General features: G+C 43.6%; 6 protein-coding genes across 9 annotated transcripts; 3 read left to right on the plus strand and 3 right to left on the minus strand.

Moving 5' to 3' along the window:
* Positions 1 to 346: 346 nt before the first annotated feature.
* Positions 347 to 5,783, minus strand: gdpd3a (glycerophosphodiester phosphodiesterase domain containing 3a). 2 transcript variants are annotated; one of them, XM_034594095.1, is made up of 11 exons: positions 5,339 to 5,783; positions 4,678 to 4,720; positions 4,086 to 4,221; positions 3,524 to 3,569; positions 3,311 to 3,429; positions 2,371 to 2,460; positions 2,088 to 2,221; positions 1,774 to 1,833; positions 1,591 to 1,642; positions 783 to 936; positions 347 to 694 (listed from the first exon to the last, which is right to left on the minus strand). In XM_034594095.1, the coding sequence occupies exons 1-10, from the start codon at positions 5,475 to 5,477 to the stop codon at positions 808 to 810; spliced, it is 948 nt and encodes a 315-aa protein (XP_034449986.1). In that variant the 5' UTR covers positions 5,478 to 5,783; the 3' UTR covers positions 347 to 694; positions 783 to 807. The 2 variants fall into 2 exon arrangements, with proteins under 2 accessions (XP_034449986.1, XP_034449985.1); XM_034594094.1 differs by having other exon boundaries at positions 347 to 936.
* Positions 5,784 to 7,352: 1,569 nt separating this feature from the next.
* mapk3 (mitogen-activated protein kinase 3) lies at positions 7,353 to 20,195 on the minus strand. 2 transcript variants are annotated; one of them, XR_004614741.1, is made up of 10 exons: positions 19,514 to 20,195; positions 17,829 to 18,011; positions 15,993 to 16,182; positions 13,793 to 13,909; positions 13,597 to 13,711; positions 13,377 to 13,508; positions 12,706 to 12,815; positions 11,939 to 12,067; positions 9,881 to 11,290; positions 7,353 to 9,810 (listed from the first exon to the last, which is right to left on the minus strand). XR_004614741.1 is itself a non-coding variant. In XM_034594077.1 (9 exons), exons 1-8 carry the CDS (start codon positions 19,735 to 19,737, stop codon positions 11,948 to 11,950), a joined length of 1,191 nt encoding a protein of 396 aa, XP_034449968.1. In that variant the 5' UTR covers positions 19,738 to 20,195; the 3' UTR covers positions 7,353 to 11,290; positions 11,939 to 11,947. The 2 variants fall into 2 exon arrangements, 1 of the variants encoding a protein (XP_034449968.1); XM_034594077.1 differs by having other exon boundaries at positions 7,353 to 11,290.
* A 395-nt stretch (positions 20,196 to 20,590) lies between these two features.
* Positions 20,591 to 24,096, plus strand: nudt9 (nudix (nucleoside diphosphate linked moiety X)-type motif 9). Its single transcript, XM_034594088.1, has 8 exons — positions 20,591 to 21,108; positions 21,602 to 21,889; positions 22,244 to 22,333; positions 22,806 to 22,892; positions 23,011 to 23,122; positions 23,315 to 23,461; positions 23,552 to 23,636; positions 23,752 to 24,096. Exons 1-8 carry the CDS (start codon positions 21,011 to 21,013, stop codon positions 23,895 to 23,897), a joined length of 1,053 nt encoding a protein of 350 aa, XP_034449979.1. The 5' UTR covers positions 20,591 to 21,010; the 3' UTR covers positions 23,898 to 24,096.
* A 2,680-nt stretch (positions 24,097 to 26,776) lies between these two features.
* On the plus strand, positions 26,777 to 32,153 carry si:ch211-11k18.4. The gene is made up of 12 exons (XM_034594063.1): positions 26,777 to 27,059; positions 27,491 to 27,602; positions 28,025 to 28,118; positions 28,313 to 28,367; positions 28,629 to 28,769; positions 29,123 to 29,283; positions 29,532 to 29,630; positions 29,782 to 29,927; positions 30,306 to 30,477; positions 30,564 to 30,676; positions 31,197 to 31,281; positions 31,371 to 32,153. The coding sequence occupies exons 1-12, from the start codon at positions 26,942 to 26,944 to the stop codon at positions 31,428 to 31,430; spliced, it is 1,356 nt and encodes a 451-aa protein (XP_034449954.1). The 5' UTR covers positions 26,777 to 26,941; the 3' UTR covers positions 31,431 to 32,153.
* A 679-nt stretch (positions 32,154 to 32,832) lies between these two features.
* rabep2 (rabaptin, RAB GTPase binding effector protein 2) lies at positions 32,833 to 39,559 on the plus strand. The gene is made up of 12 exons (XM_034594062.1): positions 32,833 to 33,129; positions 34,205 to 34,360; positions 34,540 to 34,622; positions 34,713 to 35,090; positions 35,338 to 35,433; positions 35,590 to 35,688; positions 35,758 to 35,865; positions 36,142 to 36,220; positions 36,345 to 36,356; positions 36,556 to 36,710; positions 36,947 to 37,063; positions 37,274 to 39,559. The coding sequence occupies exons 1-12, from the start codon at positions 33,087 to 33,089 to the stop codon at positions 37,376 to 37,378; spliced, it is 1,431 nt and encodes a 476-aa protein (XP_034449953.1). The 5' UTR covers positions 32,833 to 33,086; the 3' UTR covers positions 37,379 to 39,559.
* On the minus strand, positions 38,772 to 55,121 carry atp2a1 (ATPase sarcoplasmic/endoplasmic reticulum Ca2+ transporting 1). Of its 2 annotated transcripts, XM_034594033.1 has the most exons (26): positions 54,960 to 55,121; positions 54,715 to 54,851; positions 53,674 to 53,691; positions 53,084 to 53,166; positions 50,624 to 50,728; positions 49,599 to 49,737; positions 48,220 to 48,300; positions 48,051 to 48,136; positions 47,404 to 47,559; positions 47,175 to 47,316; positions 46,009 to 46,175; positions 45,807 to 45,895; positions 45,626 to 45,728; positions 45,403 to 45,534; positions 44,786 to 44,908; positions 44,467 to 44,685; positions 44,172 to 44,283; positions 43,859 to 44,082; positions 43,529 to 43,749; positions 43,231 to 43,433; positions 42,755 to 42,840; positions 42,463 to 42,596; positions 41,679 to 41,796; positions 40,920 to 41,037; positions 40,512 to 40,556; positions 38,772 to 39,137 (listed from the first exon to the last, which is right to left on the minus strand). In XM_034594033.1, the coding sequence occupies exons 2-25, from the start codon at positions 54,830 to 54,832 to the stop codon at positions 40,552 to 40,554; spliced, it is 2,982 nt and encodes a 993-aa protein (XP_034449924.1). In that variant the 5' UTR covers positions 54,833 to 54,851; positions 54,960 to 55,121; the 3' UTR covers positions 38,772 to 39,137; positions 40,512 to 40,551. The 2 variants fall into 2 exon arrangements, with proteins under 2 accessions (XP_034449924.1, XP_034449923.1); XM_034594032.1 differs by lacking the exon at positions 40,512 to 40,556.
* Between the last annotated feature and the right edge of the window lie 6,476 nt (positions 55,122 to 61,597).

The raw sequence follows: 61,597 nt of genomic DNA on the forward strand, positions 1-61,597 counted from the left end.
GTGCTTTCTCCTATTTCTGATCTTACCGTCTATTTTAATCATTTTATAAGGTTTTATTTTGATTTCTTTTACACTTTACTCATCCATAACATTTTTACTTCTGTATCTGTGCTCTAACGCTGTGTGATATTCAAATTGCTTTTAAATAGTTTATCGTTTGCTTTTTAACTGTTTTACCTGTAAAGCACCTGCAATGTTTTGCTATATAAATAAAGGTTATCATTATTATTACATGGATTATCTGTAGTATTGGTTATTGTATTCTTTCTTTACTTTAGTGTCTTACCTCATGTTCATCTTCTATTCAACTTAATACCACAAAAATATGTATAACAGCATAACTCCAAGTGAATTGTCCCACATACTTTATTTCAGAAAATCAGCACTTACTCAAACCAATCAAACGAAGTCAGAAAATCACATGAGACACAGTCACAACAAAGTCGTGTTTACTCTCTTATCATGAGAAACTGGATGTTGGATGACATGGCCCAGCTGGTTAAACATTCACTCCTGCGCTGGTAGATATGCTGCAGAGAAAACCCGTGGCTGTATGTTTGAACATTGGGCTCTGTCTGAAAGACGTGGGCGGAGGACATAGAAATGAACTGATAGCAGATCGCACTACAAACACGTAATTCTATCACCAACGATTGAGGTTCGAGGGTTGAACGATAGTTTTTTTTCAAACAGCTCCTTGACTAATCTCTTCATGGGTGAGGAGATCAGTCTCACACTTCTTACATTTCTCTGCTTTTCTTCTTTTCTCTCCTCAGAAAAGCAGCCGAGTGATGATGTGTTCCCAGGTCAATCCTGACTTCTGTGTCTGCTGAGGTATCGTGACAGAACGGCGGGGTAGTCACTCATCACCCCTGTGGCTCCTACGTCAAATGCAGCCTTTATGTCCTCATCTTCATTGCACACGAACAGATGCACCTGCAATTACAGATATATCAGTCGACCCTAGAGACATAAGACCTTCTTTATCAACTATATGATAGATTGTAAATAAAGATGGAGGATGCATCTCCACTTCTTCCCAATATCCATTAAAAATGAAGCCAAATAACTTAATAATACAAAACCTATTGGAAAAATTAACACTCGATAGAGAAAAACTACCAAAAATGACGGAAACCGTATTTGATTTGTACTGTGACTTTATATTTTGGTCCATGTCCCATCCATTAACATGGAGGAGGAAGGGTTCATGACTGATTGTCCAGCCTGCCACCAGGGGGACAATTGATACGCCATGTTGGAATTCAAATGGGACGAGGCCCTCAGCGGCTGACTGAGCTTCGACATGTGACTCCAATTGTTCTCATGCTCAAACTATTAGGTGACCACTCATAGGCCTAATGATGATGATGACCTCATGGGCTAATGATGGGGGTGATGTCATCCCAGCAGAGATTACTCACATCAGGACCAGAGGGATTTATCACAGACACTCACAGCAGCTGTGTGAGCTTCTCTGTTTATCTACACAAGTCCTGATAGATGGATAGTTGGATAGATAGATAGATAGATAGATAGATAGATAGATAGATTTTTTACGTTTGCACTTCATATGTTAATTATTCATACCTGAATTCCACGGGCTGCCAGGTGTTTAAAAAGACTCCTCCTCATAGTTACTCTGAAATGACAGCACATGGAAATCAATGAATGATTTTGTCTATATACAAACTTCAGCAAAAAAACTAATTTCCATCAGCACGTCAGCAGCAAGAAAGGTGCTGCAGCGGTTCTTTAAATAATGTCACTCACTTTTCTATCAAAAAGACGACCAGCCTGTTCCTCAGGATGCGTTTCTCAGGAATGAACGTCCTTCAGCGGCACACACACACACACACACACACAAGCAAAGTAACATATCATATTGTTTTATGTTAAAGCTCAGATTGAGTGATGAAGTGCAGCCATAAAACAGAGGAAAACAAACGTTTAAGCATGAGGGTCAATGATCTGCCTCTTCTCTATGAGCTAGATTGTGAATTTCAACAATAAAGACCTCATTGCGTAGTGACACACACACACATGACCTGACACTTGGACTCAACGTGCACCTGCACAGGACACACCTGTTGAAGATGCGTGGCAAGTAGAACTGCAGCAGACTCTCGCCCAGCGGCACAAAGGGCAGCAGGCCGCTGTAGAAGAGGAGCACCAGCTGCAGCCCTCGGATCACAGAGAAGCTGTACGGCATGGAGCTGTTCTACGAGGGAGCAGAGACACACAGAGGCTAGTGCTGCTGTGAGAGAAGCTGGTAGAGATCTTTACATGTCTCTAAAATGACTTGTTGTCTGTGAACTAGTGCAATAACACTGTACGAGTAACTTTGTCTCCACCAAGTGGCTGATGTACCGTTCTTTGGCATTCCTTCATGATCCTGGAGTTCACGGAGGCCCAGACCGTGATCTCCTCCCTGTTGTAGTGTCTCACCAGGTCGGACACCTGCCGACGGACGAAAGGAGCTCACAGATTAAATATGAACCGGGAGATATTAGGTTAAAATCTAGTGCAGTGATTGTGAGGCAAGATGTGTAAGCATATATAATAATACTAGAGTTGCAAATACTTACGTGAAAGGTATGACTAGAAAGTATATAAACCATTTAAAACCGTATAATGATATTTGATAAGAGTCTGGCCTGGTTTCGGGGAATGGGGGGTGGTGGCCCTTTTCTTTTTGCTTTCCTTTTTACCCAAGTGAATTTTTTATATTTATTAATAATTTTCTTTTTATTATTTGCATGTTTTGTGTGTGTATCTGTTTGTATCTTCAGATTTTTTTCTTTAAATATTTTATCACAAAAACATGAAAGGTGGCTTTCTTCTTGAACATGAGACAAAGGGAACGTAAGAAAAAAATAAAATTAAAATAATTTAACTTTAATTCTCAAAGATAAAACATGTTGACTCATCAAACAGGGAAAAGACTAATGTTGACATTTAGTCACAGTGTTGCTAAGCGCCACAAAACTCACAAGCGCAGCGTTGACTGAGCACCACTGTGACACACCTTCATCTAACACTACACATCACACAGCCGCTCACATCCAGCAGAGCCCTCATTGGTAAAACCTGAACTAAAACTAATATGATCTGATTCATTTCCTAACGTGCACTGCAGAGTGAAAATCTCACCGTATGTTACTCAGTTCATGGGATAATTAAGAGTAGATTAGTTTTATTGCTAACAAAGGTTTTATCTATTTACTTTCAAAGATGCTATACTTTAAAATTAGAAGTGAGACTGGGCAGATTTGGGTGTTTCTTTTATTCTACGTCAGGTGTTCTGTACCTTCTCTATCAGCTGCTTGTTGTTCTCCTTGATCTCGACGCTGACGGGCGTCTCAGGAAACCTCTTAAACACGTCCTTGAGCAGAGAAAACTTCCTGTCCGCACCGCTGCTGTAGTGACCTGGGGGGTTTCGGGGGGGTGAGACACACCTACCTCCTGGTCTGAGCTGTTTTGTCAATGATTTAGAATCTAAAGCATGAGAGGAGGAACTCACCTGCAAAAAATGTCACCTCCAGTCTCTCCTTATACAAAGGCAAATCCTAAAGGAGATGGAAAAATAGGTATATGAAGAAAGAAAAGGTTAGTTCATTAGTTAGTTAGTTAGTTAAGTAGTTAGCACAATACTTCTCCTTAGACATTCCACATGTGAAACAAAACTTTTGCATTGACTGCGCCTTAAACACATCAAACTTTGGAGTGACAGAGTACATAGTGCTGGAGCTGCACTTCTGCAACACAGCCGGACACAAAACCCAGTCATTTACTTTAAGGTGACACAATTCTGCAGAAACCAGTTACGTTTCTGATGACGAGCTCAGATAAAGATTCCTGTGAATAGATAACACAACCCTGAGTTGCACAAGGCGTTCAGGCCTCTCAAGTGAGTTTAAAGTAAATGTTTGTGTAGACATGCAGCTTTGCAATCAAACCGAAGCATATTTATGAGCTGAACTCATAAATCGGAGACATTGAGAAACCTGTTTTCTTATAACGAACGCCTTTCAATGGAAAGATGGTTTATCTCAAGGCGACCTTCTTTCCACACGTCCCCTCACCTGCAGATCGAGGGAGGAGATGGTGACATCGTGTCCCGTCTGCCTCAGCAGATTCTCATCATGTGACACCACCACGTGTCCGTCATGTGTCAGGTGACAGTCCAGCTCCAGCATCTGTGTGCCCTGCTCCACCGCACTGCAGACAGATGTTCACATGGAGATAAGATTTCTTGTGCAATGAACTAGTCTCTTAAAAAGCTGCAAACAAACAAAGGTGTTAAAAGAGATGAATATGAATCATTCCTTCACAAAGCACAAATCTATTTTGTACGATCCATCATTAAATTGACATTTGAGCCGTTTTGTGAACTCGACGACAACAAGATGCAGATCAGATTTCCAGAGGAAGCCCACAAGCTCTCAGTTAATCAGACAGCACCCATGGGGCGCACAGTCGGAGAGATGCTGAGTGTATAAACACAGGAAATCCATTATTGAATCATTCTATTATCAGATACAAGATAAATTACTGGGCTGGAAAACCACTTAATGTCCAGGAATAAAAAGATAAAAATCAGGGAAAACCGATCCTCAGCTGCCAATAGACTTTCTGAAAAGATGTTTTCTTCTTTTCACAGAGTGTGGTACTCACTGTGTGAACGCCTCCATGGTGCTTTCTATCCTCTCCCCACATCCTGGAAACCAACAGAGGAGTCAGGGTTGATGGTGGTGGGAGAGGGGCCCCCGCCGATTCAGCCAGGGGCCCCAGAAATACAGTTAATATGCACACACGCTACATCTGGACAAGCAAGAAGACATTTTGAGTCACACTGTTTTCAATTTGTTGTTTTTAATTACCCCCACAAAGAAGTTTATGATTTTGTTATTTAGTACTATTATGCAAACACTACTTTGTGGAAGGGGTGAGGTATGAACCCAAGGATGAACCCATATATTTTGGCATGAATTCGGATAAGATTCGGCAGATCCAGGCATTTTCATTTTACTTTCTTTAACATTTTCATAGATTTCTCAGAGAATAATCCACGGATGTTGATGAAAGAAATCAGACATGTTTTTTTTAACATTAACATTTCCGCATCAATAATTTGTGCAACTAACAGAAACTGGAAGGTTTTAGCAAAAGCATATAAATTATTAAACATTCTCACTTTGGTTATTTCTCTCAGGACGTCTTGAATATTCAATGACATCCACCTGTTTGCACAAATCCCGATCAGGTTTTGAATCACGCAGCTTTATTATGGAGCCCTCCTCCTGTCAGACTGTCAGCACCCCCCCTTCTCTCTTACCTCCTCTGTGTGAGATGTGTGTGCAGTAAAAGGCCGTGCGTTTCTTCCTGTGGAGAATGTGTGGGTTCTTCAGCAGGTACAACGAGGTGAGTGTGTATCCTCCCAACGCCGGGAGGACGAAATACAAAAAACTGCTCATTCTACCATTAAAAAAAATGGGAGCTGGTAAAAGTCTGCAAGATCCCTCACGTAGATGTTGGACGTGCACTATCACCTGAATACAACTGTCAAGTGTGTCCAAGCCCTTGAGGCTTCTCTCCAACAAACGCTTCCTCTGTCGGTGAACAGATGCAGAAGCTTGACCGAGGACAACCTGCTTTCTTCTTTAGGAGATAAGAAGAAACTGGACGGACAGGTAAGACCGAAAAAATGCGTCCCACGAATGTTTCATCAGGCAGCCAGGAATAGAGTCTCGCTCCTTGAGAGAGAGAGAGAGAGAGAGAGAGAGAGAGAGAGACACGAGGCACCTGGAACCTGCAGAGCTGTAAAAATCAGTTAATGAAGCACCAGCTCAGAGCCTCACCGCTCTCCCCCCTTCTCACTGGCCTCTCCCCTGCCTGTGGCAATACTATATCATTCTCTTTAAACCGTTTTGTTCTGCAGGGACAAGTGGCTTTGTGTGAGCGTGTGTGTGTGTGTTTCATAACCTGGACACTGCACCTCTGCCAACACCTTTCAGGGATCTCTTTTATTCGGCCTCATTGTTGGCAGTATTGACTTAATGATGCAGAATACCGTGCATCCAATTAGTGTCATGATAATCCTGCAGGTGGTGCAACAGGGGGAAAAAGGGTCACTTATGTGCATCTAATGTTCTCTGCAGATTTAAGAGCTTTAGAAATGTCATCACTGTCAATGCAGCAGGTTTCTGAGCCGGCCCATGTTTGACAAAGGCGATGTGGTAGCATGTGGAGATATGTAAACTCAACCCGGACCCATGAGGCCAGAAATATGACAACAACACATGTACACATGCTTTCTATACATCCAGTTCTACGTCAGCAGAGTGTAGCGCTGTATTGTTCCGCTTCAATAACAAAGCTGACATGTGTCAAAGCTGCAAAAGGTCGAGCTGCTCTCAAATGCTGCAACGAGCCTGGTTTCTACCAGAACAGACAAATCTATTCACTGTGGCACAAAGTGACTTTCTACCATTTTCTCACATTTGCAGGTGACGGATGTGCAGCTCCGGGTCATTTTTTATATAAAATGTTCTTCTTGTTTTAGTGTTTTCCTTTCCTGTCTCAGTGCCGTCATTCATCGAAGTCTGTGGGAATGTCAGGGAGGGAGAAGCCGTGCTCAGACATGTTGTGAAGTAAGATGGGAAAGTCGTACAGGAGGGAGGGCAAGTTGACATTTGTCACGGTTATATATCCTTTCCCACCACTCTGACTTTAAGTTTCCTGTTTTAAACTGGTTTGTAAAGTGAAACCTCTTTTAATTCCTGAGATTGCGCAAATGCAGATTAATATTTTCTCAAATTGAATAACCAATTTAAATTTAAATTAAGACCAGCGGCACAAAAACAGAGGAAAACATGGCTTGTAATTAGTAGCTTCTTTTAAACACTGTTCTGAAATAAGTAACGAGAAAGAAAAGAGCTGTTTGGGAACATGGCTGAAAAAGTCTGCGGAATGTGCGGAGCAACAGACATTTGCGTTCTCACATACTGCACATCCCCTCTGGATGATTTAAGGATCAGTGCACGGTTCAGTGCATGTCTGAAAGCAGCAATAACAAAAAATAAAAGACTTGTACCTTCGGACTCTGGTAGGAAAGGGCACCGGCGGTCAGTAGCTTTCTTATTAAACTAAACTGAACTATTTGATGCCAGGTTAGCCATTTTTTTTTTTTAGATTCACTGCAAATTATTACTTAGGATAGTGGAGAATTAGTCTGTGCAGGGGGTAAACTTTGGTCCCTGGGGTTTGAATATAAAAGACTGTGAATCATAGCATAACAAAAAAACAACAGATCACTAGAGGACAAAATAAACATCCACAAAGAGTTGTAACAGTATCAGGAAATTTTTATTTAATTATATGTATATAATTCTGTTTCTTTGTTAATCGTTTAATTCATAATACCCATAGAATATACAGACTATAACCCTCAATAATAACTCATATCTCTTTGACAATCTACTTATATCTTCTTTTAAAATAATTTCTTGTAAGATCTTGGAGAAATAAAAAAAACAAAACCAAAAACAAAACAGCCTAGGTTTCCGAAAGATTGAAAACACTGCCAATAGTCAAGCCCATAAGAGAAATAAGGAAGAAGAAATACAAATAAAAACATCCTAATAATAAAAAAAAAGATACATCTTTAACTCCCTTTTATGTAAAAAAAAAAAAAAAAAAAAAACACAAGAAAGAAAGAAAAATACAACAACTCACCAATATAACGACAATAGCAATAATAAGAACAGCCATTTAAAAACAACAATATCTGGAAACAGGCCTCATGACAGACGGGCCTTTCGACTTGTTGATACTGTGTGAATGTATGCGGTGTGTTTAAGTGCAACTTTTCACACGGATACACTCCTCAGGCGAAGAGAGGAAGTGTGTGTGAGTGTGTGTGTGTGTGTGATTGCAAAACGTGGTCCTCTTGGTTCATTCCTACAGTTACCCAGTGGGATGTTTTGTCTGGTGGCAGGTCGGAGGGAGAGAAACAAAAAAAAAAAAAAAGCAAGCAGGTCCTGTTTGACTGGTGAACGACTTTACAGAAGAAAAATGCAGATAAAAATATCTGTGCGACTGTTCTTTGTGGGGAAAGAAGAAGAAGAAGAAACAAAAAAAAACAGTCGCACAGATGTAAAAGCAAAGAACTGCAGGGAGAGGGCCCAAGCTGTGAGGAGAAAATACACACCACCAACACACACACTACACAAAAAGAGCCTTGGCTTTATGTTACTGAGAAGCAAAAATACAAACACTTTTACACAGACATAAATTACAGCAGACAGTCCATGCGTCTTAACACACACACACACACACACGCACGCACACGCACACACACACACGAAACTTAAAGCTGGATGAGCAGGATACAAGACAGGAAGGGGAGGAGAGGACCAATCCGAAACAACCTTGAAGGAGTCAGAGCGTGGCTGCAGAGACAAAGTGCTGGCGTGCTGATTGAGTCATGTGATCGGAGCGGGTTTTCCTGCTCGTTATGACCATGTCCATGATCAGAGACGAGGGGTTGACGGAGGAAAGCGACAGCAGAGTCAGTGACGTGGGTCAGAGGGTCTTTCCCCATCCCACAGTACATACGCAGATATGGGCGAGTACGTAAACGCAGACAGGGGAGGAGGAAGAGGGGGCAGCCCTTTTTTTCCCCTAATAGTAAAGCATGGTGGGAGTCGGGAGGGTTGAACTACAAAAACGTGCGTCGCCACATGCACCATAAAGCCTCACGACGATCCCAGAGTGGTGGCTATGGCTTCTGAAAGAACAACCCTGGGAGAGAGGGCGAGGCCAGTGAGCGCTCCAGATCTGGGTCTATACACTGGTCCCAGTGCAACGGGCAAAAAGATTAGTGCAGACGGAGCTGGTGGACCCGTGGGTGGAGGTCCACCAAGCAGCGAGTAGAACGGTCACGGAGAACAGGGAGCAGACGCTGAAAACTGACAGAAACAATGAACACAGAAAGAGAACAACTTGTGCACACACACTCGATGATACGTCAGACACCGGATCACCCACATTATAGAACACACATCCTGCATGTTAACGGGTGGCCAGGAAAACACACACACACACACACACACAAACACACACAGGCAAAGGGAGGAAGGAAGAGGAGCACAGGAAATAAAAACACGCAGAGAGGGGCAAACTGGGATATATACGGGACGACCAGGAAGTGATGATGGTTGCTCGGCTGTGAGCAGGAGTAACTGTACAGCTCTCTTCTGTTTTGCTCTTGATTAAAATCAGTAACGTGCACAGTTTTTCTCAGTAGTGGTGCGGTTTTCTGTCAATGGACACAACTGAGGAGAGTCCACAAAGCAAAGGCCAGTTACATTCAACACCAGCATCAACAGGCCTCTTACCGCAGCAGACATTCTGGCGCGTTATAGCCGTAAACATTAATAATGAGGGCATTCCATTCAGATGAGCGACTACTAGGGTCCTGTTACTGTGTGTGTGCGCGCTAGCTTACTGGCACGATTGATTTACTGGGACGTTTGATATCCCGCTAAATCTAAATTTTCATGTGTGCTCTTTCCTTTCTATGACAAGTCAAAACGTCTGCCGTGACAAAGGTATGTGGGCCCAGAGAACCACAAAATAAAAAATGGCCGCTTGAATTCATGAAGATCGAGTTGTTCAGATTGGGGCCTCGGCTGTTGAGCGAGGTCCCAGCCGGCACAAAGCCCTCCCTCCATGAGACAGCATCGCACAATGCAAAGGCTAAAGTCAACCAGACCCCCATTTTCCAGACAGGCTGTTCCCTAAAAACTGAGGATTGAGTGACAATCAGGAGTCAGAGGAGCTGAGGAACCACAGGGGGCTCCAGCGGTGTCATGACACAAGCAGTTCACCAGTCAGCCGCTGTGTGTGTTACAGGAATGTAATTTGATATAGGAATGTAATACTGACACTGGATCAGCTGTTTGGTGTTGGCTGTATTTAATGGACAAGGGATGTTACACGGCAGAATGTGGAGAATACAGTAATGTTACACCAGTGTCTTACATCAGTGTTTCTGTGGCATATCTGCATCTTGTCCGGTCGGTACTGGTCGTTACAGTTTTGGTGTTTCAAGCCTCTGATTTTTTTTACAATATGTTGGGGGGGAAATTAAATGTTTCGACATGGCACAGAGCTCCATGAACGTTCTGGAAAATGGGGCTTAGGCATCACAGTTGTAATATCTGAAAGAACACTTGATCGTAGAAACTATTTTATGCTCTGTTTTGCTCCAAACACGTAGAACCATCCTGAAAACAACCGTTCAACATCCGTTTCTCTGCCCTTGATTCGAGTTGTAGGTCAAGAAATGTGGTTAAGGTTAAAAACTGATATTTCTTAGTGGCTCCCCAGCCAAGTTCCTCGCGTCTCTCTGCCACTTTGGTAAATTTCAGGAATGCATGCATTCATAATCAACATCATACAGTTTTGTTTTTTTTTTCCTTTAAAAAACAAAAAGAAAATCCAAAAAGAGCGACAACAAAGAAATCTATAAACTTGCCAACATGCCGATAAAAACACTGAATGTTTGTCTCAAAATCAAGTGTTCAAAAAATGACTTGCAAATATAAACCAACACAAACATTACGACTCTGAACTGATCCGAAAACACGCAAACAACGTTGTGTACAAACGAAAACTGCGACAAGCACACTTAAAAAAACAACGACGAAAAAAAACAAAAAAAAGAGAAGGTTTTTTATATTTTTTTTGTATATACATACTCACACCGGATTAGCATCCCCGTTCTTTTAGCCCTCGACTTTAACCCAGGTTGCGATTTACATGGAGCCGAGACGAGAGAGTTATGGTGTTGGTTAATACAGTAGTATGATTTTATATGAGGGGGAGCGACAGAGAGGAAAGACAGATCAGCGACAGGTGAAGGATGAACAAACCGTACAGAAGAAGAGAAGAGAGGCGCAGTGAGTGACTGCAGATGGGACGAGGTGAGGCGTTTGACTGGAACACAAACATGGGAGGTGAACGGAGGGAGAGTCCAACACGGGAAAAGAACTAAACCAATACGAGTACGACAGACCCCAACCACCCCACCCAACCACAGAAATCAAAGTTGAACTTAGCTCTCTCTTGCAGTAGAAATGGAAAGATAAGCAGTTAAATGTTCGTGTTTTCTCTTTTTTGTTGGTTTCTTGAAGATTTGTTGGTTTTTTTTTCTCTTTGTTTTAGCATGTCGTTTGGAGTCTTCTTGTTCCGAGCCTCTGCGTGGCGTTGTCACTCTTTAGGGCTACGAGAAAGAGAAGAAGATGCAATGAGGCTCTTTGACGAAATTCCAGACTTTTTGTAGATTTTACCCTCACTCCTATCATTCGTGATGAGTTTTGAAACTGAGCTTTGAGGCGTTGGCGTATAAATAGCCCTGAACATTTGTGTATCCGTTAACGTTTCTTGCATCTTGGGAACAATGTGCAACAGTGATTTATTTCTTTTCTTTGTATTGTGCAAGATGCAACACTGGCAAGACTGCGAGGTGAGGGAGCATCTCAGTTTCAGTTTCAGTTATGTGTGAAATAAACAGTTTAGAAATCTTTGAGATCCGAAATTGATCCGTCTATTCAAGTACATGGAAATACATTTATGTGCCAATGATACTGTCCTCTTGGATCTGTGTGACAGCAAACAGGTTCACTGACTACACAATGTGCAGGGTGTTTAAACTATGAATGACAGGTGTTCCACTGACATCTAGTGGTCTTGAATCAACCGATTACATTCAGAGCTCTCCTGCAGTTTAAAGAAAACAAATCAGAACACGCAAAACTGTAGTGAAACATTTGTTTTGCTCCTCTGTTCAAGGAGAGAACAGATCTTGAACTTTGGTTCTCTTAGTGTGCGCTGCAGTAAGTGTGGGTGTTTGTGTTTCAGTTTTACGTACCTGTGTGTCTCAGGAGCCCTGGTAGGTTTCCTGGAAACGAGCCGTTTCCTCAAAGATCAGCTCCTTCAGCTTCTCTTTGGGAAGGTCATCCAGCTCCATCTGGAAAGTGAAGGGCTCCTCCGCTACCGGCTACAAACACATACACACATATTTTATAACACTTCTGTCTTCGTGCCAAAATCCAGTTGCACTGTTCTGCACACGTTTACTTAACATAACAAAACAGCAGCAATGATCGAGAGGTGACTGCTGGTCAGAGAGAAAAGCCTGAATGGTGCAGTTTAATTTCCAAAATGTGCAGAGAATGAACCAAAAACAACAACCAGAAAACAGAATGCACAAATTTAGGTATAAATCAAATCAAGCTGTAAAAACAAAGAAACTGCTGGCCAGATAATATATGTTTCAAACAAAGGGAGATTTGTGCCAACACCTACATAAACATTTATGTGACGAGAGATTACGTACTTTAACCTGGAGCAAACGTAATACTAACTGCATTCCGAACACAGCTAAGAGGCTTCCCAGCACAAAGCAGAAAGGATCACAATTAAAGCTTGGCTCATGGTTGACAAAATAAAAATCACGAACAACATGAATTAATCAGCCCTTCTGCCACAAACATTTGTGCAAATCTCAATACTTGGCTGAGTTGAGCTTGGCGTCTTTCCCTGTGTGTTGTTCAAATTCCTCTTTAACTGTACAGTTTTAATACCGATTCAAAAAAGGCACACAGCTCCAACAACAACTACAGTCTCCATGCGTACCTCATCTGTGGGATCATAGTACTGCTCCAGGTAAGGATGAGCCAGGGCCTCCTCAACGCTGATGCGCTTGATGGGATTAAAGGTCAACATGCGACCCAGCAGGTCCAGAGCTGCGTTAGGATTCAGAGAGCTTTGGTTAGTTTAATCACCAGGTTGTGCAGCAATATGAAACACAACTTTTCTTCAAAATGTTTTTTTGGGACTGCGGAAGAACAAAAACTTCACATTCATAGAAGTCAATAATTTTCGTATCTTTTACATTTTATTTTCAAGTATCTTATGCTGTCTATTAAACAAATCTTTAAGGAATAAAGAGTGTGATTAAAATAACCATAATATTAGAACAATGATAATTTTTTTATAAAATTCTCTGGATAATCAAGTATCTAATTTATCAATTTCTTTCTTTTCCAACATCAATATGTTCATTATTTTAACAAGCCCAGTAAAGGGCTCTTTGGGTGAGAGTTTTACAAAATATGTATATAGAAATATTAATATAATTATTCCTTTGTAACAGCTACTGATACAAACTATACAAGTCATTTTCAACACAGAGCTGTCGCACTTGACCGGCACCTTCAGCCTCCACCTGCTTCCTCAGATTAGTCTGCAGGTTTTGTCATTTCCAATAAATATGACATATCATTTCTCATTCCATGTCCGAGTACCTTTCGAGTCGGCCTTGTAGAAGAGCTTCTCCCAGGGGATCTTGGGTTTTTCAGGCAGGGACTGCAGGTAGTTCCTCGCCTTCATGTTGATGATGCAGTTCAGATCTTCTTGAGACGGGGAGCCGAGGACGCCTGCACAGAGAGGAGTGTCATGGACACCTTTCAATATGGCTGATTGTAGATAGAAATTGTTGTAACGTGGCCAAGAACTGCATCTCACCCAGTATGTGGTTGAGCTGGTCCAAGTAGTGTTTCCCAGGGAAGATCGGCTTGTTGGACAACATCTCAGCCAGGATGCAGCCCACTGACCAAATGTCGATGGACTTAGAGTAGCCCTGAGACAAACACACAAACCATCAACACACTGACAAACACACTCACACTTCGGTCAATCCACATCAGTCACACACACCCACCTTGGAGTTGAGCATGATTTCCGGAGCCCTGTACCAACGCGTGGCCACGTACTCGGTCAAGAAACCTGTGTGGTCGTGCTCAGGGTCGGCTATTCTTGCCAGGCCAAAGTCACAGATCTGAGGACGACACAAGGGGACAGAGGTCAGAAACATCAGACTGCCAACCGGTCACACTACGGCTGCTTTCAGACATGCACTGATCAGAGAAGCAGTGGAAGACGCCAACGAATTGAAAAACAATGAGATTCGAGCTGTTGGTAATAAAGGGCTGGTGTTTGCTGTAAACAAGAGACACGTGACTTCTTCAATGGAACCTATACGCCTCCTCCTGCCTTCTGCCTCCTCTACCCAGGCATCAGCCTTAGTCTGAATGCTACAGAGATTTTCATGTTGTTGTGAACACAACCAATCTGGAGAATCTCTTATTCATTATTTATTCATATGGGAAAGTCAAAGTCTTGTTCATGTCTGAAAATGGCTTTGTGTCGGATTTACAACTTAAGCCCAAAACTCATATAAGTAGTTGGTAAGGAATAATAGGGTGGTAAAAAAAAATTCCTGTTTTTGTGCTTTTCCAACAAACTTTATTTCTCTTCTGTTTTTCTTTGATCAAATCACCAAATTGCAGGAAGCCTGGAGCCAGGCAGCGACCAGCTGAGAAAGACTGTACACGGTGCACAGGGATGTGGAGAAACGAGGGCTTAATGGGGGCTGCGTCGAATATGCGAAATCAATTTGAGGATCATATTACTCAAAGTCAATGGATATGCACATTAAGTAACAATAGTGGCACAAAGCCAGGGACTTAATGTGTGGCTGTAGTTATATGGGTGTATTTTGATTTTCCTTTTTTTATCCTGAAGTGGAATGTATCAGGAAGCTGTTTCAACATATGCTGCTTTTGTTTTCTACTCCACCCACATGATCAGCTAATCCCGGGATTGATGGTTTGCTGTCAAGAGTTCACAAGTTTACTCTGAGGCTGAGCAACACGCCAAAGAGAACTCTGACTGCGATGGAGCAAACTGACCAGCACCAAACGCAGACACAGCAAATAGGATTTTCCCATGTTTTTTTAAAATTCTAAAATAGGTCCTCGTGTTTAACAACCCTTTGCGTAATTAATTGTACATCCTTTAGCTGTGACGCTTTAAACACTCTATCTTTAATTGTAGGCTGTGTGCGCTTCAGTTTTGATAAGTGGTTTCCAACATTCTCTAAAAGGTAAGCGGAGAAAGAATCAAGATGCTAACACTCGCTGTTGTTGCCAGCTGAGAAGAAGCCAGGGCCACGCCTCATTACACACATTTAACATCATGCAACTGTACAGCAAATCAGTTGCAACATTAAAACCAGTTTCTGGTTCAATGCTGTGACTGATTGGTGTATTGTGTTACAGAAATAAGCCCTCGTTGTTTAGATCTGAAAGGTACTAAGACCTTGACTCATTTACATTGTTAAGATATTGTCAATAATAATCTCCACTGAAGAGACTCCAGCAGTATTTCACTTTAGGCCACTTCATGTTCAAACCATTACATGCTGAAAAAGTGTGTCACTCTGTTTCTATTTTCAAGCTTTACACTTTAAAAAAAACTAAACCTAAATGGAAAAACAAAGTAAAACTGAATCCATTCAGATTCTGAGCTTATGAGAGACAAAGGGACATCAGGAGGAGACCACAGCTCCTCTCTGTTGTCAGGAAAATGTCTATTACAAGTCTGAAAGTCTGCATCATTCAAATAACCTCAACAACACGGGTTCCTTGGCTGGGTTATGACGAGCAAGCGAAGGCCCGGGTCAATCCGTCACCCTGATCCAACATTCCTGAGATACTTTCTTGCTACTGGTGCCAATGTTTTTAAAAAAGCATATTTGCTGAGAAACATTATGGTTCTCAGCTCACAGGGATTATTGAATCCCTGTGAAATTTACAATATATAAATGTAACGCACTCAATATATTCAGTGTGTATATTGAAGTGTGGTCTAGTTTTCTTGTATGTGCGTCTGTGTAATCTCCCAAAAAATCTGCAAGTAACACGAAACACCAAAAGTCCCCGTCTTCTGAAGTGGAGAAAAAAGCCCACAGACAAAACAGCCTTGTCACCAGTGATGATGGTGTGTGTGTGTGTGTGTGTGTGTGTGTGTGTGTGTGTGTGTGTGTGTGTGTGTGTGTGTGTGTGTGTGTGTGTGCAGACCTTGAGGTCGCAGGTGGTGTTGATGAGCAGGTTGGAGGGTTTGAGGTCACGGTGCAACACGTTGGCCGAGTGAATGTACTTGAGGCCTCGCAGGATCTGGTAGAGGAAGTAGCAGACGTGGTCGTTGCTCAGCCTCTGGCTCTTCAGCAGCTTGTACAGGTCCGTCTCCATCAGAGTCTGCACGATGTAGCTGGAGGGACGCTCGAGTCAAGGAGGACAACGACTTGGGGGGGGGAAAGGCAACGTTCTTAAATATCTCGTGCATTTTTCAGCGGTGGAAATTTATGAGGGAAGCTCGAGCCAAGAATGCTGAATCATACCTCATATCATACTTTGTTTAAACGTGTGTTAACACGCAGTTTGGACAAGCAAAGAGACACATCACCCTCTAAGCCTCACTCCCTATAGCTCCCTGATTGGACCAGTTTCAAGCCTCATGGCACAATGATCATTTGTCATATTTTCTAGACTCATATCTTGTAGACAAATCTGAGACGGCCAGAATTGGTCAAAAACAGTCGGTGCAATGATTGTGATGCAATAACTTAGTTATACTCAACAAGTCCAGAGGAGGCTCTAGGGTGATAATGTCGAGTCCTTCGGTCAACCACTGTGGTCCAGAATGAAATATCTCAACAAGTACTGGATGGTACAAACATTCATATCCTCCTCAGGATGAACTGTTATAACTTTGGAGATCCCTTAACTTTTCCTCTCATGGCAACATCAGGTCATGTTGCTATTAGACGCCCTGGTATATGCGCTGCTGTCCCTGGATTTCGTAACATCAGTCCCAAATCAGGAGTCGGCAACAAAACAACAAAGTGGAGTGTCCAGGCAGATCAAAGAAGAAAACAAGAAAAAAAGGACATCACACATTTCCTTTGCCTTTCGCTGAGGACAAAGCAGCTTTTCACAAACGGCCACAGCAGCAGTCACAGTAACGCACTGACTGACCGGTCATGCCCCCGGTTCACTGCTAGCTGCTCTGCGAATGGTCGCTGCTTTCTGTCTAAAAAAGGACTGACCTGGGGTGACACAGCTAAACGAAAACCGCAGACATGTTGAATCAATACCAATTAATCCTGAAATGATCAATTTAGCATTTGACAGGATAAACCTGGGATTAAACGTGGTTAAATTGAGGTGCGTAACGTTTTTTCAACTCTGAAATGTGCCACGCTACTTTAAACACCTTTTGCATCAACTTTGGCTCCAACAACTATTAGACACTGCCATTTGTGGTTTAATTGCAGTTTGCGGAAACTGCAGTTTAAAAATAATTCAGTAACAATAGCAGAGTCAGATATATTTCACAATGTAGCCTAAATTCAGCCAAAACATTAACGTCTCCATCAAGCATTCTTTCCTTTCAACTATAACCCATCTTGAAACTCGATGGCAAAAGTGTAGTGAGCGAGTGCTGGATTAATAACCGTGTTATTTGTTTGGTTGAACCCCACCACACACAGCCTCAATCATTTCTAGGCAGGAGCAGTCACAGCTGAATTCTTGACGTCACACAAACACACAAAATGAAAAAACAAAGCTGTTGCAATAAAGTTAAAGCCTACTCAAATGTTGCTGCACATCGTTTTGTTACGGGTTGTTGAATCCAACATGAACAGATGTTTAAATTAACACTTAATAGTTTCTCTCCGTTTTTAGTGGGGTTTTTTTTAAGAATGTGTGAGATAATTGTAGTTTCTGTGCAAAAACAAACTAGATTATTCCGGCAGCTTTTTAAAAAATAATAATTTTGTGGTATATGTGACATTTGCATTAATAAAAGCAAACAAATGCAGTGAGCTCATCCTGCAGAGAGTGAAAGGATACACATCCCTCATGTTGTCAATTTGCCGTGCCCTGAGAATGTCGTTGATGCCGATGATATTCTCATGGTGGAAACGCAGCAGGATCTTGATTTCCCTCAGTGTGCGTTGGCAGTACGTCTGGTGCTCGAAGGGGCTGATTTTCTTGATGGCAACGCGCGAGGTTGTCACGTTGTCCATGGCAGAGCTGCACAGGGGCGGAAAGCACAAAACAGGTCTCATATTACACACCGCGCAGTTAATACGCGATGACTGTACCAGAAACAGGGATGGTCCTGCAGACGGTCTCGACAGCCAAGATGCACATATGACACACACACACACACACACGTCTATTGTGCTGTGAGATGTGGTGAAGTTCTGTAGGTGTAGACATGAGTGTAGGTGCAGTATCAGTGTGGTGTAGGTGTAGAGTACAGGCAAGTGCTGAGAGCAGCTGAGAGTGGTGTGTTTTTTGGGTCCACTGCATATACAGTTCATCCCCTTGTAAATTTTTAAAGGAAAAGATAAATTCTCAAACCCTTCCCTGATTCCCCCTTATTCCTTTTGTGGGATTAAATACACAAAAAACGTCCAAGCTATGTTTTCACACGGGCGCTCGCCCTCAACAGGAACAATAGTTACATCACATCTTTCCTATTGGTACAAGCATTTTCTCTTATTGCACAACATGCTGCAAAGACTTGGCTGTGCACCTCCTTCACTGACTGTGACATTCACAAGCACAGCGGTAACTAAAACATCCCGGGTGGAGTAAACATCCCGGGTGGAGTAAACAGCACAGTTTCAGGGGTTTTCAGACCATTAACATTATATTCTGTGTAGTGGTTTTTTTGTTTCATTGTACCAGCCGCTGGGAGGTGACTGTGTTTACAAACACTGGATGCTGCATCAGTGGCATCACATGACCACGATGACACCGACACAAAACAGCCCTGTGCTGTCACGGTGGGGGATGACAGTGATCCACACGGCGTGTCCTGCCGGGATGGACTGTGTGGGGCCCGGGCTCTCGTGTGCCATCCACGCAGTGCTGTCACATCTGATGGCTTGTTCACAGCTCGGGCCGCCTTGGCACTGATATTAAAGTGCATCAGGGCTGTTTAACACGTCCTCACAGGGCTGCAGATCGCGCGCGCACACACACACACGCACGGCGATAACACAAGGAGAGGCCTCGCCACAGCTGACAAATCCCACTTGCATCCTGTGCAGCGGCTTTGCTGCAGGCTGAGTGTGTGTGTGTGTGTGAGAGAGCTGAAGTACACGTGAATGTGAGTGGGAGACAAACACCAGGCGGAGGAAGGATAAAATAAAAAAGGGCTGCAGCGATAAGCAACTTGAATCTGCGGTCAGAACGCAGCTCTTTGCAAAGAGCTTCGAGCTCCGGCTGCAAACTACGTTCTGCGCAATCGCTCCCAATCTTGTTTCCTGTACAGCTCGAAGCCACGCCTGTAGCTAGCCCTGCTAACCTGCTAACCACAAGAGCTGGTGGAGGTTCAACAACGCGTCCTAATGTCGGGCAGCCGTTTAGAAAACACAAACATGGCGACCGCCCTCACGTTTTTCTGCACATTTGCTCGTGGGACCCAGCGGCCAAACGGGGGCAGGCGAACTGTATTTACTAACAAACAGCGTAACGTTTAGCTAGCACGTCTCGACTCCGGTACTACGGCAAGCACAACTCACCACACCATTCCGTACGCCCCCTCCCCGATGTAAGACAGGTTCGTGTAGCGGGGGCCCACGTCAAATAGCTGGCCCTTCACGGACTCGGACACGGGCTTGGGTCCCGCGGCTCCGGGCGCGACATCCTGCGCAACAGTGGCAGCCGCCCCGGCAGCAGCAGCAGCAGCAGCGACGCTGTCTGAGCCCGCGGCCCCGACCGCTGCGGTGCTGCTCGAATCCGCCATTCTTTCCTCTCCGAAGTGCTCCTGCTCTGTCCGAGTGTGTCGCCGAGGCACCGCCGCCGCTCCCCGCGCCGTGTAACGTCTCTCCGGGGCTGTGACCGTGCGGATGTCTGGACTGACGGAGCAGAGAACCGAGCGCCGGGCCCTCTCCACTACCGGACTGTAAACGGATTTGGGTGCGTGAGCGCGGATTTGGCCTCAACACCGAGCGTAAAATGCGCGTGCCAAACTACGGTAATACAGATGCGTTAGATATGCCTGTCGAGGCTGACTCGGTTGGGCGGAGTCACGCCAGCTGGCTACAGATCCGCACGGAGAGGCCCCGCCCATCCAGCGCCATTATCACAGCGTAACAAGCGCAGGCTGCAAAATAAACACGCAGGGTGGGCGTGTCCATATATGTTGTATGTTGCCAGTTTTGCCAAGAACAACAAGAATAAGAAAAATTGAGTTTATTATCAATTTAATTTGATGATTTCGTGATAATCCACCGTTTTAAATCACTGTATATAACATGGAAGTATACAGTGACATTGTGCATATGGTAAAGCCCTGTTGTTATAATGTATTCGTCTGTTTATCCCTATTAACATAATAAAACTGATAATATAATGATGCCTTACATTCTCCACATGTTCATATTAGTCCAAGATTTGGTAATGAAGAGGAAACCTGTTATTAAAATAAAATGATCTCGATTCGTCTAATTGTTTTACACTTACGTCAAGATATGGTATATCACCATTTGTGAATAATGTCAATTTTGCTTGTGCACACACACACACACACACACACATACACAAATAAACAACACAACAAAGTGATGCTTTAGTGATGTTGTATTTCGTAGTATTTAAAATGGAAATGAAGCATCACATAATAGGTTTTTCCTTATCAATACACTAAATAAATTAACACAATTGTCTCCAAACCTGTATAATGTTTTTCTACTGTCACATTTACACTGTCACATAAAATATTGTCATTCAAAAGGGAAAATAGTCGCTTTTACAAATAAATCTTTACACAACACTTGTCTGATGTGAAGTAAACGGTATTTATGTAAAAACTGGCCAATGTGTTGTAGATGAATTAATTAATTAATTTGTGAGAGAGGCAGATTCACCAATATATACTTGAAGGTGGTCACCATGGAAACGAGTGCGACTGCTGGAACCGCACGCCCTCGGTGACGTCACCACGCAGGGCGGTGCACTTCCTGGTTACGGTGCTCTCGCATGTTGTGGTTGATCGATGCTTGGCTCCGTCTGAAGGAATGATTCATTTCCTTCTGCGGCGAAACTGGATGTGCCGGATCCGTCTAGCGATCACTCTCCTCGGACTCCCCGGCGCCGTGTGCTCCTCCGGACGTAGGTACGGACACGTTCACGTAGCAGCTACATGTTTACACGTACAGGACTAGGTTAGCTCGAAGCTAACGTTGCAAGAGTAGACAAGAGTTATGGGCTGTTTCTGTCAAAGTCCCTGAAATGACGCCATTATCAGCCGAGCCAGGCCATGTGATTTAAAATCAATAGCACAGTGAACCACAGTGCTGGGCTTACGTGCAAAATCAAATTGAAAAACCTATCAGTATTAAAATGTCAAACAGAATTCAACAAATAATCATGTGATGTTTGCTAAATCAGTATTACGTAAGCTGACAGATGTGTGTATCATACTGTAAAAATGACTAATCCTGATATCATGATGATTTCAATAGTCTAACAACAGTAAAGTGGTTTTTTTCATAAAGTTAATGCTGTGGGGAGGTGTTTATCTATTATCTCCTGAAGAGCCACAAAAGCAAGGAGTGGATATGGGGGGGGGTCTCAACCCAACGTGTCTGACATTTCTTCCCCTGCAGGTCTGCCATCGCCTGCTCATCCTTCCCTCCTTTCATCAGCAGCCACACCGCCAGACCAATCACTTCCAGTTGCTGTAACCTCTACACGACCAGCGTCCTGACAATGCCGACCTCAGCGGTTCCTCACGCAAAATCCAGATGCCCTCAGTATCCAGGATCCAACGTCAAGCGCTTCCCGGTGCCCGATAACCAGGTGGACTGGAGTCAGAACTGGCCACAGTATAAACCAGTCAGCCACACCGACTCTGCGGTAGCAAAGAAGCCAGCATGGGCAGATCCTGATATCGGGTGAGCAACTCGTGCCGAAAAAATATATCCAAAGACATGCAGATTTGGGTTAATTTGAGACTCTTAATTGACTTTAGTTGCAAATGTGAGTGTGAATGGTTTAAATCTATATGTCTGCCTTGCGATACATTTCCCGCCTGTCCAGGGTGTGGCCCACCTCTTCCCCAATGTCAGCCGGCAGCAACCCTTAAAGGATAAGTGGTATAGATAATGGATGAGTGGATAGATGAATGCCCTGTATAATTAGTTATAGATTTCCCTGGCTGTTGTGAGATTTTTACATGTAAAGCTAGCTGTGTGAGTCCTTTGCACATTAATCCAACCAGTTTTGATGACTTTTTCTTGTTTTTGCAGGTCTTTCAGTCCAAATTTCAACGCTGTGGATGGTTCTGTGGACAGGACAAGCTTCGAGGGCAGCTACAAGGTTGAAAATGGAAAGCCACTGTAAGTTGCAGAGCAAGAGAAATTGTTTTACCTAAAAAATTAAATATTACCTCTGGATTTAAGGATTTTCAAGCTTTGACAGATACAAAGCAGACTTCAGAAGAAAGTTGCAGGATCAATGGTTATGGTTATATCTCTCTTGTTCTGATTGCTAATGTGCGAAACACTTTTCCTAATGATGGCTTTAATCCAGCAGTGGTTGCAAAGAGCTGCTCGCGGGGATGTCGATTCTCTGGAGGGACCTTTCATTTTAGCAACACTTTCGCATCCCAGAAATATTTCATTAAATTTTAATATAAAGAGCAATCACTTCAGTAAGCTTTAATATTAATGGACAAACATGTCAGGAAAACTGACCAGAGTACTAAAGACTTTTTTATTTGTACGAGCTCTTCAATATACATTTATGAAAAACATATTTTCCAAGAATTGTTAAGAAACAAATGATTGAACTCACTTTTCACTCCTTTAGGAATCCTCGTGGACGCACAGGGTTGATCGCTAGAGGTCTGCTGGGACGATGGGGACCCAATCATGCGGCAGATCCAGTTGTCACCAGGTAATCTTTTCTTTACTTTACACATCTTTACTATCCAGATTCTCGCTAATCACAGTTCATTAGATCAAGGAGCCTTGTGTACTTTGCAGTTTTCTTTTCATATGTCGCTCTCTGGCAGGTGGAAAGTAGATGCCAAAGGAGCAAAGATACAACACCCAGTCACCAAAAAGCCTATCCTGCAGTTTGTGTCCATCAAGAGGAAGGACTGTGGGCAGTGGGCCATCCCTGGGGTTGGTGAATTTCACGTTAAAATTTTCACGATCTACCTGCCGACCATTTTATGCTCACAACTATTCAAGATTTCTCAAGGATAACAGAAATAAATTCACAGCCGAGGAATTGGGGGGGGGGTTTGGGTTATTTAGGATGCCATGTGTCTGTGACTTGCGTGTTAATGCGTGTGCCATGTGCTCGTGTTGTAGGGGATGGTGGATGCAGGGGAGCAGGTCACCCTCACGCTGCAGCGGGAGTTCTCGGAGGAAGCGTTGAACTCTCTTTCGGTGTCGCCATCGGAGAGAGCAAAAATCAATGAGCGCATCACGAAACTCTTTAAATCAACAGGGTTTCAGGTGGGCAGCTGACAAAGACTTGCTTATCACTTTCTGGTCAATAAGTTGCCTCTATTAGGAAAATTAAAGTATCTTTTTTTTCTCCCTCAGGTCTATAAAGGGTATGTGGATGATCCTAGAAACACTGACAATGCTTGGATGGAGACAGTCGTGGTCAACTTCCATGATGACTCAGGTATCAATAATTTTTGCATTAAACAATTGAAATGTATAGTTCTGATACATTTTCACTCTGGGGGCAACAAACTGCATTTTTGTGGGACTGTGAGATATCTCTGTTGTTACCGTAGGCGACAGTGTGAGCGAGCTGCCGCTGCAAGCCGGCGATGACGCAGGACAAGTCAAGTGGGCTGATGTGGACTCGTCTTCCACCCTCTATGCAAGTCATTCCCATTTCCTGGAGCTGGTTGCCAAAGAGAGGAAGTCCCACTGGTAACCAAACCAAGACTGTTCTGACAAAACCATGAAGGAAACACGAACATGAGCATCACTACTCTCAGTGAGTGCTGAGAGTGCTTGATAATTAGAATGCATGACACCTAACACTGTACCTCACTAATTTTAACATTAAAATTACATTTATGATAATGAAAGCCTAATAAACATCTCATTAACGGTACATGATGTACAATGAATGATGGACATTGTGGCTATGCAGCTTTACTCTACTAATGTAGCAGAACTGATGAAATGAATGTAAAACCCCATGCAGGCCTGGTATTAACATCTGTCCTGAGTGATCCGTTCACAAGTGGCCAGCGCTAAGTCCAGGTCGCACCCAAATGCGTTCAGATCACTCAGACCACATTCAGAGGTGGTGTGAGACGCATATGGCCGCATTCATTTAGCCGCGTGAACCACACTATCAACACTATTCAGTACATATTGATGGAGACTTTTCTTAAATTGGTAAAATCTTTCCCCTGGCTAAAAACAACATTATTTGGTCCTCACTTACGCAAATGTCGTACATATTTATTTTCCGGGTAAGTGAGGTTTGATCACAAGTGGTCACAGGAGACGCATTCAGGATGGACTTAACACTGACCACTTGTGAACGGATCTTTGAACAGGGCCTAAGTAGCAGGTTGAAAGCTTGTTAAAATGTATGCTGTTTGATTTTTCTTATAGAACAGAAAAAAAAAAAAAAGAGACTCTAGGTGTAAAAACCCACATGTTGCTCAGTGGCACACTTCATCAACAGATGAGGCTAACCACATGATTTCCACTGGCACAAATTGTGCTAATTTATTCAATGCTAACAAGAAACACATTAAGCCAGTGAAATCTTGTGAGAACAACCTCAATGGGCTGCTGAACATAACACATACAACATTAATGGAAGTGCGATAAGGGGGCAATCAGGGAGAAAAGTGTGTGGACTGATTTTGATGTGTACATGTGAATAGAAAATGAAGAAGTTGCTGGAGCTCTAGCTTCAGCCCAGACAGGCTGAAGCTGGAGGACAAACACGTTCTCTAGTGGTAACAGTCGGTGGAAGCAAAGGCCATTTCACATTCGACAGCCTGGTCTTTCCAAATGTTCGCACAAGTATGTGTCATCTCACTGGTGGGAAATTGAGAATTACGCATCAAGTGGTTTGCATCTGTTAGGATTACTGAGATAAACACTTCTGTCATCAAAAGGCCGTCAACAACCAGCAGCTGAGCTCATATTAGTTTCAGTGATGGGAGGCAGCTGCATCATCTTATGTATCCAACTTGTTTTCAGGCTGAATGAACAGATTTCATAATATGTGACATACATGTTCTGCATGCTGTAAAGCTAGAGAGCATGGCCATTAGGCACTTAGGGGAAATGGAAGAGATTGTGGCTGTAAAATGTCATTTAATTAGACGCAAAGCAGTTTCAGGAGGCGCCACGAATCCTAAAAGCTTCATAAGCAGTGAGTGGAGAGGCTCTGCTGTTGAAATGTGATACTATATAGTAAAATGTTAAAATTGTTCTTTACGTCCATGCAGATGCTCATTCAGGTCCAGTGCACCTGGGCTTCTTTCCATCTCCACTGACATTATGAGCACTAATAGCATGTGTGTTGTTTCAGCGTTAAAGTTCAGATTATTTATATATTTTTTCTGCCTTATTCAATTGTAGTATCAAGACAGAAGCTGCACCAAATTGCGCACACTCATAGATATCAGTTCCCCAAATGTGCCTGATTTTTGTTCATCAAGATCCATGAATTATTTCCTGGGAAATCTGTGAAAATGTAAAAAATAAAATGCCCTATAATGCCCCTTTGACCTGATCCATGCGTACGGAATTATCGGTCGGCCCGTGTCGCACCCTTCCCCCAAGTTTCAAGAAAATCGGTTCGGTACTTCCTGCGTAGGTACTACATGATAGGACAGGAAGATGGGAGAGCAAGTGATCAAATAAATTAAATTTTATTATTTTATTTATTATTACCAATGTTATACATAAGACTTCGCCAACTGGTTTGCTTGTACGTGCTGAAATGTGAAAATGAACCAACAGATGTCTACTTACAAACTTTGCACTGAATTTCTGAAGTGTCTTGTGTTTTTATTAATTTGATTCACTTGACATATTAAATCACTATGAATTCTTGAGTCGATTTGTGTTCTTTTATTCCTCAAAGATTGTATTAGATTGTGCACTGTATTTACTGTCTTACAGTGTGAGCAACTTTAGTCCTATCTATAGAAGAACTATGTAGATGATTACTCAACTGTTTTCGGTCACATCCTGCTGCTGAACTTGTGTATTTATATACAGTTGTGAAAACTTGCTACAGCTTTACTTTCTTTTTTATCCTGTGTGCGTGTGTGCGTGTGTGTGCTCTTGTACGGCTGTCTTTGTGAGGACCAGATTGAGTCTACAACCTATGGAGTGAGGACATTTTGGCCGGTCCTCACTTCGTGACCCCTCTTTAATGGACTGTTTGGGGGTTAAGTCTTTGTTTTAGGGTTAGGGTTAGAATCAGGTTTAGGTTAGGTTAAGGGTTAGGCATTTAGTTTGGATGGTTAGGGTAAGGGGTTAGGGGATGCATTATGTCAATGAGTGTCCTCACTAAGACAGCTGTACAAACGTCTGTGTGTGTGTGTTGTGTGTGTGTGTATGAGTATGATCAAAGGGTTGTTTGAGGTTTATGACCTGGCTTTAGGGTTAAGAATTAGGTTTAGGTAAAGCATTTGAATTTTGGATGGTCAAGGGTTATGGAATGCATTATGCTAATGAGAGCCCCCACAACCATAGAGAGACAAGTGTGTGTGTGTTCATGACTATATACTTCCACGGCTGGAACTACATTACCCACAAGCCCGTGCGTCAGGAAAGAAAGCCGTTGAAGCTGACGACGTGGCCGCGCCGCGTCTCGATCCCGTGTCTCAACGCACCGGGGCGATTCAAACCAGACACACCGGCTTTGTTCGCAGCGACTTCAGCTTCATGCTCGGACGCCTCCCTGGGAAACTGTAACTCCACCACCGCGTAACAATGTCCGGACGGGTGAAGAACCGAAGTGCGGCCAACGCAGAGGCGCTGTCCGGCGCCGTGTCCTGCGACGAGCGCATCTTGAGGGATTGTCATCAACTGTACGCGGATCCCGTCAGTGGTGAGCGGGCTGGGATTCGACCTGTTAACCTCCCGGGTCCAGAAGCGACACGTTCGATTAGGTCGCTAAGCTAGCAGAGCTAACTTGGTGGTTAGCTGGCTAAGTTAGTGTGTAGCGCTAGATAGCAGGGAGCTAACTGTTAGCTAGCTAGTGAGCAGCAGGGATTGTGTGACTTGGCTGACGTGCTGTAGTTACTTCACCCACTGATGTAGCCGCTTTTAGTCAACGATGACACGGATACAGAGTTTTGCAATGAAGCTCGTGCTAGTTTTGTTTTCAACTAGTTTTTCTTGCCAGTTTACAAGAAGTATGTGTTCCAATAAAATGAATGAAGGTTTGCTTTGAGTCATCCAGTCTTAATGGGAGTGATCAGGGGAAACACAAAAAAGTAAAGTAGTGTCAGCCCTAATCGTGTTCTCTGTCTCGTTCAGGGTTGATCACAGTGGCTGAATCTGTTGGTGTGAAGCTGCTGGCTCCCAGGAAAAAGATCACCGTGATGCTGATGGGAAACCACTCTGCTGGGAAGAGCTCCTTCATCAACTGGTGAATAGTCATCAACTTCATCATGGACATATTATCTTCTGTGTTTATAAAGAATTAGGAGTAAACTAATCGAACGTGTGTAGGAGTATAACGCACGACATTGACTCATTGAATGCCTAATAAAAGTAGCTGTACAATTTTTACAGAAGTATTTCCAGACAACTTCAATGTAGTGTGAAAGAAATATGTCTGTAGAAAGACAAACGGCACACGTTACTGATCATGTTCAAAAGTTATAATGGGTCTACTGAGTCTAAATCTGTAAAATCGACATTAATGCCTGATCATGCACTTGTTAATGTGCTGTCCTGCATGCACTACCCAGGGGCCATTTTCCCCCTTGTAGTGAATGTGTCCGACCCAGACGATCTCCTGCTGCGTTTCTTCGAAGGGGAAACTCTGACTTTGTTCTTCCTTGTCAGGTATGTGGAGGAGCACATCCAGCGCACTGGAGTGGCTATTGAGACTCAAGGCTTCAGCTTTATCACAAGTGGACGGAAGAGAGAATCTCTCACAGTGAGTGCAGCAGGAGCTCATGTTTGTGAAGTAGATGCATTTTTGGTCCAGTGAAATTTAATAATAAGTTCAACTGTCAATCACTCACTTTCCGTTTAAGTAACTTCTCATTATAGCAGTTTATTACACAAACCTAAATCAGATCTTCTCTAATGATTTCAGCTCAGTGCGACTGATCTTTCTTTCTTCTTTAGGGAAATGCCACCCTTCACCTATATCCCCACTTCAAGCCTCTGCAAGAGTTCAAAGGTGAGATTTTCTGCTGCCAAGCAGCTCATGTTGCCCAGAGATTTTCTGTATGTTGTCGTTTGTCCATCTATAGTATTTATTACAACTAGTTGGTGTGTAGCCTGTGGAGGATGCCCACTGAGCCCACCCTGAGACAAACAGTATTCCTTAACGATAGACTTTGATGATTGATGTGTCACTCAAAGTTGAATTCAGGTTATTGTGCTGTAACGGCTTACTTGCTACTAACTGATATTTTCTGATCTCTATTTTGATATCTAGGTGTTTCAGAGTACCTGAGCACAGAGATCTGCACGTCACGACAGAAACGGTTCAGCTTGGTGACATTTGTGGATTCGCCAGGTTTGGTGGACGGTGATATGAAGTATCCCTTCGATGTGGACGATGTTCTCCTGTGGCTGGGTGGGTGGAAACTAACTGAACTTGGCTGCTATTGTACTGCAGTTGTCAAGGCTTTGTGTTGGATCCAAATTTAATATACTGTATGCAGTTCATTAGTACTTTTGTATTATTTTTAATGTCATAACTTCCTGTGAGAGCTTAAGCTTTGTTATCATCTTTCACTGGAATCATGTTTTCTCTGTGTTAAACTGTGATATGATTCTAAGTTTTGTGTCGAAATATACTTAAGCATAGAATAGAAAATTGAATAGAAAATTGACAAAAATCCCCCTGAAGAGTAATGATTAACTTAAACATTTTCTAATAGTCGACCTAATCTGTAAAATAATGGTCCTTCCCACTGTCACTCTCAGGTGATCTCTGTGACCTGATTCTGGTCTTCTTTGACCCCATGGGTCAGGCTCTGTGCAAGCGCACACTCAACATCGTGGAGTGTCTGAATGAGAAACACGGGGACCGCCTGCGTTTTTTCCTGAGCAAAGCCGACGAGGCTGGGGGAGAGTCAGACAGACAGGTATGCACAGCAACAGCTCACAATAAAAATGTGTTATTAGGTCACCACCAGGACTTTCTGTCCCTGTAAGATAAAAAAAAACAAAAAACTCCATTGCTAATATTGTCTGACTGTAACAGATTAGGAGGTCATTTGACACAAAACGCACGCTCACTTCTACACAATATAGTAACAGAAATGACCCAGAAACTCAATAGTGGAAGTGACATCCTCCCTCTCTCTTCCTGACTTATTTCTCGTTTTCTCAGAGAGTAATGATGCAGATTGTCCAGGAGCTCTGCAAGCGACCAGGACTCAACAAATGTGGCTTTGACATGCCCACCATCTATATCCCCAATCCTAACAAGGTAAGAGCTGCACTGTCAGTGAGTTTTACACGTTTGTCAGTTTTTTAAGCTTGTACACCAGCTCCCTTTTATTTGCTCTTTGCATCCAGTGTCATTCCAATTAATTAGTAGTACGGGCTGACATTGAATTTCTTCGTTCTTCTCTTCTTAGCCAAGTCGCTGTGTGAACCAGATTGAGGAAGTGTGTCGCGCCATCGAGAAAACGATCAACCAAACGGTCCAGAATGCCCTCAACTCTCTGGAGAAGGACTGTGAGCTCATCAGTGAGGCCGTCACTGACACGCTCAGTAACGACAGGTAACACACACAAAGGCTTTGCGTTACACAAACGTAATATCATCTCATAGAAGTATGGACCTGAGCAGCTATACACTGTAGTACACACCATAAACTGTATATTAAGATGGGCGACACCATAGCTCACCGAATGTGAAGCCAAAACATCTCAGTTGCCTCCTGCTGGCTGGCTGCAGAATTGGTCATTAACCCCGCCTCCTCCATGCTAGAGTGTGACAGTAAGATGGCAGTGTTCATATCAAGAATATTTGGGCTTTATTTGGATAGTGGGAGGAAGTGGAGACGCATCTTCCCATCTTTATATAGTCTATGATACACAAACAGTAGCATCAGTCCTCAATGCTCCCAGAGAATAACTTTGACCCTCTGCTCTCACAGGCAAACCGCTGTAGAGAACCGACGAGCGCGCTGTAAGAGCTGCTTCCTCACTCTGCTGGGCTTCAGCGTCCCGATGGCTCTGATGGCTCTGCTGGTGCTGGGCATTCTGTCCAAGGAGCTGCTGGATGTGGCTCTGGGCCACGAGGGCACACAGGCGCTCTCACTCTACCTGGTGAGTGTCCATTCAAGCAAGAAATACATTCACAAAGAGTCTTTAAAGTCATCAAGTGTAATTGTAGCTGCTCTTGTAATCCACAGAATCCCATAGTGAAAATATTTGAGTCCCTCTCCATGGAGCAGCAGCTGTACAGCTGTGGCGGACTGATCATTCTCTCCTTCCTCCTGCTCATCGTTGCACGCTACTCCTTCAGGTAGGAGAGTCGGATCAGAGCCCCATTACAGCCTTTGTCCTGAGATGACACAGAATTCAAGATTAGACCTTTTTTCATTTCCTGTAATATCCTCAACATTGTGTAGACACTTAATCCAATGTACCCCTTTTCTCTCTCAAGACAGATTTTTAAACAATATTTTGTTTATTAGTGTCATGCAGCTCACGCTTCTTATTGTAAATATTATTTCACTACTTATTTGTCACTGCTTTATGTAACCTCACTCGTCTGCAACGGTGTCACTTTCAGTTCCCTTTGTGAAATCAAAAAGAGCTTCTCAGTTCAGTTTTCTAAAGGAAGTAGAAACAGTCCTTTCACTCTGAGAACTTTAGTTTCTTTTTGTTGTGCAGCTGCATGTGATAATGGCTCCCTGTGGACCTGGAGCAAACAAAAAACAAAGCCTTTACTTTTCCAACCTCTGCATCTACTGTATTTCTGTGAATCACCAACCTGATCCAAATTCTTGGTCTTTGAGTTGTTTCCCTTCGATTCTTTGCAGAACTCGACCAACTCTGTCAGGCAAACAGAAAAGGCAGCTGCAGGAAAAGCTGGAGTATGTTCAGGAGGTGGTCAAGAACAAAAAGGTACCGTGAACGTGACTGACTCTGAACTGTTCTGGCCATACATGGGCTGTGTTGAGTTATGTTGTTAATTGTTTATTCCTTTCCTCTAGAAAATTCTCTATGACGAATACCTTCGCCAAAGTGTCAGCGACCAGGACATGGATGCGTAGAAACCGTTGTGATGCACACAGACTCGGCTTCCCCACAGCGACTCCGCGTCTAAAATGTTTCCAACATCTAACACCAACTGGCTATTTTTTTTAATTGTGCAGATGTAAATTACAGTCAACAACACTTGGTACAAATTCTGGTGCTTTGAGTTCTGTAAAAAAAACAACTTGATGTTACCTCTGTAGAAAACACTACCTGCAGATAAGCAGGGTTCACTCTCACAGCAGGTGAACTCAAGTTCCAGATAACATGTTTGTTGTGGGCATTTATAAACACGTCCTCTGTGACTGCTCCCCTCAAAGGAATTCAGGCTCACACCACTTTAAGATATTTAAAGAATTGCAAACTATTTATGATATTACTTTATCAGAGAAACTGTATTTTGCTTAAATGACATATAGCACTGGTTTACGTAGGTCACTTTGTATGTGTTGCTGTTTTTCCAAGACTTTCACCAGCATTTTATACAGTACTTTGTCTGCTTCATGACTCGTACCAGGAAATACAGTTTTGGTATTAATGCACAAATTTACATCATGAACTTCTGTGTTATAATATGAAGAATATTCAATTAACAACACAACGCCTGCAAGTGAAGTAAATCTAGATTGTGAGACTGAGATCAAACCGTTTCAGTGACTACTTCCACTTTTTGTACTTTCCTTTGTACTTGTGACTGTTTTAAATACAACTGATTAATAAAGAAAAGTATGTTCAATATAGAAAGTAATGAGGCTTTTTTTTTTTACTTGGAGATGGGGTTGAATACAGGAGGATGAAGTATTTTCAACTGTTTTTTTATTTTTTAGAGTTAAAAAATGTGGGACAACAATCTGAAAAATAATGTGACAATAAATAAAATATGACAATGTGATGATAGTTGAATTAGGTGACTATAGACATAATGTCAATATATAACAATTTACAAAATATGTGATGATAAATAGAATATGTACCTTGCAAAATACAGACAATAAACAGCATGAAAAAACGTCATAATATATAAGATTCAACACTAAGACAATGTGACTGGATGCAATGTTTGTATAATGAAAATTATTCAATAAAAATGTGACAATAATTGTTCAAATTAACAAAATGTGTCATTATGAATAAAACACATTCCAATAACAAAATGTGTCAGTAAATTTTGAATAAATAAAAAACATGTGACAGTAAACCAAATATATGATAATGAATCAAATATGTACAGTTATTTATGAATGTGGCTCAAACTGGGGCTGGGTGGCCTCCAGGGGTCAGCAGCTACTGGTTAAACAGGGTGGAGGACATGTGGGTGGTAGCACTTCAATAAACAAACGTGTCAACTCCTTTCTTAGTTTATTAACAAGCAGAAAGTGAAGAAACAAACACGTTCTCTCTGACTGCAGAGGACAGAGGGACAGAGGAGGACAAGGGAGGACCAGGGAGGACCAGGGGAGGACAGAGGAGGACAGAGGGAGAGAGGCGTCAGGGAACAGGAAGGAGGTTGACGTGTTTCCGCAGCTCACACCGGGGAAAGTTGTTTCCTGAAGCGGACACAGTTCGGACCGTTTCCACGCTAAAGTCCCGCTGTTCGTCCAGAAACCATCAAAATGTCCGGGGCAGCTCCGTGGGACCGTCGGTCCGTCTGTGTCTAACCTGTCCGCGGGCGAATGGAGGAGCTGTCAGGGGAGACGATGAACACCGGAGACTCAGGTAATAAACACAAGCCACGTTAACCTGGTTTGAAATGAGCTGAACTTCCATTAAACATTAACTTTGCTTCACTTGGGGCCTGTGGACCGAACCACCTGTTAGCTTCGTTTGCCATGGAGATGAACGGGCGCTGCTAGCCGCAAGCTAACACTTAAACCCATGTAATCCTCCACAGAGAGACTTTCAATATTGTCAAGATATTGATCTTATCGCGAGAGTTCGGTTTGATTTCTTCAAATACAAATATCACAAGTTTACTGCGTAAGTGAACTGTACTGTACACATTGTGCAAAAAATAAAGTATACACTGTACTTATGTTAAAGTACAGATACTGCAATAAAGCAGTACTGTCTGGGTTGTTAAAGTTTGAGCTCATTTCAACTGTTTTATACATGTGACAATACACAAAATATGTGATCATAAGTAAAATATGTCACAACAAATGAAATACTTTTCAACAGGGGTGGATAAAGTGTTCACAGCCTCATGTTAAAGTAGAAATACTGCAATAAAGTGTTTCATACATATACAATACATCTACAAATGTACATACTATCCTCAAGTCAAATATTTGTGTAATATTTGATGTTTACAACACATGTGACAATAAACACAGCAGGGGATTAAACTTTAAAGAAAATATGTGACTATAAACAAAATAGTTTTAATTGTTAAAGTTGAGCTAATGACTTTTTCATATATACAGTGCCTATACAAATATACACATTACATGTAGGGTGTGTGTATGGCAATACGACCTGCAAGTAAACTATTAGTGTAATATATGTTAAGAAGTAAATTATGTGACATTAAAAATATTTGACAATAATTCGTTCTGTGCCCTGACACTTTGTCATGTAGAGTAAGAATGTCGTCAGGGGCTGTCATCCATTGTTTCTTTGGGTTGAAATGCAGATTATTATCTTTCAGGCTGACCTCTGTAACAGTGTGTAAAGTACTTCTCTGCCACAGTCAAACCACGATGACACAAATGTGCTTTGTTGTATTACAAAGCTAAAATAATGCCAGAATACATAACGTAATAACATAAGAACACGTTTGTCATTTTCCCAGAGGCGAGCCTGCAGGCCCAGCTAGCCGAGTGCCGAGCTCAGGCCGAACACTGGCAGGGAGTGGCGACGATCTGCGAGCTGAGCAAACAGGAGGAACTGGCAGAGCTGCAGAAACAATGTGATCAAGAGATCCAGTCGCTGCAGGAGGCTCTCAGAGGTCAGAGTGTGTTTGTGTTTGGCGGCTTGTGTGGACACGGCCTGATAAAAGAAACGATAGAGAAACGTTAGCTTGATTATTTGAATCTGGAGTCAATGTATGTCAATCCAACACTTCTACTCCATAGATTCTTACACTTTGTGATGAATGGTGTCATCATTATCCTGTTGTATTTGCAGAGACAGCAGCGCAGTATGAGGCCAGGATAGCGGTTCTCCAGTCTCAGCCTGTGGAGTGGAGGAGATCCAGTGTACAGAGCATGGTCAGTGTTAAACTTTCTTTCACTTTATTAACTTGTGTTCCAGGTGTTCCAGGACTCAATCCCACCAATTTGTGTTTCTCCCCCTGTTAGATGAGTGGAAGGAGAAGCAGGATGGACGCTGAAGTCTCCAGTAGCGAATCTTTGACATCGAACACCAGCAGGATGACAGAGGCTGAGGCGATGGCATCGATAGAGAGGACTCGTGGCCAGCCGGCAGAGCTTGAAGCCGCCGCGGACGGTGAAGGGGCTCAGCTTACGGCAGAGGGTTATTTTTCACTGCGGCACTGCGACTCGGCCTCGTTGTCCTCCTTCTCCTTAGACACGCCCTCCCTGCCCAGGAAACTCCACGCTCAGGAAGACACGGACTCACTGGTGTCCACAGGAACTTTGGTGCCCGAGGCCATTTACTTGCCACCTGCTGGACACCGACTGGTCACACACGGCGACTGGGATGCACTCAATGCTCAGGTATACTGACACAAACACTCATTTCAGGAATATAGTTTCAAGCTGCCGAAGTTTGTCTTTGAAGGGAAAACATTCTTGATCTTTGACTTCTCATGTGTGCTTCAACATCCAGAATTGTCATAGTTTTCTGTTTCTGTTCTTTATTCATGATCTTGAATGTAGCAATTGATAATTGTCACTCCAAAATTGAGTCAAGCCTTCAGCTTCGAGTCCTTCAGGTGTGAAGAGGGTGTGGTGTGTTTGGCAGGTTTCAGAGCTGCGAGGGGAGGTGAGCCGGCTGGAGGCGGAGAAGGAGGAGCTGGAGAAAGAACTGGACACGCAGACCAACCACACACACAAACAGGTGGGGAAAAAGTTCCAAGCGTAGTGAATACACACACGCACACACTATAACAGCTATAAACAGCTATATAACAGCTATAGAGCTGTTGTGTCAAGATCTCATGACAGCGAAATGGAAATGACACTCACAGGCTCATACACATGTGTTTTTGTCCAGGTGTCAATGCTCCAGTCTCAGGTGCAGACTTCAGAGGCCCTCCTCCTGGATTTGCAGAAATCTTTTAGCCAATCACAGAATGCAGTCCAGAGCCGGCTGGTGAGTGACATCATGTTGATCACTTGGTTCCCATGGAGCAGGTGTTGAAAGGATCATTCTCTCCTGCAGGCGGAGTTGTCTTTTTCTCAGAGAAAGATGTGCAACGAGCTGTCCAGACTGAAAGGAGACGAGGTTGAGGATGAGGTGGCAGACCCTTCACTCCAAGCAACACTACAGGTACCATCACTTGTTTACTGGTTTTACTTTCCCTGTATATCTGCAGCAAAGAAAAAACTTCACTTACTATTAATTTTTGACCTTTTATGAAGTCTCATTATTGTAATTTTACTTTGTAATCAAGTAATCAAGTTGCCAATGACCTGATTTGGAATTATTTTGACATCTATTTATTTTTGTTCCGGTTTTGTTTTAATTTGATTTCATGGTTTTATAGCCGACAGTTTCTTCATGTGTCTCCTACTCATATGTGTTCACTGTGGAACTCGCCTGCAGGGGGCGCACTGTGAGGAGCGTCTTCGCATTGAGATAGTGAACTTGAGGGAGCAGCTGGACACTCGGACAGAGGAGAACGGTCTGTGGATCATCACATCCGTATTTAAGCAGTTCTCCTGCACTGTCTGTCTCGACTGTGACACATGTTTTATTCTGCTTTTTCTCACATCCTCTCTGCTGCCACCTGCATCTTCTGTCAACAGAGGTTTTAGAAGGTGAGTGAACAACTCCTGCTTTATTATAAGTGTAAGAGGGCAGTTAATAATTCTTGTTATTGGTGTATTTCATTCAGATTTACCTGGAGTTTTCTTTTTAATAAGCACATCGTTGTAAACAGGTTGAAGAGCCCCCATGATGCAGCGGTGATTGATTTCTTAACTTGATGCAGACCTGTGTGTGATTGTGTGTGTGCAGTGCAGCTGTCCAGTCTGAAGACGGAGACAGAGAGGATTCAGGCTCAGAGGGACCAGCTGCAGGCTGAACTGGCGGCCTGCCGCAATGAACTGGACGCCCTACGGGTGGCGCTCTCTCATGTACAGAGCACCAACAAGGCTCTCGGCAAAGATAAAGTAAATCCAAGTGTTGATGCTGTCTATGTGCCTCAGTGAATCTTATCCTATGATTAGGAGTCTGTACTTTAATATGTAGATAATGAAAGCTTAATGATTAAATGAGACACTCTAATTTAACTCTACATTGTTGAATAGTATAAATGGTTCATGCTTGAGTGTCTTTTTAATAGTACCAATAGGATCATAATATCTGGAGATTCTGGACTTGAATATGGTTTGATCTGTTGTGTCAGGCGGCTCTGCACCAACAGTGTCTGGAGCTGCGAAGTCAAGCGATCAGCCTGCGCTCACAGGTCGACACCATCCAGACTGTGCAGAGGGACTTTGTCCAGCTCTCCCAGTCGCTGCAGGTAGGAACAGTGGGGATCAGAGTCCTTCATCGGCTCGGGTACCTGCAGTAGATAAGTTGTGTAATGGTTCTCGGGTATTAGCACTGATAAAAATGAACTAAACTAAAGTAGTATTTTTTTCTGACAACTATCATTAGCTTTAGAAATCTGTGGAGCTACTCCACATTAATGACAAAATGTTAACTTACTCCCCCGTCTCTCTTCCTTCAGGTGAAGCTTGAGGTAATTCGACAGGCGGAGAGTCTGGAACAAGTCAAGGAAATCCTGGAAGAGGGCGTCAGTGAAGCCGGCTCCTCGCCTGCAGACGCCTCGTGAGTTTTTCTGAAAGACACACTGGAACCACTGGAACCAAAGACCACGGACCAAGATGAAGTATCTCTACAGTGACCAATAATATTCAACTAACCACAGCCACATGAAACAGACAGTGTGGTAGGGTGGGCGCTGGAGTCATCCCAGTCGCTGCTGCTGCTGCTAGCACAGTATTATGACACTGGAGATTCTCCTGAACAGAGACATGATGTTTCTTTTTGTTTCAGACACAATGGTTTTGTGTCAGTGACTCAAACTGTTGCTTAGTGACCAAAGTGATCTGTGGTGAATTCTGCAGTGACGCTGTTCATTTATCTCCCCTACAACTAGTGACATGTTTCTTTCTGTACTAAAACACGTGTAAATATTCTCTGTTTATAAAACTGACTTCAGCTAAACACTCAACAGTTCAACACTGAACTTATTAATATGCAAACAACACGAGCATTTTCATATGCAAACAAGTTTTCTCTGGACCTTTGTAGAGAGACGATGAGGACCTATACAATTACATTTATTCAATAATAAATTCAAAATATACTCATCTAAGTTAACTGCATTTCAGATATGAATTTTTTTTTTTTTTATATCTATGAGTTTGTTGTCTTTTAAGCTTAGTATTGTTATATATTTCAGTTCTGTAGTACAGCCACATCATTTATCATTTAGACTTCAAACTGAGAATGAGAAAATATGTAAAAATCAAATAAGAAATGTGATGTTAACATATTGGCATTTTTTTTATTAATACCGAAAACTAACGACAGGTTTCCACTGCACACAGGGTCATCTAATTTAGAAACAGGATTATTGGAAGACTAATATGCATATTTGTTCAAATGGATATTTTAATAAACTAGGATTGATTATACAGCGTATTTGAATAATTTCCATTTAATCTATTCATAAAATCTTGCATGCCCTTGATTTTTTTTTTTTTTTAATATAGCCTCAAAAACTCATACATGGAGTCACAGGCTGAAAAAGGTTTTTAAAAAACCCTGAAGCTTGGATTAAAGAAAATGTTAACTTCATATACAGATAATGTAGTTTAGTGCAAAAACTGCAACAACAGTCAGAAAACAGGCGACATGAATATATTTACAGATATTCAGCGGTGTATTAACAGGCTACAGAGGAGCTTTTGTTGAAGCGGGGCAGAAAACACTTGGCAACAAAGCAGAACACAAAGACTCTTTCTTCATACAGATGTTGAACGCTCGAGCCTCACAGCTGCAGAATCTCTTTTAAACTCTGATGACTCTGGTTTTCAGTCCCAGCACGTCCACACAATGTTGTTCACCACATTATAATTCCTGTAACACTTCCATTAATGTCATCAGATTATAATCAACAGCAAATTACATCCGTCCAAACTGAACAGGAAACATCCAAGTTTGACACTTTCTTTAATACATATCTTTTATTCTTTAAGAATAGAATCAACACAGAATAGTTTTAATAAGTTTATCCTATATATTAATTTCAGTACATACACAGAAAAAAAAAATATTTTGCAGCTTTTTTTTTTTTGGTGTATTTTTCAGATGGCTTATGTGTTTTCTGCTGTATTCACGCCGCTCGATGTTTTCATCACATCAGGCGACTGTCGGCAGGCTCGCTGGCAGTGGGAGCGCTCGGCCTTTTCTCTCCATCCTGTGTCTCTGTGCTCTCTCTCTCTCTCTCTCTCTCTTGCTCTCTCTCTCTCTCTCTCTCGCTCTGCTTCAGACACTCTCTGATGAACTTCGCCTCTAGACTTTCCCTGGGGGAGAAAACAAAGGCGTTGTCATTTGTGGGGTAACGGCAGTGGGCTGCGGCTGAGTGAGCTCCATTGGTTAAAAAGTGAATTGCAAAATAAGTTGGACATTTTGGACACGTACACCAATTTGCTTTGTTTTCAAGAGTTAAATGAGCTGCCTGCCAGGAAGCTTGTTAGCTGTGGTCAGCGCAACCAGAAAGGACAACAAAATCCATCCAGTAGCATCTCTACAATAAACTGACAGATTCTACACTACTTTGTTTAAGCAGTATAGTGCCGTACGTGTAGAAAGTAAAATATGCTCTTTTAAACAGGGTTTGTGTGCAGGACTATTTTTATATCTTCACTGGAACTAGCAACTTTCTGTCTCCGCTGGTTGCCTGGCAACTGCTGAGAGCCAAGATATGATTGTCTATTTTTAAGGAGAAAAGGAAAAGGGACACATCTGACCGACACAAAGTGATTTACTGACATTTAACCACCAGCCACTATCCAGGAATTGTCCTCACTTTCTTTAACATTGCGAGATTGGGTGTTTTGCAAAAACCGGAAACATTCAAGGGACTGATATGATTCTGTCCAATGTGGTTCAGATCCAAATAAAAATCTGGATCTAGTGAATTTAAATGTGTTTTCATGTGTTTACGCTCTATTGAGTGCGATTCTAGTTTGGTGGTGGGATTGGTTGTGGTTCAAGCCTTGAATTCGTGTATAGATATGAGTGGTATCAATATTCTCATATAATAATAATAAGCAGGGAAGCAAATTATCATAAGTATGCAAACTTAAATCTCTACCCCTCTTTGTGAAAATATCAAACATTTGAAGCAAGGTCTTATGTGAGCAATGATAAATATTTTAAAAAATGAGAAAGACTGCCTATGTGTTTTTTATAATCACAAAAGCAATCGGGCACACAAAGTCTGTTTCAAGAAATAATACAATGTTTTACGGTGTTAGCAAAATGCACATGTAGCTTGTCTGCAGCAAATGAAAAGTCAAAGCAGGAGGCAGAACATGTGCTGAGCGGCCTTCCTCTATTCTACAAACTGCTCTAAGCAAAAAGATAAAGAAGCATTTTCAAGCTTCCAATGATAAAAGCCAACTCTACAGTTTACACCGACACTGAGAGCAAATATTGGATTTCTACTGGCAGCTCGTGAAAGTCATCGGAACGAATCACGGCTACACACACAGTCTAAGATTAGTTGAGAAAGATTACAAAGACAAATAAAACACAGAAGGTAAAAAGACAAACTTGACGGACAACAGCGTTTCTCTGACAGAATAACATAAACCTGTATAATTCCCAGCGTGAGACCTGTAGGCCGTGCACATGCAGAGGGCGGAAGCCTTTAGCTCGTGTCAGGGGGATACCTTGTGTGGTTACAGGGGTATGGAGGAGGGGGAAACGGGTTTAGGCTGCATTGTCAGAGAGGGAAAAGTGAAAAAAGAGCATCCAAGGAGAAAAATATTAAATATATGAGAAACAGAAGTTAAAGGATAAGAAAGTGGGAGAAAGTTGTCAAGTAGCAGGAATAAGAAAACAGGAAGGAGAGGTTAAAACAATCAAATTGGGAGGTAAGGAGGAGGATAAAGCCATGTTGACATCTTAAATATTCATTTCTAGTCCAGTAACCAGAGGCTCTGGTGCACATCATCGCCACATCCCAGAATACTGGTATAAATGAATGAATTCTCTTCTAACAGTAAAAAAAAAACATCATTACTCAGCAACATGAAATCATTTTGGTTTGAATGGATATTCTCGTGCGCTCAGCTTACCCTCCAGATATGTGCGAGCCACAAACTTGAGGAGCTCGTCGATGAGGATGACCGGGAAGGAGAGCTTCAGCACCATCAGCCACTGCTCCACGTTCAAGTGAGTGAGCTTGAAGATCATCTGTGGACGAGAGCAGCTCCGGGTTCATACTGACGAAAACAAACTTTCCACGTTTATTCAGAAATCATGTCACGGTGAAGGGGTGATGGAAAATTGAATGAATAGATTTACAGAGTATATCAAGTAGATCTGTGTGTGCAGTTTGGTGCAGTTGTAAATTAAAATCTGGATCCAGTGAATTTAAATGTGTTTTCATGAAACTGAGTGACACGCTAGTTGCTGATTTAAAAGTATTTGCACATATGTTGTTTAAACAGTAATTTCAGTGTTTGAAGTCATTTTTGAAAAGTGTTGTTTTTACACTTATTGTCCTCCAGAGAGCAGTAAGTGACATAATGATCTCCACTTAACCCTGATCCTCACTGCCTCACTCTTGAAGTCTTGATTTATAACTTTTTTATAACTTAAAAACTTGATTTAATCATTTGGATTTAATTGCTATCTGCTTCACATTAGCCACAGCAATTAGGGAAGTATTTTAGGAGTTGACAGTTCTGATCAGCTGGTTTAATTGTGTCTCACCCTGTTCGTAAACTGGGCAACAGAGTGATGCTTCAGCAGTGAGACATGGAGGCCGTGTGTATGGGGGAAGAGTGGAGGGGGGAGATGGTTGTGGATGTGGTGCAGGAGGCCAGACTCACGGGCAGGGGGTCGACGTAGATGATCATGAAGTGAAGGGACATGGAGAGGGTCATGGCACCCACCAGCCAGCAGTTGCTCCAGGGGGGCATGCGCACCAGGGACTGGTTCTCAGACAAGCTGGGGGAGGGAGGGAGGAAGGTTGGATGGGGGAGGCGGAGGGGTACGTTAATGCATGTGTGTTGAGGTGAATGCATGAAAATATACACGTGAAGAATAAGAATCAACTGGAGATCTGGTAAATGCTGAAGATAGAGGTCGTCACATTCAGAAGAAACATCTCAGCACAGTTACAGTGTGTTTGCAAACAAACCAGAGTCAGTTTCATGACAGTAAAATATCACTGTAAAATTCAGCACGAAAAGTATTATTTATTCAAAAGTATGTAAATATGATTATGTATTGTACTTAAAATATCACAAAGAACTCAACTCAAACGATCCAGAAAAAAGTGGCCCCTGAGAGTGTTATCATTACAGAGGTTTTAAGATGTAAGCAGCCTTTTAATACTTGATTTTGTTCATTCAGAATGATTTTATAAACTGTTTAGCAGTTGAATCAATAGCTGACAAATATGTTTAGAGTTTAAAGTGCAATAATACCCCCTGAACTGTAATGGAAGAGAAGTACAATGTAATATGAAAGTAAGAGTACTTAAAATTTGGGCTTGAATACAGTAATTGCTTACATGCACTTGGTCATTTTACAGAACATCTGTAAATATTTATTTTCCATTCCCAGTGCTCAGATGGAAGAACCCACGATGCCCTTTGAGTGTTGTCAGACCTGTTCAGGGCGTTGCACATCTCGATGGTGACCAGCACGGACAGAGCCATGGTCATCGGAGGAGAAGACTCGAACACATCACAGCGGATCCCGTCAAAGTCCTCGTTGTCCTCGCTGCACTGCATGAAGTGTGACTGACGACAGAGACACAAGCGCGCATCCTTCAGAGTCTGGCCCCGTCTCTCAGAAGCTAAGGACCCTCAATGTTTGTACAGAGGTACTGTAGGTTCACTCTTTTGTGAAGTTACAGGTGTTTACATGGTCCCACAGATGCACAGGGTTAAATACTCACCAGTTGGTGGAAGGAGACCATTGGGCCTTCGTCGCAGTACAGGAACCACCAGGCAGCTGCTGCAACGGTCGCAGCTCCGACGTAACCTGAATGACACATTATCAAGTCTCAAATCTAAAACTTATAATGGTTTTAAGACTTTCTGATGATTAAAATCACACCTTTTAGATGAAAACTGATTAATTAGTGTTGAACATTTTGGGGTCTGAGTTCTATATGTGACTGTGGATGTGTTCTTTTAAATGACAACTTTATCAAAAGCCGCTAGAAAACTAAAGGAGGTAAAGGAATCTTCAGGATGAGGGACATATCTGCACCATCAGTAATAATCAAACCAAATCAAATGCTGGATAGGTTTATAAACGTCCAGTATTTAATAAATAAAATATAACATGTAATTCCATGTCCGTGTTCGTGCCCTCAAATGCTTCAGTGGATGAGACCAAATGAAATGAGAGTGAAGGAGAGAGAGTTACCTCCAATGGCCATATATCTGAAGAAGAGCCAGCCTGAGATGAGGGGCTCCTTGGGGGAGCGGGGGGCTTTGCCCATGATGTCCAGGTCAGGGGGGTTGAAGCCCAGGGCAGTGGCGGGCAGACCATCAGTCACAAGGTTGACCCACAGCAGCTGGACGGGGATCAGAGCCTCGGGCAGACCCAGGGCGGCCGTCAAGAAGATACTGAAGCGGAGGCCAAAATGTTTTTTCTTAGCTTTTGACTCAGTTCCTCTTTTTGTCTCATGCAAAGACGGGAAAAGTCGGATCCTTTCACTCACCAGACGACCTCGCCTACATTGGAGGAGATGAGGTAGCGGATGAACTGCTTCATGTTGTTGTAAATGGCTCTGCCCTCCTCAACAGCGGACACAATGGAAGAGAAGTTGTCGTCAGCCAGGACCATCTCAGAGGCAGACTTGGCAACGGCAGTGCCAGAGCCCATGGCGATGCCAATCTCCGCTTTCTTCAAAGCGGGGGCATCATTCACTCCGTCACCGGTCTGAGTGAAGGGTAGAGGGAACATGGAGGAGAGGAGTGAAGCGTTAGCCTGAGAAGAGAGGAAGTATTCACCTTTTTCAACACAAGGAAATCTCTGTTTTTCTTCTCACCATGGCAGTGATCTCATCAAAGCTTTGCAGGAACTCAACGATCTTAGACTTGTGGGATGGTTCTACTCTGGCGAAGCAGCAGGCCTCTCGAACTGCCTTCTTCTGATCGTACAGAGCGAGGTCATCAAACTCACGACCGGTGAAGGCCTTGCCAGTGACATCCTGATCCTCAGTGAAGATGCCGATTCGACGGCAGATGGCCACCGCTGTGCCCTTGTTGTCACCTACGGAGGCATGGGAAACAAATAAGGATTCAGTTTTTTCTTCATGCGTAAATTAATTTTGAAGCACAGAGCATCATGCATAAACTGACCAGTGATCATGATGACACGGATACCAGCCGCCCTGCACAGCTCGATGGAGTCCTTGACCTCCTTGCGAGGAGGGTCGAGCATGCCCACGCAGCCCACGAAGGTCAAATCAGTCTGGGTGTATTAAGAAAGCAAAAAGTTCTTTGGAGCCACTCACAATGAAGAGAACAAATGAAGGCAAAGAATCAATATAACATTGTTTCTGAGATGTACTGTGCTGAGCAGTAGGGAGTCACTGCCTCATCTCTGTGGAGCCTCATGACCCTAATGTTGCTTCATCTGTCCTCCGTCACCCACCTCGTAGTCTGCAAACTTGGTCGCATCCTCCAGGTTCATGTCTTCCTTCCTCACAGGAGAGTCGCAGGTGGCAAGTGCCAGGCAGCGGAGGGTGTCGCGCCCCGTGCCCCACTCCTTGATGATGGACAGGATGTTGTCTTTGACCGGCGCAGTCAGGGGTACGCGGTTGGTGCCCACTCGGACGTAGGAGCAGCGATCGATGACACCCTCTGGAGCTCCCTAATGTCGCAGTGATGACAACCATTTGCATTTGGCTCCTGTGTTTTGCTGTGATTTGTTTTTACCAGGAAGTCATAAAATCTAGAATCCACACACTCACTTTGATGAACATCTTGTTTCCCACGGCTTTGGCGGACTTGGCGGGAGAGCAGTAGACTGACATGGACTTCCTGTCTCTGGAGAACTCCAGGGTGAACTCCTTCCTCATCAGCTGCTTGATCACCTATAGGATAATCAAGGAAAAGCCGGTGAACTGCATGAAAATGTTCAAAAATCAAGGTTGTGTCTAGCTTGCTGGATGTATTAGCATGAACCTTAGTGGATGGATGTGGGTCAAGAAAGAATGCATAAAATGTTTGTGTGAATCTGGATCTGGCGGATTAAGAGTTTTTACTTTTTTCACTTTTGACGTTTTCACCAAGGAGCAATTTATGGATCTAGATGGAAAAAAATCTGGCATATTTAGGGGACTGATTTTTACGAGCGTGTGAAACTTGGTGTGACTTGATTAAAAATAGGGGGGCTGTTGGGACTGTTGGGCCTCGGCGGACGTATGCGCTCTGAGTTCTATTCTGGTTCACTGTGGGTTTATAACTGTGAATGACGCCTTTTACCTGTAAGCAGCCATTTGATCCATTGTTCATACTAAAATATTGAGAATCATCTCTTTTTGAATATAGATATGTCCTCTAAAAGTTGGATCTTTTGTGGACTTACACTGCAGCACGCGTCGGCCCTCTCCACCTTGGACAAGCCACGGACTTCAGTGTTGAACACATTCATCTTCTCAACCAAGCAACTCAGGGCTGTTTCGGTGGCTTCGCCCACTTTCTCATAAATACCCTTGGACTGGAGAGAAAGAAGGAGAGTGAGGATATTTTAAACTGGTTTTACATGCAGGGATTAATGTCAGACACACTAACTATCCCTGTCTTCAGACCTCGTTGTAGTCCAGAGAAGAATCGTTGCACAGAGCGCAGATGGTGGCCAGCTCCACCAGTCCGTCGTACTGCCCACACTTCACAGACGAACCGTTCTTTGTGCTATTAGAAAATGACAAAAACATGATTTCAAGATGTTGTTCTTCAAGGTTGTGTTATCGTTTAATGTGTTTCACTTACACTTCTCCTTCAGGTGTGTACTTTGAGCCAGAGATGTCGAACTGACCGAGGGAAATGCTGTCACCCTCCACTTTGTCAATGATGAACATCTGCATGGAAACATGACACATCAGATCTGCTCTATATTCAGTGTTCTCTGATTCATGAATGATTAAGTATATTTGTGCACGTGAGATTGTGACGCCCATGAACCTGAACCCACCTTGGTTACACACATCTGGTTGGTGGTGAGCGTGCCAGTCTTGTCGGAGCAGATGACTGAGGTGCAGCCCAGGGTCTCCACCGAGGGCAGGCTTCTGACGATGGCGTTCTTCTTTGCCATACGGCGTGTTCCCAGAGCCAGGCAGGTGGTGATGACGGCGGGAAGGCCTGACGGACACGTGGATGAGGCGCAGGGCAAAAGAGAGGTACACAGTGAAGGTGACATGATGTTTTTCAGAACTATTACAGAAGGAAAGATAAGAAGGCTTTGATGGTGAACAAAATGTTAAGGGGGTGTTCTCAAAAAAAGAAAAACAGGTGAAAAGAAAGAACGGTCGTGCCTGGACAAAACCACCTGGACTTTAGGGACTCTGGCATTTGGCAGCCCGACAATAGCGGTGGTCCCAACACAGTCCTTAACACATTGGTTGGAGCACACCCAAACTACTTTGTTCTCCAGAGGGATTTGTGTGGGAGGGGGACGCCCACAGTCGGGTCTGTGTTTAGATTCTTGGCAAAAATCAAACTCCAACAACCGTGTGGAGAAGGTCTGGAGATGGTCCAACTTAGTGACATTATAGCGGCACCGGTGTTTGCAGATGATGAGGTTGTTTTGGCATCATTAGGACCGTTGGCACAGGTTTCAGGTGACTGCAGCGTGACAGGGTCGAGTGGGAGCAACAACCATTCTGAGACTGGTTTGGTTACAGAAAATATGATCAACCCTAATAATTCTGCAGAAAAGGCTCTTGTGTGTACTGGACAGCAAAATGTATGTACTTAAAAAATATACATATATGTTGGTTTGTGGTTGATGGCTTTCAAGAGACAACAAAGTACAACACTGATTGACAGAGCGACAGTGGATTAGATGCTGTTTCTTAGTTTTTGCAAATGTTTTAATTAGTTAAACCAGTTTGTCCGTGCCTCACCTGCCGCTCCCTAAAATTTATAAACGGATAAATATAATCAAGGTGTCTTTACTTAATTGTTCTTTTCTCAGTCTCAGGTTTCAAAACATAGACGAACAAAATAACGAATAAGATCAACAAACTGGCCCTCATTTTGTTTTTAAGGCCCTGGGAGCTGCATCGTCATGTAGACAAGCTGCACAATGTGAATCTTGGATATGATAATCTTCTTGGGCAGTTAATCCTCGTGGTTTACCTTCAGGAATGGCAGCCACAGCCAGAGCCACGGCAATCTTGAAATAGTAGATAGCGCCGCGGAACCAGGAGCCTCCATGGACGGGGTCATTGAAATGGCCAATGTTGATTATCCACACGGCCACACAAATGAGGGAGATGACCTGGAGGACAGGCAGTCGGAGGGGACGTGTGAGATATTAGTCGGAGTTTGGGTTTTTCGACGTGTTCACAGTCTGAACATCACCCACCTTAGAGAGCTGCTCCCCGAACTCGTCCAGTTTCTGCTGCAGAGGAGTCTTCTCCTGCTCGGTGGCGGCCATCTGGTCACGGATCTTACCGATCTCAGTGGACACGCCAGTTGCCACGGCGATACCAGTGGCCCTTCCAGAAGCGATGTTGGTGCCCTGGACAGAGTTGAAAAAAATATCAGACATTCATGGTTCCAAGAGGATGTATCCTGTTAGTCACACGCTGAATTTCCCTCTTGTGTATTCATGAGGATTGGATGGATCGTCATGACAGTTGTTTCTCATTCATATTGAACTGTAACAACTATGTTGATCCTTAAGTTTAAAAGTTCAAATTGTCCAATACGTAGACATTTTTTGTCATTAGCCCAACTTTTCCATTTCTGCCAATTGTAGGGAATAAAATGTGTTTTCATGTGTTGACTTTTTGGGGGATTTTTGGTGCTTCGACTCCTTTTTTTTTTTCTTTTGCACAAATTCCAAATGCACCTAAAAACTGGTGAATGGAAATGGACACACACAGCTAAATGAAGCTAAGCCTTCTTTGAGTTTTGGTGAAGAGAGTGAACAGCAGCTGGAGTCGGGTGTGATGGAAACGTGAAGGTGTCAAATAAAGGATGAAGCGATGGCAGTAAAAAGAGACTCACAGAGAACAGCATGTTCTTCTTGTCCTGGTTGACGGCTCGGGGGTCTGGTACGGCTTCAGTGTGTTTGATCACACTGACGGACTCACCTGGAGGAAACACAGGGATTGGATGATGGAGATCAAGGAAGGACGCAGACATCAAATATTACATTTGACCATTTAACACCCACCAGTAAGAATGGACTGGTCCACACGCAGGGTCGTGGATTTGATGGAGATGATCCTGATGTCGGCTGGCACTTTGTCACCAACTAAATACACACACACACACACACACACACACACACACACACACACACACACACACACACACACACACACACACACACACACACACACACACACACAGAGAGAGAGAAATGCACAGAATTCAGATTTGGTTTCGTGTTTCTATTTTCTGTGACTGATTTGTTGAGCAGCCTTTTTGTCTTCGTGCAGGATCGCAGTACAAAGTACTTCATGTGAGTCTGACTGCAGCATTACAGAAGGATGGAGGTATGGAGGGGGGGTGGGAGGGTGGGGGGGCCGAGTTGATTGACTGGTTTTAGCCCTCTGGATGGATAGTGTTGTTGTTGAAAACTGATACCACAGTCAGAGTCGGAGGGAGAGGGAGACCTTGGGGAGATCATGAAATGAAAAGAACAGGTGTACAACAAACAGAGGGAGAGGGTGAGACAGAGGAGCGAGTCAATATTAAGTGTATTTATACTCAAGCTTGTGTGTGTGGTTGTTTTTTTTTTTCCTCCCGCAGAAACTTTCTTCAGTTGCCCTCCACCCCCTTTTCTCTGCGACTGCCTTAAAAGGGCCCGCGTTCAATGCCCGAGGACACCAGTGCCCATGTATCTGCTCATGTGTGACTCGACTCGGAGCACATGAGCGGACAGAGATGCTGAGAAGCTCGACGTCTTCATCGCGTTAAGAGGAACAGTGAGATCTGAATGAATAATCAAACTGCAGCTGCACTTTTTCATTTCACACGAGTAGTCAGACGTTATAACACACTTGCCATCTAGATTGTTGGGTTTTTGTGTTGTTTTCCTCTTCTAAAGACTTTATCATTGATTTATCCGGTCTAGCAATGAAAAAATACTTCAATTTAAATTTGCCATCGCCGGCTGCTGCATCTTTTGCTTATTTTCAGGAAACAAAAGGTGCACAGACCAGTGGTTCCGTGTTGACATCTTAAAAACTAAATTTACGCATTTACCAGAATTTGCATGCAAAATTGCACAGCTTGAAAAGGTGGATGATGCTTTACTCTGCATGTCCCTCAGTCCAGGCTCCACAAATGTGAGTGTGTGAACATCAGCATCAGAGTTTGATTTCCTGTGTATTGACTTTATTTTACCTGCCACCGCGATGTCTAATGCACAATGTTTACTGTGGGTTGTATAAAGTACATTCATTGATACAGGTTTTGTGACTTGAAGATAAGTTCTGTGACCAGGTGGGGATTTCTTCAGTGTTTTTCAGTGAATGTATGGACCTTGAACTAATGCAGCAGGTAAAGCAGTGACAGACACGCCCCCCCGTGGTTGCGAATCCTTACCGGAAACCTCCACCACGTCACCGGGAACGATCTCCCTGGCCTTGATTCTCTGCACGCTCTTCCTGTCCGACCGGTAAACCTTCCCCATCTCGGGCTCGTACTCCTTCAGAGCCTCAATGGCACTCTCTGCGTTGCGCTCCTGTTGCAAAAACACACACACACACACACAAAACCAAACATAAGCTCATTGTGGTGCCATGCATCAAAGACATGTGAAAATGAACAAAAAGTGTAAAACATAATCGAAAGACCCAGGATGTTAAATTATTATTAAAGTGTTGAACACATCTTCAGTTGACGCCTCGTGTGTTTGCATAGAGAGAGGTCATGTGTCAGAGCAGCATCAAGCTGAGGAACGGGTCCATCACAGACTCATGTCGGGTTCAGTGTTTGACTTCTTCCAAGGCTGTCCTCAAACACCTGAAAGTGTAAAGCCTGACTTATGCCAGCAGCCCCCTCCCCACCCTCCATTTTCCCCCATACCCCCCATGTGTGAATCCTTGTGCATAGTTTCCAAATGACTACTGCACGGTTGATATGAACCCCCCTACCAAACAAACACACACACACACGCACACCAGGCCTGGGGTAACCTGATAGTCCCTCTGTATTTTTACTGGGGGTTGCACAATGCGGACTGTAACGTAGCAGCCTGCGTTTTGAAGCCTTCAAGGCAGGATGGGTCCCACGCCGCCCCCCCCCTCACCTCTTCCTTCCACTTGCCCCGTTGGTTTAACCTTTCACCTTTTTCACCTCTCACTGACGTCAGGCCTCTCACTCTGGCTTCCCTTGAACTTAAACTGTTCAACCGCTGCTTTGATAGGAGTGAGAGTGTGCTCACGGTAAAGGACACGGACTGGGACCAGAGCAGGCCCGCCGGCGTGTGTGATTTATTGTCGTGACTGTTGCTAAGTTAAGAGTCTATTTAGGTGTGAGTAAAAGACAGAATTCAGGAGCAGGTATGTGTCCTTGTGATTGCAATTGTACCCGTGTGCGTGTGTGGGCAAGCATGCGTGCTCACTAACCTGCCACACTCCCACAACAGCATTTGCAATGAGGATGAGGAGGATGACGAAAGGCTCGACGAAGGCAGTGACAGTCTCCTCACCTTCTTCGAACCAAGCCAGGACCTAAGACAGATACAGACAGACAGACAGACAGATTATGTTTGTGATCTTTGTAAGGTTTGACAACAGAGGTTTTCACTTACAAATACCAGACTTTACAGTGTCCAACAGTCTGAGGCCATGATTTACAATGGTATAAAAGCAAATCCTCACTTTTGTGAGTCACATAGCGAACGTGTAGCATTTTTACCCCCAAAAAATATTTGGTGGACAAGTGGACACATTACAGTCAGAAATATAAAAACAGATAATAAGTAAATAAGATGATATTTGACATAAGTTAAGTTGTTAGTTGTTGCCCTGATATAATGTTTGCAATAAGCACATGTCACATGATTGCACCAAGATAACTACACAGATTACCATGAAACTTGGTAGAAGGATGTGGTGTTGGTCAGGGAAGATCCCATTAAACTTTGGTGCAGATCCGGATCAGGGTGTTGGATCCAGGATCTTTTTTGTGTGTCTTTAAGTCTGTTGTGCACTTGTTGCTGAGGGTGTCACTATTATCTTTTTACCTCTGCCAGTAACAAAGTGGAGCTATTTGTGAGTAACAAACCACATGACATTTCACTTTGTCCCCGTATCTTACGTTATGTGTGAAGTCTTCCCTCGACACGTGACTGTGTTTCGAACCCTGTAGTCCAACACGTGTGCCCCCCCCCCCCCTGTGAGTGGGAGTCCCGTGTTACTATCGCGGATCTGTTTCGGAAAGGCTCCGTGTTGACATTGACACAGATTAGTCTCAGGCCAGCGGAGCACGGAGCTGACCGGGGAGCGAGGGAGAGAGAGAGAGAGGGACGGAGGTCAGGAGTCCTCATGTCCTCCTCCGGTAGCGTTCGGCCTTTAGCTCAGCATCATAATCTTTGGTGTATTATCCATTTGTCTGCTCTTTAATCTCCCATCTTCTCTCACACTTATCTGAAAATAGGCTCTATTGCTCGTCCTCTCGGGTCTGTCTTCACCCTGCTTCTCTTCAAAGACACAATCGATCTCAGGAGCGAGAGTCAGGGCCTGTCAGCACGTCGCGGCGGTAGGACATTCCTGTGTATGAATAGGATGAGCGTGTGTTTGCAGCATTTAGTGCTCTCCCTTTTAGAAACCATATACGACTGTGAATCTATTGCTCTCGTTTGTCATTGCAGCAAACAATGCCATTGTGCAACCCAATCCCTGACCCCCTCCTCACCCTCCTCACCCTCCTCCCTGTCCCTCACTCTCTCCTGCTGCTGCAAGCCGTCCCTCGTTCCGTCCATCCCTGACCTTTGTCCAAGGATACAGTTTCTCTTCCTGGCTTGAGACTTTCTTAAAATAAAGCTCCTGCCACGCACAAACAAATGCATGCACACAAACAAACACACACACACGCACACAAACACTCACCCACTCCCTTGTCATTTTCTTTATTTTGCTCTGTCTATCACACACGCACATCTTAGTGAGGACACTCATTGGCATAGTGCATTCCCTAGCCCCCCACTCTAACCACTCTAATCATTTCAACCAAAACCCAAACCTAATCACTACCCTAACCTAAATCTAATTCTGACCCCCGATCCTAAAAACAAGTCTGAACCCTCAGATAGACCTTTGAAAACGTGAGAATCGGCCAAATATGTCCTCACTCGCAAAGACGAAGTACAAGGACTCACAAGAAGTACAAGTACACACTCACACACAGAGACGTCAGGCCTTCTAAGGCCATAGTGACAGCTGTGCAGGGAGGCCAGAGGGCAGCGATGGAGGATTAAGACAATGTGTTCAGCCCTTCTCCACAAAACAGTTTTGGAGAGAGCGACAGGGAAGGGGGAGGAGTGTGTGGGGGGGGGGGGGATTCCTTGTGTAAATGAGAGTGAGGACACGGGTCCCAGTGTAATTTAATAACTCGGTGATGTACACGCTGCGCTTGTCCGCCCGAGTGCGTGAGTGTGTGCGTCATCGCCAAGAGGACATGGAAGAAGATGCAGCTCGTCAATGAGCACAGTCAACGTGACATTTTGTAATTGACGTTATTTCTACTACAGATTTGGTCGGGATCTGTCTCTGAGGTACTTGTTGACTGTGTTGCCTCAGACATTAACCTTAAAATAACCTATAGGCCCGGACATACACATCTGATTGGTGGAGCTTGTTCTAAATGGCTCTGGAGCATGAGGGCGTAAAAAGTCCTCACACCACCTTCTCAGTCGATGGCTTCAACTCGCTAGATTTAGTCGTAATGGAACAAATGTGTAACGTTTCTCCTCGTGCTGCTGGAACAAGGGGAGATCGGTTTCTAAGAACCCTTTCAGAAACTATACTCAGTGAATATTACAGAAACACAATATCATGTTTAGGGCGAAAAGTGAACAGACTCACAAAAGAGATGCAGGCGGCCAGCAGCAAGATTCTGACCAACAGGTCCTCGAACTGCTCCCCAACCAACTCCCAGATGGTCTTTCCTGAGGAAATAAAACAACAACATAAAATCACGCACACTGGTCACACATGAAGTTTACTGCTGACTAAATATTCATCTACTGACCTGGAAAATTAAAGATATATAATCTGTTGTGACTTTGCATGCAAGACCAATGACCCAACAGGAAATGCATTGATTGGAAGTGTAAATTATGATCATTAATTCATGGTGGCTTATTTTGTTATATCTGAGCCCTACATGATATGTATGGTGTCATGTTGTACTTTTAGTTGCTTGTCTTGAGGCCAAATCAATGTATAGACAGGTCTTTTGAGCTGTGTGTGGCATTAACACGTTATTTGTGCACTGTAACTATCTCGGAGCTTGCTGCAAGAAGCCATCAGTGACAGGTGTCAAACAAATGACCCTGTAACTTGTCATCACAGGAAGCGGTGGGGGGGGGCGGCACAAAGATAAATGACGATCAACGGGACGTCGTCATTTCTACATGAAGAATTGAAAAACAGGTGTTTGAAAGTGGACTCACCCTCCTCGGCTGGCAGCTCTGTGGGTGAAGAGAGACAAAGAATGTTAATAATGCATGAGGCGTCACGCCACGTTCATCTGCTTTTGTTTTTCAAGTGTTCGCAGCGTATCAAAACACAATGATGAAATCCACAATCTCTCTCCATGTGTCTATGAATATCCAGCAGTCGGTGCCGCAGCATCCCTCCCAAGTGTGAATTATTTGTGTATAAGTAGCAGTTGGTTTATTCGGGCCTCCTTGTCCTGCTGCCAGTTTATCACACGAATATAGTGGCGTCAGTAACCGACCTTTGCGGTGACTCTTAATTACTCTTTCTGTTATTATAGCTCGCTGCCACTCTGTCAACACCAGCTTGTCCGCTGAGGCTCAGCCGCTCCAAATACAGTCACCGCAGCCGGGCTCAGCATCCAGCGATGACACGGAACATTTACATTTACTTATGCTTGACTTTTCTTGCTGTGTTGGATGCTTCTCTGAAATATCAGGATGGGGACTTAAATATCCAAACTCAAGGTCCAATTACGAGCTTTTTCAGGAGCTTTTAGTTGCATAAAACATGTGGTTGGAAAAAGTAAGTAAGTGGACGACTGGTGTGTTCAGTGGATTCACTCAGTTTACAGAACTATCTCCAGAACTAAAACCAGTGATTGTGATTGTCAGAAACCTGAAACTCCCCCTGATGCACCTGCTGCACAAACATCACTCCCCATTTGTATCATTCACTTTCCCTGAATCAGAGCATCACCACAGTTCATCTATCAGTCTCCTCACTTCTCCCTCTCCTCCTCCTCCTCCTCTTTCTTCATCCCTCAGTGTCTCTTTCGTCCATTTCATCTTGTTAAACCTCTCACACACACACAATCATTCTGCCTCTATGCTTTTCCATCTCTCCTCCATGAGTCTTTTCCTCCTCCTCCTCCTCCTCCAGGACACCTCCATCCTGCAGCTCCTCAATCACTTCATTCACTACTACTCTTTCTCCAGCGCTCCATCCAACTCATCCTCCCGGTCATCCATCCATCCATTTTTTATCTCCCTCACCGTTGAAGCCATACTTGTCCAGGTTGTTCTTGACCTGCTCGGGAGACAGGCCGGTTTCTTCAGTGACGCCAAAGTTGGACAGAACGTCCTCTGACTCTTTGTTGTGTGCGTTCTCCATCCTCGATGAAACGGAGAGGCTTCAGGACAGAGGGACAAAAAAGCACAGAGACACTCACATCAGTCTGAGCCGCCCAGCTGGCCTGAAACGGAAAACTTAAAAAACAACTGAACCAATGTTCACCCACCACTTTCTTAAAGCGTGGGACTGGGATTAAAACCTGGCAACCCCCTGCGTTCACACTTGCTCTCTCTCTTCCCCCCTCTCTCTCTCTCTCTCTCTCTCTCTCTCTCTGGGCTGTTGCTCTCCTCTTGGAGCCCTGGACTGACAGAAAGTGCAACCCGGCAAACTGTCCTGAAAAGTTTTATACAGATGAAAAAGTGGCCTCATTGGTGCTTGCTCACCATGCACTCACACCTCATTGGCTGAGGACATCACAAATAGGTGGGCAGGGATGGCCCTGCGGTAGAGAATAGGCAGGAGGGGGGGTAGGGGGGGGAGAGGGGCAACAACTGCAGAGGGGTCCACTGCCCCGGCAAGCTGGAAATAAGATGTGCACAAGAGAGCGCGCGTGGTCAGGACAATGAGGAGGGGCAGCATAATGGCTTTCTGAATGAGAGGTAGGAGACATTTGTGTATTGCGCGTGCACGTCTGTGGACACGTGCACACTCAAGCATTTACTCAACAAGTTGGATAAAGGAAATGTACGGATTTTTTTAAAAAAAAGGTCGTCAGGGGGTCAAGGACGAAAGATGTTTTTGTGTCAAGGGATGTTTGGGCTTTCGCAAAAGCAGATTTCAAGTTTTAAACCAAGTGCATTACAACAGCATTTTTTACTCTTGTACAATCCAGAGCTACACAGTGTTTCCATTTTGTGCTGCTTTATAGTTTTTCTCCATCATTTTCCAGAGGGCACAGCAGAGCGCTTACATCCGCCAAGGCCCAAATTTAAAACACTTACGTAAAAATCCGTTCACTATATATGTCTGATTTCTTTTTTTCATCAAGATCCATTGATTATCTTCAGGGGAATTTGTGAAAATGTCAAAAAACTCCCAATCTCACAGTGTCTAAGAAAATGAAACAAGTCCTGATCTGCTATTTCCCTTCTCCAGTGCATAGGAGAGTATGAAAGAATTGTGCAGGGCCCTTGCATAAAATACACACAATCGCACAAACACTCAAATAGATAAAGATGAGGTCATGAGGCGATGAAAGTGGTGTTTTGGGGGAAGACGAGTACAGAGTTGGCCCTATTTATTCATTAAGTGCTGTTTGTCCATAAAATACTGATAGTTATTGGTTTGGAAACAAATTCAGGATAGTTTATTTGTGTGAGATGCTTTCATATACTCACAAAGTCTCAGCAACTATTGTCTGATTGGCACAAACAACAGATGGTTCTCAGATGATGGATCAGAGTGACAGGCTGTGTATATTTTAATAAGAGGTGATCAGTTCAGGTTATAGGAGGCTGCTTGAAAGGAGGCGCAGACCGATTGCCGACTCAGGAGGAACAATGCATGTTTCATCCTAACTTTTTAACCTACAGGTACTTAAGCTGTCATTTGCCATCAAGCCTTCATGTTATTTATGAATTTGGAGAAGGCCTTAAACAAATCCCCTGTGGGATCATGGCTGTGTTAGTGCAGGAGTAGGGACTTCCTGTGCTGTATCTATGAGATGTCTCGTTCTGGTATAATCAAAGTGAGAGTTGTGTCCGTGTTCTTGGAAGGTAGGAGGTCAAACTCCACCAGGGTGGATGAGGAGCTGGGAAATGATGCTGGAAAGCGACGGCTGGACTACTTTGCTTGACCTGTTGCTGATGGTTGGATGCAAGGATGCATCAGTGCATATACGTATCCCTACAGCTTGTGAATAACAGGCTAACAATCTGGGGTCTTTAAGTATTTTAGGTGTTTTCTAAACTAAAATGCACCAGCTTTATTATCACGAGGACCAATGTATGACCATTATGTACAAGCTTTTTCGAGTATCTGTCTCTCTCTCTCTCTCTATCCGCCGCTGTGTGTTTCCCGTGCTGTTGTGGGCTCTGCTGCTGCAGTGCAAAGCTCAAGGTGGCTCACTGACATTTAGCTCAATCTCCCTTTGGGATCAGGTTTCTGTGGCTCATTCTAAGCACTGTGCTCTAATAAAGCACCGGTGATAATGCTGCACCACCAGTACACACACAAACACACACACACACACACACACACACACACACACACACACACACACACACACACACACACACACACACACACACACACACACACACACATCACAGTGCTCTTGCACAGTTCTTGAAACACTAGTTTGGGATCGTTTCTTGGAAAGAAGAATCAGGAGTGTGTGATGCATGACAAGTCTTTTGAGCTGTTGTGTTTGTGGTGAGAGTTGAATTCAAAAAGATGCTTCACCTCAGTGACCGTGACGCAAATTCCTCGTGACCACCGTACAGGACTTATCCTTCCACGGTTAAAACAATCAGCTCCACTTGGCCTAATTCTGTCTTTGATTAAGCGGCTGATTCAAGCTGCCAGTCAGAGTAAGTTGCTAATGTTTCTACGATGTTTTCAAGGTGCTGATGCTCACGCAGGTTTCACATGTTGTGTTTTCCTGAACATGGAGAAGTAAAAGGTCCAAGGTCATACCCTCCCACATAGCAGAATAGTTTTGGCCCAGCTTGGCCCACACTGTCATCCAGCCCACATACCGCGTGAAATGATGGCACTTGGCCGGTCCACCCCTGTTTGCCAGATCTGAGCCACAGGTGCCAAAGATGGCCCAAATTTGTTTTGTGCTACTTGGCTACTTTAGGTGCACATCCGGATTCCACCTCGCCTACAGAGAGCACTACATGTTTGCAGGCCCACATTTGTTCTGGGATATTTGGGGAATATCTGCTGTTTTACATTTGGGCCACTTCAGGCTCACATCCATTTTGTCCGGGCTACAAAAAGGCCAGAGGTGCAAATATCAAAGACACAAATACATTTTCTTTTATAAAAGTTTTGACCCTTTGATGTGACGATGGTATTTCCATCCTAAAGAGTAAAACCAGGTACATGTATCAGTCAATGGAACACACTCATTGTATATGACTTTTCCAGTCATGTAAAGTAAAGTATATAGGAGTTCATTGGTGTTAATTTACTTTGTCGTTCTTTTTTGTAATTTATGAGTAATTGCTGCTTCTAATGCTTTTTTAATGCTTCTTAATTAAACGTGTTCATTTGACACAACATGCACAAAATCTACACACTAATAAAGTAAAGTACAGAAACAGAGAATGAGCTTTTAGTTACTTTTACCGTCACAAATAGTGTTTCTGGAAATTCAGAAGCTGGATATCCTGTGACTGTCACTTAATTACCCGTTAGTTTGTTTGTTTATTTGTTTGGACGGTCATCACTGAACATAAACATCCTGCAGTTATATTCCACCCCCCCCCCCACACATCAAATGATTATGTGCATAATGATTTGGAGCTGGGACGGGGACGGGCTCGGCAGTGATGTAACGAGTGTGTGTGAGAGCTTGTTGGCAGGCAGCTCGGCGTGGGAGGTGGGAACATCAGGACGGCCCGTCTGTGGCCGTTCATCACTGTGATAGATACAGGAAGCACTTTGAGGGAGGAGGATGAGCGCCAAAAGTAGCAGCGGAGCAATCAGTAGTGTGTCTGTGTGTGTGTGTGTGTGTGTGTGTGTGTAGGTGGTGTGTATACTGCATTGTATTATTAGCTGAGGCCGGGCAGCTGGGGTTTGAAGTGCCTCACTGTAACTGTACCTATAGCAGCAGTTGTGCTCCTCTGGTATAAATAGTGCAGTGGGCATGTGTGCGGGTAGCGATGACACAATGGCAGAATTTTTCGATGTTCTTTCAGGGAGGTTGGAGAATGTGACACCCTACAGGCGAGGACCCCCCCCCCCCCCCAGGTGCTGCACTGAGGCTTGAAGGTTACATCAAGGTGTGGATGAGGTGGTAACCAGGTTGCTTCTGTCATGTCCGGAGTCAAACTTGTGGCCACCTGATGAAGCTTTCACCCCCTTTTTGCTCTGTTTTTGGTCTCAACCACCTCTTGAGCAAATCAGCAGCTAAATGCTCCGCTATGTTCTCCAGTTTCATTTTCATGAAGATCACTCTAAACGAATGAAATTTTTTCTGTATGAAAATCAATGTCTGTCCATAGAATAAAGACAAGGAGGTTATGTTTTCATCGCTGTTGGTTTGTTTGTCTAACTGTTAGCAGGGATACGCAAAAACTACCAAACTGATTTAAATTAAACTTGGGTCAGGTATAGACCAACCCATTAAATCTGGGGCAGATCAGGAAATAATTAATGAATCTTGATAAAACTAAATCATCTGACATATTTATACGACTGATATCTATGAGTTTGTGCAGTTTGAAGCAGCTCGATGGAAGAGTGCTGGATTTAGTAAAGGATGCTGCAGATTATACAACTCACAAACGCTGTAGTAAAATAATCCTTCAATAACGTTGTTAATAACTAATTGACACATGCAGTGTTAAGGTATGTAAACACCTTGACTCTACCATGAACTGTAATTAGTTTTTGAATGCACGTAATTTTATTTACATAGTTACATGAATATTTAACTTTAAAGTCTCCATTATATACATGTATCTCCCATTAGCATTATTCACTCATTATAATATCACCTTTTAAGAACATATTGTAAATGATCTGTATTTGTGTATGTAGAGATTTTCTCGTCTTGACCACTCAAAGCGGTACAGTTGTGCCATCCACCCGTTCACACAAATTCATACCGTGCATCTATGTGCAGCACCACATCATTCATCATTCATCATTCATCATTCATCGGGGTTCGGTATCTTGCCCAAGGACACTTCGGCATGTGGAATAGAGGAGGCAGGGATGGAACTGCCAACCTCGCTCAACCTCCTGAGCCACAGCCACAGATTATTTAACTTTTTTTTTAAAACAGTTTTTCCTCATTGCAAATCTGAATTAAAAACACAACTGTCCTCTTTCATAACGGTCACTGATGTGTCCCAGTTCATATGCTTGAATAAAGTCTGTGATTCTCCTGGTCTCCGTTTCATCAGCGCATGATTTCTGTCCTCTCCCTCCACCGGCTTCAGCACTTTCGCTGCCACGTGCCCTGAAAATCTGGCCCTGGACATAAATCAAGGCCAGGCACTCTCTTAAGTAAGTGTGTCCCTGACAACATGAAGTGAGGACAAACTTCAGGCTCTCGTGTTGCTCTGTTGTGTCACAGAATCTCCGACTGAGTAGCCCCCCCCCCACCACCACCACCATTCCGATAAAGAGCCACTTCCTCCTCAGAAGATCTGCTTGGGCTTTGCAGCGAGGAAGAGCCAACATATACTCTCTCTCTCATGGTGACACACAGAGACACACAAACAGTGACATTGGACACATCTGTAAACACAGACTGGCTCAAAACAACATAATTTGGTCTTAACAAACACAAATGACATGCGTGTTAATTTACATGTAGAACGGGGAACGTAACAGGGGACACATTTCGGACGCATTTTGATGCCAGGGGTGAACATACGTACTCAACGCTGGCTGATCGGATCTCTCAGGACAGATGTTAATTCCAGGTGTGTACGGAACCTGCTCTCTCTTGATGACGTAGCTGATGTCAGATGGTTGTGATGATGATGCGACTCACAGCTGTTTTTTTCAGGCTTGGGTCAGAGTCTTTGCAAGAGTTTGCAAAGAAGAGTTTAAACGAACTGCATCGACTGTTTCCACATTCTTCTTACATGGAAAGCAAATTCAAACTATCTGAAAACGGCCTGTGAAACACATAATTGTCTCGGTTTCCTCAGTAAACGGGTATAGAGAAGAGCGTTAGCATTCCTGAATGCACCTCATAGTTCTGACTTCAGGGCACAACAGTCATAAAATGCTTATGCTAATGAGACAATGAGAGCATGTGCCCATCGTGTGCCCCTCTGCCCTGCAGGGCATCTCTCACTGTCAGGTTAGTTGGAGGAGTTTGGCATTCTTGGAGCTTCGGAGTATATTTAACCCTGTGGCTCCCCCCTTGGATAGCCCCGCCATATACGGGCCTGAGCGCGGACAAGCTGGGAATGACTGGGTGCACAGGGCTGGAGAAACAGCGACGATGACAGGATGACGGATGAGTGATGATCAAGATGGAGGGACTTTACTCCGAAGAAGTTCAGAGATGTGGAAGTTGCGGAGGACAGATGAGCTCAGTGACAATAATCACCCACTGGCTTGTTTTTTATTGACCAGCTGTGACAGACTGCCTGTTTGTCCTCCTCATCTCTGTACAAAGTTTACGTGATGAAAACATGTCATGCTCTTCACAAAGTGATGACAAATAATGAGAGGCACTCCAGCTGCAGGTATAATTGACTTGCACTGGAGCGGTGGCTTTTATCATAAAGCGGCATAAACAACCTTGACCCCTCGAAAGCCTCTGGCAGACGTCAGGCTGCATTCAGAGAAACAAGTGAAACACACATGTGAGAGAATATAGAAATGTGACCTTGCAGACACAAGTGTCAACATTTCTGAGCATGTCACAGTATGTTCAAGTGTGTGTGTGTGTGTGTGTGTGAGACAGGCCAACAAACAGACAGACAGTGAGACAGACAGACACAGTCTATGGTATGCATCAGACAGGTGTGTGTGCGGGCATGCAAGTGTGAGTGTGTGTGTGTGACAGGTGTTTAGCTGGAATGGTGTTAAGCTTTAAGTGCTGTCCCAACCCAAGCCCTATTCCTGGGTTACACACACACACACAAACACACACACACACACATT

The sequence above is a fragment of the Hippoglossus hippoglossus genome, chromosome 8, assembly GCF_009819705.1.
Source record: "Hippoglossus hippoglossus isolate fHipHip1 chromosome 8, fHipHip1.pri, whole genome shotgun sequence".
NCBI classification, from domain to species: domain Eukaryota; kingdom Metazoa; phylum Chordata; class Actinopteri; order Pleuronectiformes; family Pleuronectidae; genus Hippoglossus; species Hippoglossus hippoglossus.

Bases quoted from the DNA above. Each gene is read 5' to 3' on its own strand.
- gdpd3a (XM_034594095.1), bottom strand. From the start codon at position 5,477: ATGAGCAGTTTTTTGTATTTCGTCCTCCCGGCGTTGGGAGGATACACA. The intron at 4,721-5,338 runs GTAAGAGAGAAG...GTTGGTTTCCAG, and splicing joins ACACATCTCACACAGAGGAG to GATGTGGGGAGAGGATAGAA. The intron at 4,222-4,677 runs GTGAGTACCACA...ATCTGTCTGCAG, and splicing joins ACCATGGAGGCGTTCACACA to TGCGGTGGAGCAGGGCACAC.
- si:ch211-11k18.4 (XM_034594063.1), top strand. From the start codon at position 26,942: ATGTCCGGACGGGTGAAGAACCGAAGTGCGGCCAACGCAGAGGCGCTG. The intron at 28,770-29,122 runs GTGGGTGGAAAC...TGTCACTCTCAG, and splicing joins CGATGTTCTCCTGTGGCTGG to GTGATCTCTGTGACCTGATT. The intron at 29,284-29,531 runs GTATGCACAGCA...TCGTTTTCTCAG, and splicing joins GGGGAGAGTCAGACAGACAG to AGAGTAATGATGCAGATTGT.
- nudt9 (XM_034594088.1), top strand. From the start codon at position 21,011: ATGATTCATTTCCTTCTGCGGCGAAACTGGATGTGCCGGATCCGTCTA. The intron at 21,109-21,601 runs GTACGGACACGT...CTTCCCCTGCAG, and splicing joins GTGTGCTCCTCCGGACGTAG to GTCTGCCATCGCCTGCTCAT. The intron at 21,890-22,243 runs GTGAGCAACTCG...TTGTTTTTGCAG, and splicing joins TGGGCAGATCCTGATATCGG to GTCTTTCAGTCCAAATTTCA.
- mapk3 (XM_034594077.1), bottom strand. From the start codon at position 19,737: ATGGCGGATTCGAGCAGCACCGCAGCGGTCGGGGCCGCGGGCTCAGAC. The intron at 13,712-13,792 runs GTGGGTGTGTGT...TGTTTGTCTCAG, and splicing joins AAATCATGCTCAACTCCAAG to GGCTACTCTAAGTCCATCGA. The intron at 12,068-12,705 runs GTACGCATGGAG...ATGTGTTTGTAG, and splicing joins ACTATGATCCCACAGATGAG to CCGGTAGCGGAGGAGCCCTT.
- rabep2 (XM_034594062.1), top strand. From the start codon at position 33,087: ATGGAGGAGCTGTCAGGGGAGACGATGAACACCGGAGACTCAG. The intron at 34,361-34,539 runs GTCAGAGTGTGT...TTGTATTTGCAG, and splicing joins GCTGCAGGAGGCTCTCAGAG to AGACAGCAGCGCAGTATGAG. The intron at 37,064-37,273 runs GTAGGAACAGTG...CTCTTCCTTCAG, and splicing joins AGCTCTCCCAGTCGCTGCAG to GTGAAGCTTGAGGTAATTCG.
- atp2a1 (XM_034594032.1), bottom strand. From the start codon at position 54,832: ATGGAGAACGCACACAACAAAGAGTCAGAGGACGTTCTGTCCAACTTT. The intron at 44,083-44,171 runs GTCAGTTTATGC...ATGCCTCCGTAG, and splicing joins CCGTGTCATCATGATCACTG to GTGACAACAAGGGCACAGCG. The intron at 42,841-43,230 runs GTAACTCTCTCT...TGTGTCATTCAG, and splicing joins CAGATATATGGCCATTGGAG to GTTACGTCGGAGCTGCGACC.